At 37.5% G+C, this 72,089-nt stretch overlaps 6 protein-coding genes across 7 annotated transcripts; 4 read left to right on the top strand and 2 right to left on the bottom strand.

Moving 5' to 3' along the window:
- Positions 1 to 5,744: 5,744 nt before the first annotated feature.
- On the top strand, positions 5,745 to 7,368 carry LOC108668993 (glycine-rich RNA-binding protein 7). Its single transcript, XM_018156277.2, has 2 exons — positions 5,745 to 5,855; positions 6,767 to 7,368. The coding sequence occupies exons 1-2, from the start codon at positions 5,844 to 5,846 to the stop codon at positions 7,037 to 7,039; spliced, it is 285 nt and encodes a 94-aa protein (XP_018011766.1). The 5' UTR covers positions 5,745 to 5,843; the 3' UTR covers positions 7,040 to 7,368.
- Positions 7,369 to 11,506: 4,138 nt separating this feature from the next.
- On the top strand, positions 11,507 to 34,008 carry LOC108668943. Its single transcript, XM_018156206.2, has 11 exons — positions 11,507 to 11,540; positions 12,295 to 12,699; positions 15,610 to 15,798; positions 16,306 to 16,790; positions 17,632 to 17,642; positions 18,000 to 18,419; positions 20,909 to 21,114; positions 21,340 to 21,721; positions 26,284 to 26,461; positions 32,829 to 32,907; positions 33,470 to 34,008. Exons 1-11 carry the CDS (start codon positions 11,529 to 11,531, stop codon positions 33,935 to 33,937), a joined length of 2,835 nt encoding a protein of 944 aa, XP_018011695.2. The 5' UTR covers positions 11,507 to 11,528; the 3' UTR covers positions 33,938 to 34,008.
- A 6,522-nt stretch (positions 34,009 to 40,530) lies between these two features.
- LOC108668988 (TATA-binding protein-associated factor 2N-like) lies at positions 40,531 to 41,403 on the bottom strand. The gene is made up of 2 exons (XM_018156272.2): positions 41,342 to 41,403; positions 40,531 to 41,054 (listed from the first exon to the last, which is right to left on the bottom strand). Exons 1-2 carry the CDS (start codon positions 41,351 to 41,353, stop codon positions 40,599 to 40,601), a joined length of 468 nt encoding a protein of 155 aa, XP_018011761.1. The 5' UTR covers positions 41,354 to 41,403; the 3' UTR covers positions 40,531 to 40,598.
- Positions 41,404 to 43,145: 1,742 nt separating this feature from the next.
- On the bottom strand, positions 43,146 to 43,953 carry LOC108668987 (glycine-rich cell wall structural protein-like). Its single transcript, XM_018156270.2, has 2 exons — positions 43,887 to 43,953; positions 43,146 to 43,678 (listed from the first exon to the last, which is right to left on the bottom strand). The coding sequence occupies exons 1-2, from the start codon at positions 43,896 to 43,898 to the stop codon at positions 43,214 to 43,216; spliced, it is 477 nt and encodes a 158-aa protein (XP_018011759.1). The 5' UTR covers positions 43,899 to 43,953; the 3' UTR covers positions 43,146 to 43,213.
- Positions 43,954 to 47,209: 3,256 nt separating this feature from the next.
- Positions 47,210 to 48,779, top strand: LOC108668985 (H/ACA ribonucleoprotein complex subunit 1-like). The gene is made up of 3 exons (XM_047880434.1): positions 47,210 to 47,247; positions 48,301 to 48,533; positions 48,597 to 48,779. Exons 1-3 carry the CDS (start codon positions 47,236 to 47,238, stop codon positions 48,685 to 48,687), a joined length of 336 nt encoding a protein of 111 aa, XP_047736390.1. The 5' UTR covers positions 47,210 to 47,235; the 3' UTR covers positions 48,688 to 48,779.
- A 12,140-nt stretch (positions 48,780 to 60,919) lies between these two features.
- LOC125177876 (TATA-binding protein-associated factor 2N-like) lies at positions 60,920 to 67,672 on the top strand. Of its 2 annotated transcripts, XM_047880433.1 has the most exons (3): positions 60,920 to 61,123; positions 62,226 to 62,401; positions 67,193 to 67,672. In XM_047880433.1, the coding sequence occupies exons 1-3, from the start codon at positions 60,959 to 60,961 to the stop codon at positions 67,578 to 67,580; spliced, it is 729 nt and encodes a 242-aa protein (XP_047736389.1). In that variant the 5' UTR covers positions 60,920 to 60,958; the 3' UTR covers positions 67,581 to 67,672. The 2 variants fall into 2 exon arrangements, with proteins under 2 accessions (XP_047736389.1, XP_047736388.1); XM_047880432.1 differs by lacking the exons at positions 60,920 to 61,123; positions 62,226 to 62,401 and adding an exon at positions 65,806 to 65,843 and having other exon boundaries at positions 67,125 to 67,672.
- Positions 67,673 to 72,089: the final 4,417 nt, after the last annotated feature.

Here is a 72,089-nt window from a genome sequence, read left to right as displayed (position 1 = left end):
TGAACCAGAGTAATATGAGATGGCATGTGCATATAATAATCCAATTATTACATGATGATAATTTAAGACGATCAAAGTGAAATATTTTCATCTTGAACGTTACAAAAACCCGTTTTTAAATTGAATCGAAATCAAAACTGAATGTTCAGGAGCAAATCATGAAAATTATTGAGATATTAATTCGAGAACTTCGTTCTTTTTCATGACAAGAAATTTTTTCGACGACGCGAAAATAAACATGAATAAAGTTTCAACCTTTGAGAGAAATAAATGATACTTTCCAACACTTTTCAAACACGTCGCCTCAGACGTGCGCTGATGCCATTTGTTAACACAATTTATTGATACAAGAAATCTTGTTGCTTGCGATATTATTTGCTATCTCATAGAAATAATTCTAATGTCTTCATTAGCATTCGATAATTCGGTCTATAATTTCATCGTTTCAACATTGGCGAGAACGTGAAATTCCTATAAATTGCGTAACGGAATTATAACTGAAATCATACTCTAAATCTACTGCTTGGCCTTAATCTTGCGGTTAGTTCACTTGTGTTAAAAATAATTGAAAAAGTTTATGTGTCCATATTTTCCCAATTTGTGCAGTTAAATAAAATGAAATTACAGAAATATACATGGAACGTTTGTATGAGCAAGGATGAATGAAATTAGATGTATAAATGACTGCGTTTAGAGTGGATGAACGTTACTCCATTAAATACAATCATGGAGAGCAGGGAAAAATAATTAAAATAATTATAATAATCATAATAACAATCATAGAAAGCAGGAATAATAATTCTTCATTTGCCACATTCTTATTATGATCGGAGATTTAGAATAAAAGATTCTCAAATTAATCGATGTTGGGAGCGACATCTCTCAAGAAAGGGTGAGAAAATTCGCTCGTTTTCAGAGCTCACCATAGAAAACTTTGCTTAGAATAACAGCGTAGACGCATGAAAATTCACAGACAACATCTACCAAGTCAAAGAAAATTATTTATTTTACACGCCACTGATATGAGAAATTTTTCTAGTGTTTGATTTGCATTGAATCGGATAATTTATAATAGATTCGTCCAGAGAAGTTAAAATTATTAATTTAAACTCATGGCTGAATGAATAGGCAAATCGAAATTAATGCATCATATTTCATGTTATTTTGGAAGGTAGCTTCTATCCCCGTACATGCCTGAAAAATAAAATTAATCATGTTTTAGCGACTCCTAGCGATAAAGTATGAGACAGATTACTAAATTCACCCAATATAACTATTGTTGAAAATTTAAGTTATATGTTGAAAATTTAAATTGGTATGTAGCAGTTACATAGGTATTATGCGCGGTGTTTCCGGAATATTATGATAACATTTAAGATATATTTGGTGTTAATTTAAATCTATTGGTGATTTAAATGAATAGTTTGTCGTGGCAGCGGCAGGCACGGCGAGAAAGCAGGTAAGAGAATATTGTACTTGTTGAACAATAAAACTTTATGAAGAGAAACTAACATCGAATCTAAAATTATAATTCAATTTATTGATGAATGATATGCATAATAAATTTCATGCAAGATAAATTTTAAGAAATCTTGTTCAGCACTTTAGAAGAGTATATTCAAAATTTGTTTCTTTTTCGGCAATGAACGATGCTCTGAAGGCAACCTTGACGAAGTTATACACATGGTAAAGTTTTCGAATCAAATTTAAGGTTTGTGTGCGCGTTATGAAGAATTTTGTTGAAGATTTAAAAAGACAATTATGCGCTTTGTATGTAAGTTTCCAGAGATTGTGTGCACATTTTCAGACGAGTATCTCCAAAGGGCTCACAATAATAGTTGTTCATTTTTCCGCCTTGCTTTCAATTCGCATGACGTGAAAGGTAGAAAAATATTTCAGCTTTCGCACTTTCCGACTTTCATTCACTTCGCATGTTACACTCTTAGCGATCTCGAAGCCAATAGGGACTGACATGTCTTTATCTTTAATAATTAAAATTTACCTGCAAAATATTACGCAAAAGACAGGAATTAATTTTTTAGTTTGCATTAACATCGTTATATTTGTTAATTTTGCTTCCTGTTTGTTGAAAAGCTAATAATAAAAGATTTTCAGACAGTTAATATGTGTTCGCCATTTGTTTTTCTCATCAATGCATTTCTTCTTATGAAGAAAGGTAAAGATAAACATTTTTTTCTTGCAGGTTTATGATCCATGAATACCCATTGTTAGATTTTCTAGTAATTGATCTCCAAAAACCAGTGCAATATATTAAAACTGCTTTATTTGAAAAATTAGGGTGGAGATGTTCTTGAAATCAACATCAATATGGAAACTACAAGAAACGTAAGTGGGTTCATTTTTTGAGGCAAGTTTTTCATGTAAATATGAGAGGAAGTAGGATGTGTGTTTTGAATAGGTTTGTTATTACGGGACTGCCGGTGATGCTAAGAACTGTCGGCGGTGGCTCGAGCGTGCGATGAACCCATGCTGTAGATATAGTGACGTCGTCTGGGCCTTCCCGACGTAGGGATGGTGGTGGATTTGACGGACAATTTTGCGGAAGTTTAGGTGGTTTTGGAAGATTAAATGGCCAGGTGAGAGTAAATAAATGCAGGCAAGGAAGGCAGAACCTGTCCTGGGCTTATCAGACTCAAAGGATTGAGATGGAATTAGAAGATGATTTGGTAGATATTAAGTTGGTATTGGAGCATTAAATAGCAGAAACAATAAACGAATGAAAGAACAGTAACGCAGAACTCGAGTCTTCCCGATTTAGGTGGATAAGGAGAAGGATTATCTTGATGATGTCATAGATTCATCAAGATAGATCTTACGTTGATTCTAGAATCATAGAATCATGATTTCTAGGATCATAAATTAAAATTGTATGCATATAAATATATATATACTTAGAATATAAGGCACTTCCCACACATAAGGTATTTTCAAACACAGCATAAACCATAACCATAAGAAATATACAGGATGGTTCACGGAAACTTCCGGATTTGAAAGCTCAAGAAAAAAAGAACCAGTAAAGATATCATTACGATACAAGTTTTATCGAAGAAGACAGTACCTGAATTATTGCATCATTTTGTTTTAGAGACATCGGATAAATGACGGTCCCCATTGCCAATGAACTTAGTTAGTCGATTTTTCAAGCTCCGTTCAATTTGCTGTTGCATATTGACGGGTATGTTGGCTATGGCTTGGCGTATGTCGTTCTTTATGAGATAGGGTCCTTGGACAGTTGATTTTAAATAACCTCTTACAAAAAAAATCTCACGACGCCAAATCGAGTTATCGGGCTGGCCAAAGAAGGTCATCTCTCAAGGAGATGAGGCGCTTTACAAAATTTTGTCTCAGATAATGGATGGACCATGAGAAAAGGACGACATGACAGCAAACGCACGCTGCTCACTTATCTTGCATTTGCAATACTGTCCGCCCTTTTCCTACAACATCTGCCTGCTTGGCACGAAGTACAAAACGACAACATAATTACGTGTTAAAATCGGCAATAGTCCTAGAAAAATATAAAGACTGTGTTACACGTGAGGAGCTTAATGCCAAGCTGAAATAAATCTACATTGAGAGAAAACAAAAACTCAGCTCGCGCCATGACATGCAACTTCTCAGCTACGCTGGAGTACTGAAGAGCGAGGCTGGCAATGTAGACATGGAACCTGTATTGAACAAAGAGCTCCTCTGCAAGGATAAATTGGCTTCGTGAAACAACAATTGAGAAGAAGCACTAAAAAATAAAATTCTTCCAGACTTTAAATATTTATTGTTAATTTAGTTCTCTATTCGGATATATATTATTATTATTTATTTATTTATTTTGTCTTATTTATTTATTTTTCGTATAGACAAAATGTGTTATTTATTTATGTGTGCCTGTTAAAGCTTTGTAAAAGAGTGCAACTGACTTGGAGGCGGTACCTGGAATAAATTCATGTCCAGAAATTGTTTTTAAGAATACATTGAGAGGCAGGTTGAATTGATTTGTATATTAGTGATTGTTGTTGCCTGTCTATTTAATGTTCTCACCTGTCTATTTAATGTGATTGCATATCTATTTACCAGAAGAGACTGAATTTGCTAATGTACATAAAAATTTAAGAACCTGTGTCTGGCATAAATCACTTACTTTTATTTAGTTCAGTTTAAATCAACGGTGTAACACAGTTCGTTTACATTATGTCTAAAACGAAATGCTCTGTAAAAATTATTTAATTAAATAAACAATAAATAAATTATATAAAGATCGAAATATAAGTACATGGCGTGCTCATGAGCTTAGCTGACTATGCAATCATTGGTTGTTGAGATTTATTGGAATAAAGATATTTGACCATAATTCTCGCATTGTTGTGTATATTGTTCGTCACAATATCTTGTACCTTCTTACACGTCCGTTTTACTTATGAGGAATATTTAAAAATGTCGTTTTTCTCACCATAATTCTCAGCCAAGAAAATAATTCCTAATTAAAGCTCAGATAAAAGTTTTATTTTTTTTTCTACGTACTTCACGTGGAACCTTCTGCACAGTAAATACTCGTATAATGATTGCACAGTAAAGACACGTGCAGTGGTCTGTGCAGTAAAGGCACGAGTCTGCAATGCAGAGACTCGTGCAATGGTTTGCAATGCCAAGATACGTGCAATGGTTTGCAATGCAAAGACACGTGCAATGGTTTGCAATGCCAAGATACGTGCAATGGTTTGCAATGCCAAGATACGTGCAATGGTTTGCAATGCAAAGACACGTGCAATTGTTTGCATTGCAAAGACACGTGCAATGATTTGCAATGCCAAGATACGTGCAATGGTTTGCAATGCAAAAGACACGTGCAATTGTTTGCATTGCAAAGACACGTGCAATGATTTGCAATGCCAAGATACGTGCAATGGTTTGCAATGCAGAGTCACGTGTAATAATCTGCACAGAAAAGACACGTGTCATGCTTTTCGCGACTAGGGCGGGCGAAGGGTCATTCAGGTCATCAAAAACTTGTTTCTTGTCTGCGAGTTTCAGGGGAATCCAGAATGTTTTGAAACGGCGTATCAAATTCTGTCAACATATTTGCCTGTTAGAGTGCTACTAACGTAAAGAGCATTCTTATGAAGAAAAATCTTGAACTACAATATATACTTTCGGTATTAATAGTGTCATTGCAGCTTGTTAAAAAAATAATTGAAAACCCAGTTTACACGAATTTACAGAACGTCAATGGAACCTTTTTAACTTTTTATTATCTAGATTTTAACGCTCGATAATTCATTTGCTTGAATTTTTTTAGTCATCATTATAATTTTTTTTAATTATTCATTATGATTTATGAACTTTATGGGAAATTAATGAATGATTTTAAACGTTGAAAATATAGTTTCTTTTATTTATCCAGCTCAACGTCAGTGTTTCCAACTATTGAGTATTTAACTTATCAAAGTTATCGTGCCCGCATAAATGGATTAATTTTTCCAACAAGTTCATCTCTGTTTTATTTTAAATCTTTCCTTCCTCATTCTGCCAATCGAAGGGCTTGAATGCTCCGTATTTTGCCTCAAGTTGTGAATCTAATGAATTATTCCAAGAAACAATAATTGCGAAGCTCTGGCTGGATTTTCTAAGAATTCGATGCATAGTTTAGCGCCCGGATCTTTTTCTAGCCTCAGTTTGGCAATGATTACAAAGTCAGGCCAGGATTTCGTCCGGTTTTGAAGGTCAAACAAAACGTCAAACTGCCGCTGCCCAAGGCTAAGTTCCGGGTACATAAGGCCTGCGCAGGCTGCAAGCAATACAGTCCGCATTCAGCAGCCTACACGAACATGAAGTTTATGGTAAGTTTTTGCACCTTTATCTTATACTGACTTAAATAAATGACAAGTGACATAGGGATAAACTACTAGTAATAGCATATGTTATCTTTAGTTTCATTATGATTTTATTTTGAAATTCATCAAGAAGTCGTTCGGAATTCGATGGTAAATTGAGCGCTAGATTTGGTTTGGATCAGTTTTTGTATCTCAAATTCTGAGCGGTGAACTGAATCTTTTCTTCGCAAATTTTTAGTTTTCCATGATGGATAAAACTTTAATTTGGGAAATTAAATTATTAATTAGTACTATTAATTATGTGCAACTCAACTTACTTGAAAAGCTAACCTTGGCTTTGAAAATTTTGAAAATCGCTGAATTATTTTTCACCCATTTTCCTTATGGGGTTCAAAGAATCAATGTACGAATAATATTAAAGGTGTCGTTAATTTTATTCGTATATTTATACGATGGACAAGAGTTACCAACCGTAGAAAAGAGAACAGTAGAAACAGCAAGAAATTACTTTTTGAAATTTTGGAAAGCGTACCAACGTCACGCTATCTTCAAACTAATTATAATTAAAGACTATGCCGCTGCTACATGTGCTTTATATCGATGATAAACTTACAAGCACCTGGAATTTATTGTGTATTACAATTGTTCAATTCATATGGTTACGCTCATGTCGTTCTACGAGTCATATTCCATATTCATTCATTGGAAGTCAAATGAATGCTTCCCTCTACAATTAACGGAATTTATTTACAAGTCATCCTGATGTCAGTAAAATTTATCGACAGATTTATTTTCTCCTAGTGACAAAACTGCTGTCATCCTACCATTTAAAGTTACCTTGAAATTTGAACTCAAAATAAATTAAGATTTTAATAGTCGAAACTATTAAACTTCAAACAGTATATAATTTTTTTCAGATTTTTGCCGTATTTGTCGCGTTGGTGATGTCAGCGATGGCGTTGCCATGGGGAGGTTCGGAGGCTGACGATCGTGGCTACGCCGTGGATCCTCTATTGGACGATGGCAGCGCTGTTGGTGGTGGTGGTGGATACGCTGGAACTCCGGGAAGCTCATACGGATCTAGCGGACCTAAAGGAGGTGGATATGCCGGCAGCTCTAACTCTGGCTATGGAGGCAAAGGACGAAGAGGAGGTGGATACGCCGGTGGAACTGGATACGGGAACGTTTGAACACTGGATTAGGAACACTGCTAGAACATCAAATGCTGGAGCACTGCAGAACCGATGACTTTAGATTCTGAAATTTAAGAAATGTCTAATTACGTTTTGATTTAAATGGAATGACGCGTAAAAATTTGTAAGCGAATTTCATTTCAAAAGTCATTTCGTATCAAATTTAAGAATGAAAGGTTCAGATAATTATATTAAGGAATCTCTCAATTGTGTATAGAAGTATACGCACAAACTTCTATTTACCTGTTCAGTTATTTGATTAATTAAATGGATTTAATTACAGATATATTGTCTCGTTATTATTTCAATATAAATATTTTTTTCCAGGAAATGTTTCATTACAATCGTCGCTGCTGATCTTCATTGAACTACAAATAACATACGTACCAAGGATTAAAAATTGACAAGGTTCTGAAAAGATAGAGATAACTTTAACTCAAAATTCGTTGGCAGCTCAACTGAGAAAAAAGATACTACGCATGAACCGATACTAAGCATGAACCCACTGGGCCACCCTGCCCAGTGGTTAAAGTTCAGCAAATTTTAAATGAAGACAAAATAACACGATGAATGATTCAATTAACCATGAGTTGGGTAGTTCATATATTAAATAAGGAAATAAAGTTCACGAACGATAAGAAAATATCAAGAGAAAAATATGATCAGGAAAAATACGGTTCGGCTAGGTCCAACCATCAAGGTTGCCGCGCTTGGTCGATATAAAGTCAGAAATTGGTAAAGTGGCAGGCTGCAAGAAGTTTTAACGTTTCTCAGGTTCAGAAATTATAAGCTAGCGATGGAGCGCACAGCTGGTTGCGGACATGCTTATAGACTCGTTTTGATCCGACGTACCTTCTCCAATAAGTTGCCAACCAGTTGCCAACCTGTTGCCAACCTGTTGCCAACCAATTGCCTACCACTTGCCACCTCCTACCACGCAACTCGCAGATTATGACGTAAAGTTGAACTTGACGACGAAGAACAGCACCGGAAGTGCCTCCATCGTTGAGGCAGGTTCTCTAGTATCACCACCCGGCAGCCGCCCATGATCGTCGATATAAGTGATGTGAAATAACAAGAACTTGGTTCGGCAATAATGGCTGACTGCAGCTTCTGAGCTGAACCTAGAGGGCTTATCTTGACAGAGCACCACTGAGTTACCGCGACCTGCCACGCCTTTTAGTTCAGGCGGCTCAATCGAGAATGAGCTGGTCAAAGCTCGTATTCAGTTTCATTTTTCCAGCAATGCGTTGGACAGTAAAAAAAATGCGCGACCGACGGTTCTCAGAACCTCGGACTGCTACAGCTATAACTGTTGTAATGGAAATAATAACCATTAATTATTCAATCAGGCAATTATACAGTTAGATATAGAGAGCAAAATAGGCAGATGATAAACCCTCATTAAATCAGCATTTAATATTCATACTTGAGGATATTAAACATTTATGAAGTCAGACGATAAAACTTCATTCAACGACACATTAGCCGGTCACCTCCAACAGTTCCGAACACAATATTTTTACATGGAACGTAGATGCCAAAGGTAAATATGGAATACGGTTAAATAGTCGAATTACAATATTATTTGGTTATATTAACCCTTGTGTGTCCAGCTGTACATATATGTCACCCCTCAAAATAATAATTTTTTGTCGATGTACATGAACCTCATTTGTACAATATACAATATTTCGACTTGAATTTCAGGCTGCGCTATGACGATAAAACTCGTACAAATGTTTTCCCTTAATAAATTTGAACAATGTTGAATGGCTGCAATGAGGAAATTTGCAAGAAAATGGGGGCGATCTCATATATGAGACCGCTTGAAGGATGCAGGTTCATATGTATGGAGATATTTCGGAGTTCCATTAATTTGTGTGGGGTCTCATATGAGATACCACGGAGGTAATTAAAGGTAATCTGTCTGAACTTCGTCTATCATTTTATCTAATATTTAAAATTCTTTAGCACAACGTTTTCCAACATTAGATAAACTTCTAGCATATATTGATCTATTACCAAAACGATACTTGTTGTAGAACAATAACTAAATGAACGATGATCATGCATATTCATCAATTATTCAATGGTAATAAAAAATGACCCAAAATCATTATTTTATAAGTGAATAATTGGCAAAAAATCCTAGCATAATGTAGCCGGAACATCGCACAAGTCGCTGTTATAGGCAACCTTACCAAATATTATGAAATTGCTACAATTGTGTACACAATTTTTCCTTTCATTGTTAATTGAAATAATTTTTACATTATATAGAGGTGAGCATTTCTATTTTATTGTAAATGTTACAAGTCTTTCAATATAATGAGCAATATATTGAGGTTTAATCAAATGTTATCTGATTCATTTATAATTTGTATATATGAAATGAATCAAATGGGAATGAAATCGTGTAATAAATATTCGAAATGAGTCACTGTTACCTCAATTTTCTCAGTTTATTCGACATCTTTCAACTGTTGTAATCAAAATGTCAGATTTAAATATATAATGTTGAATTTAATTTTGCCCTGAGCTTAAAATTAGCATTTTTTTGCAAGAATTAATTGAATGCATTCTTCTCATAAAAATTTATCAGTGCTAAATTGATATGTAACAAAAATTTGAAACTAAAGAATTAAACAACAAATTATAACGTTAAAGATCTTCCGTAAGGATTTGTTAACAAGCAAGTACATGAGTTACATAACAAAATACGTGGAGTTGCTACTAAAACTACAGTAATGAAAGGAGATTTAAAAAACAATAAGTATTTTTAACTGTCACACGAGAAATGAGGCGCACACATTCCATTACTTTTTAAATGATCGTAGTGAGAATATATTTAAAATAGGGCATTCATAAAATGAAATAAAAATGAGAAGTATATACATAAAGGGCAGAAAAAGGGGAGACGGAAAATAATAATAAATATGCCGAAAAGTGGGGACGGTTTCCATCAAATAAGAAAAGAGGGATAGGATATGGATAAAATCGGTGCAGAAAGGCAGAGGAGAGGGTAACCATAAAATAAAAAGATGGAGGCTATCTATAGAAGCGGCACAGTAAACGGGGAAGGTATCCATATTATAATAATATGCGTTTAAAAATTACTTATAAAAGACAACACTTCTAAAGAATTCAATGTCTGCGATGTTACATGTGTAGAATGAATTTCTAATTTTATTATCAAATATTAAGAAATATAACTCAGTACTTACTGCAGTGAGTGACAGAGCGCGCATTTTCTCGTCGACGAAAACGAGAAGTCACGGACGGACAGATAGATAGACAGACGGACAGACGCACGGACGGACATGTCGAGCACAATAGTGCATTTTTCCATAAATGAGAAAATGCGCTAAAAAGTTATTTTCTAAATTTTATTTTTAAAATGAAGAAAAAAATCAAAATTTATTATTAATTCAATTGAATCATGCATTTTCTCCAACTTTACGCAAGTGTGCAAAATTTCAGATCGATTGGACAGGTATTAGTGTGTTAAATAGCGATTTTCAGATATGTAAGAGACAAAATTATTTTAAAATATTTTTTTAATATTAAAAATATTTTTTTTATTTCCAAAATTATTTATTCTGTCAATTGATTCATGGATTATCTCCAACGTTACACAATTGTGCTAATTTCAGATAGATTGGAAAGGTAGAAGTCTGTTAAATATTTATTATGAGATTATAAGATTTGTAGCCGACAGACAACAAGAAGTGAAGTTAAAGAGAAGTGTTATAAAAAAATTGTTGGATAGGTATAAAATCGTTGTAACACGGGGGAGTGTTTGTGAAATCAGTACAGAAATGGGTAGGAAATCGGTGCAGAAAAAAAGGAGGATATCCATAAAGTGTTAGGAGAGACAATTTGTGGATTGAAAAAGGTTAGAAGCTCACATGTGCGTTGTTTAATGTTTTGATGATGGCTTGGCTTTTGAATCTGTGACAACAAACAAAGAATTGGACAGAAGATTAGAGATATAATGTTGCAAATAGTCACTTGAGAAAACTTATTTATTTTCATAAACGAGGTCGTCAATAACAAGATGGACAACGTTCGAAAAAGTATTGATTACACAATGGCTTCCTTTGAATTAGTACGGTATAAAAAATACGGGTAAAATTTGAGTGGGGCTATAATGATTACATGAAGATTATCGCATGTTTGGAAGACAACTCGTGCTGTGGATGCACCGGCATTGAAGCGCAGCAGAGTAAACACGCCGGCTAGTATAGCAAGGTTCCGACAGAAGAACCCTACCGTCTTCATTGGAAACAAGGTCCGGTTGTCTTTGCTTTGGTTCCTACCGAACAAACATGGGAAGGTTAAACAAATTTTTGAGAAGTCTTAGTCATTCTGCGTCTTGGAAAAGTTGAAATTAAATTCAAGGTTGATGGTTTCAGGAGAGTATAAAACGATCTGCATGGGAACAGAGCATCAGAAAGCTGAAGTTCTTCACAGTAATTACAAGATGAAGCTCCCTGTAAGTACGGTAAACTTAATGATATACACTAAGTAAGTGCACGAACGTGCTTTAAATGTGATCACATATCTTTAAGAAAACTACTTACGTTATCTGGGTGGTCTTCTCACATGAAATATTTTAATTGGTTAAATAATATGGTAATTGCAGACATGCTTTATAAACGTTGAAAATTGATTTTTATCAGAAATAAATTCACATAGTCCTCCTGCCTAATGATCAATTACTGCATCAATGATTGTGAAGCAACGACGGCTTGTCGCTGCCTGAGTGAATGATTTCCGTTCAACTGAACCCTATTAGTCCGAATTTTCATATCCGTTGACATTTGTGTCAAGAAATTCATACATGATATAGGAATTTTTTGTAGTGATGCACTGAAGCAGTTCCTCAGGATTTTATTTTTTAATTGAGATCTTAGTTTTGCATGATTTTTTTGTTATCCCTAATGTGTCTAATGCTTGAAGTTTCTTTCTAAACTAAATCGGATTTCGACAATCTGAGATTTATTGTTGTGCTTCTCTCAAACTGGACCACAATCTTTCAAGCTGAATAGGAAACCATGAAAACAATTTCTAAAAGTCTGTAAACCCTATTTCAAAAAATAAATAAAAGTAAACCATATACAGCTTGCTCCCGTTAGTCGCGGTTTGGAACATTAGATTTAGTATAAATAATTAATTTGGAATTGAAAAGACTGAATCAGTTACTTTTGATCAATGACATGATACTTTTTTAACTTTCTGGATGACAGATTCTTGTTGTGGCGTCTTTGGCGCTCATGGCTGTCGTGGCTGCAGAGCCTGAAGCTGAAGCCCATCATGGATACGGCGGATACCGTGGAGGATACGGCGGTGGATACGGACGTGGTTACGGTGGCTACGGATACGGTCGCAAGAAGCGCTCTGCTGAAGCTCTAGCTGAAGCTTCTCCCGAAGCTGAAGCCCATCATGGATACGGAGGCTACCGTGGAGGATACGGTGGTGGATACGGGGGAGGATACGGGTATGGGGGATACGGAGGCTATGGATACGGCCGAAAGAAGCGCTCTGCTGAAGCTTCTCCTGAAGCCGAAGCACATCATGGATACGGAGGATACCGTGGAGGATACGGTGGTGGATACGGGCATCGTGGTTACGGTGGCTATGGATACGGCAGGTAGAGGGGCTCCGTTGAAGCTAATGCTCGGCATGGATAAGTAAAATAATGTGGAGGATACGAAAAATAAATCGGCAACTGCATGTGGCGTGGAGATGGCTATTGCCCCAAACAGATCTTTCACATCGGTGCAGGATGGAATAAAGCGGTGTTTTGACTACTAAAAATACGAGGTTGATAGAACATTTTAATTGATTGTATCGTACATAGTACAAAATAATGTTGCAGTTTTTGTCAATTCGACCTCAATAAATAACGCGAACCAATTTTTTTATATACCTGCAATTATAAATAATGAGGACAACAAAGAAAGCCCAAATTGATCTAGATTCTAGATGACAGTTTGCACTTAGAGCTTTATTAATTGGGTAAACTGCAGAAGAAAAAGTTAATGGATTATGCATCATAACTTTAGTGCACAAAAATTTTCGAGTTATCATAAATAAATTCCTGTTGAACAATGTTCTATAAATTAAATTTATTACAAACATTCTCTAAATTCTTTCTTGTTGTCTGACTTTCAATTTAATTGTGAAGAAACACACAAATCAAATAAGATTACATTAATTTTCGTTATGGAATTGTATGTAGGGGTTACATGGGGCAGCGGCCCCCCCTATTTTAAACTAAATTTTTTATGAAGTTTTAATTGATACGAGGTAGTTCTTTGTTTTGTTTAAAGGTACAACTAATGAGGAATGTATGATGTGAATTAGATGCCTATATAGCTATTTAATTTTTAATGAAACACTATTTTTGTAAAATGTGACAAAATGGGCAAGTCATTGCCCAGGGGTGGGACAATGGGCCCATTGTCTTGGGGCAAGGCGCCCACCCCTGGTCCCTTTACCCCAATTGCATATTTTTGTTCAAAAATGATAAAGCAACACTTTATAGTTCAAAATAAGAAAAATGTAACAAGAAATATCACATTCATTCCTTTATTAACAATTTGAAAAATCAAATCCTTATCTTGAAAAAAATATATTCTTGGCTTAAAAAATGTAACAGTGACGTGACAGAAATATTTCCTTGACATAGAAATATATATCCTTGACTTGACAAATATATCTTTGCCGCAAAAAAATCATCCCGACATGAAAAAATGAATCCTTGACTAGAAAAATATATATCCTTGATTAGGAAAAGCTTCGTTCCAGTTTCGTCCATAATCCATCTATTATGTGCATGGAATTCGTACGTAATCGTGACACCATATAAACTCATCAACTTTTGGTTCGTTGGTGTTGGCTGAAATCAACTTTTGGCAAGGCAAAAGTCAATGACTTGAAACCAGGTCATGAATACGCATAACTAGAACTAGAACCTGCTGCCTTGAGGCGGAAAATAAAAAAAATTATTACAATATGAAGTGTTATTTGTAATTCAAAAAGTTAGTCATAGTTTTGAAGAGCTCATTGAGACAAATCTAATGATGTATAACACAAGACTTCACAGAGGGGTATAGAGCCCACAAGGGCGCTTTGCCCCTTTACATGCATGGGCCCGTTGCCCCACTAGGTATCATTTCAATTTATATCGTGTCCGCATTTTATTTTAAAAGCTAATAATCAAAATTTGAACTCAAAATTATCCTTGTAAATAATACTTTAAATATATAATTCACAGTAATTTCGTAAGCTTCTTATACAGTAATCGAAAACAGTTTTATTTAGCAGCAAAAAACCTTTATCTGGACTAAAACAGTTATTTGCAACTAACTTACTGTCGAGGTCTCTCAATATCAAATCTGTTCAACCCTTAATGTCCGATGCAAGGTGATATGGTTCTCATCACGTTCTGTTGGATTGTATAACTTTGCAGTATAGCACCACGACCTCGAATTTCTTACGTCTCAAAGCAACCTAGTTTTTGCATGATTCCTTAAGAACCTTTTTTGAATATGGCCTATTTTGTACCTATGTCTTTTTTTACCGATGTTTACTCTTTTACTAGGTAATTGAAACGGCAGTTGATACATATACCACGATTAACGTTAATGTCTTGTCATATTTCCACTTGTTACAGAAACCACTTCTGAACCAATAAAGTTCCTGTGTCGAATCAACTTTCACTCTCGTCTGAGGAAGCACGAAAATTCCTTAACACTTACCAACGCAAACTCTTAGCAAAATATAGAGACGTACACTTCAGCCCAGTGAAACTGTCGACCGGCGGTAGAGCGCACGGACCAATATCTGCCATACTTAGCGGGAAACCCGCTATGGGCCCATGACCCGCAGTGGTCCGTTGGCCCCATGTTACCCTATTCGATTGCTTTCCAGTTCCCGAGGCATTTACAGACGGCCGCAAGCAAATCTGGTCAACTCAAACGAATTTTTTTTATATATATGTGAAGTAGAATTTTGATATTTTGATATGTGATATATTCCGACCATCACCCAGCGAGGAAAATTATTTCGTGAAGATCTCAAAGGCTTGATCATTCGATCAAGCGTCTTCAAAAACATTAAAGAATATCACGCATGGCTCATATTAGAATCATAATGCGTGGGCACCTCGACAAATTTATTGCATCATTTATAAAACGATTTGAAAAATTAACCTCAATTTGCTTTTATTTTACAAATAGAATAATTTATAATTTTTGCTTTTAATTTTTTTTTTCGCAAAATTTATGACATTCCTCAACGATACGTTGTTCTTCCTCATGCGTAGTTAACCTAGCCAAGACAAGTTGATATTTGGATCAAATAGTGCCTGGGATTTAAATGGATTAACTAAACTAGACAGAACAGATTCTAATGTCAGCACGATCACCCTTGTGAAGACGATACAATCTTTTGAAAAAACTATGAAATATTATCGATAAAATAATAGGTACAAAACCTTCTACAAAAAACTTACTGTTGGGAGAGAGTAACGGTACAATAGATAAGAGTACAAGCAGCGTTCGGCCTTGAGTGTGAGGGCGCGAGGGCTGCGCCTAATGCCGCGTCCTCCAAGGAGCCGCCACTGCGGCGTTTGTCCTCCAAGTGAAGGAGGCGGACCCCGCGCTGGACTATTTAAGGGCTGCACTTCAGCGCTGAAGTACCACATCCTCTCGCTCCTGCCAAGCATAAGCAAGATGAAGCTCCCGGTAAGCACAGCTCCATCAGCTCCATCTCCGGTTCAAAAATTAATAATGCAGATTTAATCAGTAGTTAGTGCGGTCAATATGCAAATAAAAGATACAACCTATAATTTCCATATTAGAGACAAATAAATAAATATGAATACAAAAAACTGCAAAATTGATCTATTAACAATTTCAAGAGGATATGAGCTAAAGTCGAATTTAAACTTTTTGACGGTTCTTATGTTTGCTCTGTCTTAAATTTGTAACTTCGGGTTTCAATTGAAGGTTTAGGTTTTAATTTCGACTTTACTAACAAATGTTTGTACTTACATTCTAGAATTTTTGAACAGAATATATAGCTGGATTTTGAAACGATTTCTGTGCGGTAAGATAATTTTCACGTAATTTTCTCTGCGTCTGAATTTATAAAATGTTTCTTCTGATACAAATTATGACAGCTGGAAATAAGGTGTACAAGAATTGTAAACTCTTAAGAGCTTTAATGAATGAATGTTTTTTCGTACTTAGATTCTCGCCGTCGCGCTCCTTGCGCTCGTCGCCGTCGCCTTCGCTGAACCCGAACCCCAACCCTGGGGAGGATACGGAGGATTCGGTGGCATCAGAGTAGTACGTGTTGGTGGATTTGGTGGTGGATATGGTGGTGGATATGGTGGCTACGGATATGGCCGCAAGAAGCGATCTGCTGAACCTGAAGCCCTGGCTGAAGCTTCCCCCGAGCCTGAAGCTGAGCCATGGGGAGGCTATGGTGGATTTGGTGGCTTCCGTGGTGGATTTGGTGGTTTTGGAGGCGGATTTGGTGGCTTTAGAGGTGGATATGGAGGCTATGGATACGGCCGCAAGAAGCGCTCTGCTGACCCCGAACCCGAACCTCAACCATGGGGAGGATATGGAGGATTCGGTGGCTTCCGCGGTGGATTTGGTGGTTTCAGAGGCGGATTTGGTGGATTCAGAGGCGGATTCGGCGGAGGCTACGGTGGATATGGTTACGGAAAGTAACCAAGAGTCTTGTTTTCAGTAATTTCTTTGCAACCAAAAGTACAACTTTATTTTTTTGACTAAGTTTTTCACTCCAATTCCTTTTTCGAATACAAAAAGCATGATATTTTAGATGTCACTTTAAGAGTGGAACCAGGGCAAATATATAGAGTCGCGATATCACATCGTCGAACAAAATTATTCGTCTAAAATTGAAAGAAGAAAACATGGCGTGGAAATAAGTAAGCAATAGAGATTGGCGACATGACCATGTAAGAAGAATGTCGAGAACATTCCGATTATCATAGCGCAAAAATTAACTCAACGAGCAGCAATAAAAAAATATCACGATTTGTTTAAATGGTAAGAAATTTGTAAATCTATTTATTATTGACGTGTATCCACCTAATGCATTTTTATTAAAACTTATATCAATCACGTTTTCTTACTGGGAATATAAATGTTATGCATAAAATTAGGATTTTTTGTACATTACACGCTAATTAATATTAATGTTTTATTCACTTATTGCATCGCTTAGACAAAAAATTATCCAAATAATTTCATATTTCCAATCAAATCAAAATTGAATAAGACAGACATTTATTAGTACACATCAGTTTAATTTTTTCCATAAGATCGTCTCAAACCAGCTATCGGGACATAAAATAATTTCAGTCTGATCCTAATAATAATTCATTATATAAACGATGTAAAGGCAGACACAACATGCTTAAAATTAACCCAAACGAAGCATCCTGAACATTTGGCTCCATAGCGTGATGCCAATTTACGTCATGGTCAGTAGACTTAAAAAGCCATAACAGTAACATAAACTAAGAGGATATCGACTGTCAGTTTGAACCCAAGTCAGAACAAATAGCCCCATGTCTAAAAATTGTGGAGCTGAATTGAAAATCAAAAACAATTTTTGGCGCGATCTTGTCGACAAGAGTCTTGAGCACAAATTAATTTTGTTTACCCACTGCCGAATAAAAATAAGGCCAACCAGCAAGTGAATTTTAGAAAGTTATGAACTTTTTTAGGAATTAAAAAAAAATAAAATAAATAAATGGGTTGCTGGAAAAAGGAACACTCAGGAGCAGGTTTCGCGGTAATGAGAGTTCCAAGCAGTTACCTGACATGTCAACAGTACGCAATGGCGCGAACAGACTCAATCTCATCGACGGCATTAAGCTAATGTATGAAAAATCAATTATGAGCAGTATCTCGTATGCCCCTACCTAAGTATGGAGCGGAAGATAACGTACAGGTTTGCCTCATAACAAAGTTCTTAACATATGGAACAGGAAAGTTGCGTTTAGCCTTGCTTCTCATGCCTGAAGCTGAAGCCCATCATGGATACGGAGGCTACCGTGGAGGATACGGGGTGGATACGGGGGAGGATACGGGAATGGGGGATACGAAGGCTATGGATGCGGCCGCAAAAAGCGCTCTGCTGAAGCTTCTCCTGAAGCCGATGCACATCGTGGATACGGAGGATACCTTGGTGGATACGGTGGTGGATACGGACACCGTGGTTACGGTGGCTATGGATACGGCAGGTAGAGGGGTTCCGTTGAAGCTGATGCTCGGCATGGCTAAGGAAAATAATGATGAGGATACAAAAGATAATTCGGTTACCGGTTAGTGGACATGGCTATTGCCACCAATATAGATCCATCACATCGGTGCAAGATGGAATAAAGCGGTGATTTGATTGCTAAAAATACGAAGTCGATATAACATTTTATTTAAAAACACAAGTACCAAAATAATGTTGCAGTTTTCATCAATTCCACCTCAGTAATTAATGCCAATACATTTTTTTATCTACCTGGAATTATTGGTAATGAGGACCATGAAGAAAGCTCAAACGGCAGTTTGCACGTAGAGTTTTAATTGATTACTTAGATTAACAGAGTAAAGTAATCCTCTCCTCCCCATAACATAGATTATTTAGAACAGCTGCAGAAAAAAATTTATGGATTAGACATCACACAACTTTATTGAATGACACCAATTTTCGAGTTAACAAAAATAATTTCTTGTTGAACAATATTCTTCAAATAAAAATCATTACAAACATTTTATGATTTCTCACGGGTCACATAACTTTCAATTTAATAAAAAACACCCAAGTCAAATAAGATTACAAAAAAGTTTCGTAATGGAATTATATGTACTCGATAGCCTTCAACTTCGTGAGGCATTTACAAGTTACCGCATGCTAACCTGGGCAACGCAAAATAAGTTTTTTTATATATTTGTTTTACAGAATTTTAATATTTTGATATGTGATGTGATATGCGATGATCACCAAGCGGGCCAATTATTTCGTGGAGACCTAAAAGGTTTGACCTATTAATATAGAGTCTTCAATAACATTGAACAATATCATGCATCGTACATTATATACAATCACAAGGGTTGGCAGTTCAAAAAAATTCTAGCGTCATTTATAATATGATATGCAAAATTAACCTCAAGTTGCTTTCATGTTACAAATAGAATAATTTAAAGAATTAGCTTTTAGTTTTGTTAGAAAAAATTCATGACATTCCTCAACGATACGTTGTTCTTCCTCGTGCGTACTTAACCTAGCCAAGACCTTCTGATAGCTGGTCAAATAGTGCCTATAGGATTTAAATGGATAAACTAAACTAGACCGAACAGATTCTAATATCGGCACGATTAAACTTGTGGAGACGATCCAATCTTTTGAAAAAACTAAGCAATATTATCGATAAAATAGTAGGGTATTATGGGGCAAAGGGACCACTGCGGGTCATGGGCCCATGGCGGGTTACCGTTATGGGCCCATGACGGACCGATATCTATCAGATATCGGTCCGTGCGCTCTAGTCGGTCGTCAGTTTCACCGGGCTGGAGTGTGGCTCTACGTTTTGCTAAGAGTTTGTTTTAAGTTACTTGAAAATAGCTGTTTTAGCCCAGAAAAAGGTGTTTTTGTCGGCTAAATAAAACAGTTTTCGATTACTGTACATGAAGCCTTTGAAATTACTGTGAATTATATTTTGAAAGTATTATTTATAGGGATAATTTTGAGTTCAAGTTTAGACTATTAACTTCTAAGATGAAATGTTGACACGATATAAATTGAAATGATACCTATAGTGGGGCAACACGCCCATGCGTGTCACGGGGCAAAGCGCCCATGGTGGGTTCAATACCCATCAGTGAAGTCTTGTGTAATACATCGTTAGATTTGTCTCAATGTGCTTTTCAAAACCATGAATATATAGCTTTTTGAATTACAAATTGCTCTTCATATTGTAGAATTTTTTTATTTTATAACCTGCTGCCAGCTCAAGGCAGCAGGTTATAGTTTATAGTTATGCGTATTTATGACCCCTTATCGAGTTATTGACTCTTGCTTTGCCAAAAGTTAATTTCAGTCAACACCAACGAGCCAAAAGTTGATGAGCTTTTGTGATGTTTGCTGAAATCAAGATTAAGTACGAATTCTCTGCACATAATATCTGGATTATGGACGATACTGGAACGAAGTTTTTTCTGATCAAATAAATATATTTTTCCTGAACAAGGATGCATTTTTACATGTCTAGGGTAAATTTTTTATGGCAAGGATATATTTTTCAAATCAAAAAATATATTTATAGTTTTATGTCGAGGAAAAATTTTTTTTCACGTCAGTGAAAGATTTTTAAGACATAAATATATTTTTTCAAATTATGCATATGATTTTTTAAGTTGTTAATAAATGAAGGAATGCAATATTTTTTATTAAATTTTTCTTATTTTGAACTGTAAAGTTTTGTTTTTTCACTTATAATTGTGGTAAAGGGACCAAGGGGGGGCGCTTTGCTCCAAGCCCATGAGCCCATTGCCCCAGGGGTTGGCCAATGGGCCCATTTTGACAAATTTTACACAATAGCGTTTCATTAAAAATTGAATAACTTTATATATAGGCGTGTATCATATGTTCCTCATCAGTTGTAACATTAAACAAAGAAAGAACTACCTCGTATCAATTAAAACTTCATCAAAAGTTTAGTTTAAAAAAGGGAGACCCGCTGCCCCATGTTACGCCTGGTACAAAACCTTCTAGAAAAAAAAACAACTCTTGGGAGAGAATAACGGTAAAATTGATAAGAGTACAAGAAGCGTTCGGCCTTGAGTGTGAGGGCGCGAATTAAGGCTGCTTGCTCCTCGCCGCGACCTCCGAGGCGCCGCCCCTTCGGTGTTTGTCCTCCAAGTGAAGGAGGCGGACGCCGCGCTGGACTATTTAAGGGCTGCACTTCAGCGCTGAAGCATCACATCCTCTCGCTCCTGCCAAGCATAAGCAAGATGAAGCTCCCGGTAAGCACAGTTAACCTTAACTATATTTTTACTGATACTCGAGCAGCTTTACAATTGTGAACTGAGTTGCATGTTTTGAATTATGTTTCACGAACGCAAAATGGAGCCAAATTTACCATCATATCCAGTTTCTTGTCACAAATATTATGATCGATGCTATTAAAGTGTACAATAATTGTGAACACTTGGGAGTTTTAATAAATATTATCTTTCCTTCATACTCAGCTCTTCGCCGTCGCGCTCCTTGCGCTCGTCGCCGTCGCCTTCGCTGAACCCGAACCTCAACCCTGGGGAGGATACGGAGGATTCGGTGGCATCAGAGTAGTACGTGTTGGTGGATTTGGTGGTGGATATGGTGGCTACGGATATGGCCGCAAGAAGCGATCTGCTGAACCTGAAGCCCTGGCTGAAGCTTCCCCCGAGCCTGAAGCTGAGCCATGGGGGGGCTATGGTGGATTCGGTGGCTTCCGTGGTGGATTTGGTGGTTTTGGAGGTGGATTTGGTGGCTTTAGAGGGGGATATGGAGGCTATGGATACGGCCGCAAGAAGCGCTCAGCTGACCCCGAGCCCGCACCTCAGCCATGGGGAGGATATGGAGGATTCGGTGGCTTCCGCGGTGGATTTGGTGGTTTCAGAGGCGGATTCGGCGGAGGCTACGGTGGATATGGTTACGGAAAGTAGCCATATATTTTTGTGATCAGTCATTTCATTACAAACATAAGTAAATTTCCTAATTTTAATCGAAATTTTCATTATATTCCCCATTTTCTTACATAATGTAAATTAAATTTCTTATTTTAGTAATTTGCTGCGACTGAAAATTGCGTCACGATATCAAGTTATCCAACACAACTGGTAGTCAATATTCGAATGAAATAAACAAGATACGGAAATAAATAAAAGTTATATATATATGTATGTGTGTTGCGCAAAAATGAAAGGTGTGTGTCCAATCATTTCCATCAAATACTGTATATAGCCCGTAATTGGGCTCATGGAGCTTGAAATATTAGGCCTTATTATGATCTACAGTATGTCTGCCGCATTTCCGTGGCCTGAGTGGCATGCATTAAGATTTGCATTCTATTGCAAGCAAATATACTGTTAGGTAAATTGCCTTTGGTGCAACTCTTTCGACGTTCAATCATTCAGACATTTTCCTATGGCCAAAGTACAAAAGTTGTAGTAAATACGTCATAGCATACCTATCGTTTTATTCCCTTACAATTGCTTAATCGTTCACTCCGAAGTTGTATTAATCTAGCTACTATAGAACAGAAAATATTTTCAAATGAAATAGAGAATCTAGCATCAATTATGGTAATGACATGTTGCCCTAGCCCAGCGCCATGGATATTTGATTCGATAGGCTGCAGGGCCTAGTGATATATTGCAAGGCATAAATAGACAACAGACTCAACAGACCATGGCAGACATGTAAATTTAGAAGTCAATAGTCAGTTTGAAGAAAAGCATGCAAAGAGTTTTAAATATGTAATGAAATGTATATAAACGAAAATTCAGAAGCTTTAATAGATAACAAAAATTATTATTGGTGCGTTCCAGTCGAATGAAGTTATGAGCGCAAATCAATTTTGTTTGAAATTTTTACATACAAAAACTATCCAAATATTCTGTGTTCAAATGTCTGGAGCCTGTTTTGGCAAAGTTAAAATAATAATTCACTGGATTGCTTCCTACAGAAGCATTCGTCACTGCAATCATTCATTGGCATAGTCCACCCGTGAATTGTTCTTCATGCATCTTTTTGTGGGCGACGGGTGCAGCCTTCATTGGGCTGCCGCGCTCAGGTTTTGTCTCTATTTTTGGGCTGTAGAAGTTTTGCTCAGTACTGCATCTTGAAAAGGCAATGAACATACGTCACTGATGAACATACGTCACCGTCCTTCTCAGTTTCACTGAGAAGGACAATCGCAAAAGTTCTGTCAACTTTGGCGGCTTTTTTGGCAAGTGTAATAATTATTGTTGGATCCTGGGATCCGTTCTTATAGAATAAAAAATTACCGTTGCGTATAACGGAGGTCGAAGCAGATACCTCAAATTTGAGAGAGCCTTATGAAGCAAAGCCGACTATAATGCAACAGTGGTATTGAGGTTTAGGATTCATTAACAGATTATAACCGATTCCTCATAAACCGGAACCAAACATATAGAACAGAATGCTTGCAAAAAGCAGCGCGTACTCGCATGATGCTACCTTGCATGCGGAATGAAAAAAAATATAACTCAGTACTCACTGCAGTGAGTGACAGAGAGCGCATTTTCTCGTCGACGGAAACTTGAGGTCACGGACAGACGGACGGACAGACGGACAGACAGACAGACAGACGGACGGACGGACATGGCGAGCACAATAGTGCATTTTTTCCATAAATGAGAAAATGCGCTAAAAGCATGCGGAAATGTCTCAAAGACCAGTACCTAGTCTGTGGAACAGGGAACTTACATTCAAGCCTTACATGTCAGTATATGTACACTGAACAGTTAAAGAAACATGTACTAGTATTGTTAGACTTCAACGACCTCAAGTCGCCGCCTCAGATGCGATCTGTAACCTGGAGGACCAAAGAACCGCATGAGGGAGGCTCACAGCGAGACCATCACTCGCGCGGCATCTGAAGCAAGCACCGGCATCGTATTGCAGTGCCCTGACGCTTCAAGACTGGCGAAAGCTGAAGCCCTTGTTATCAAGAGCGAATCTCCAACTATCAACGTACAAACCACCGGATATGCGATCGAGGACTTTGGAATTATTTTTCCAGCAATTTCAAGTTGGAATTTTTGAATTGTACATATATCAATACCCCGTGTTTTAGGTATCCTGAAGTGAAGTACCCCGTGTTTGTACATATGTCATTAAAACATTTTAGATTTTAGTGTTGCAAAACCTTCAGTTACTTGATAATGAATATTGTATTTTCAAAGCATGGTACTGTATATAATTATCTATTGCTAACCTGATATTTGATTTATCAACGCGAGGAATAAACTTCGTTCGACTTTTAAAAGATACAAGCATGAAAATTATTAATACAAAACATTCTCTGATCTTAAATCATGCTTGTATAGAGCTAAACTAACTTGTATTAACTGTTTCAACACGAGCCATGCCTTCAGTCCAATGCTGTTTATAGGCTTAGTTTAAAACATGTGATCATTCAATTATTTATTAAGAATGTTTTCAATTTTTAGAATTGCCAACAAATAAATTGGATGATGAGGTCCTCAGATTTAAACGGTGGAGTGTAAAAATTTTAGCTGCTCAGATATAATGTCTTATAGGTATGGAAATAAAATGGTGTAGAGTAGATATGTAAAGAAATAAAGAACACGATCATTACGAAACTAAAAGCTCAAAAGCACGCGTATCCAGTTCAAAAATAAATTAATAATAATCATAATGCTTCTTCATATGCGTACCGTCAACTTTGAGGAATGCGAAGCATGCCAAGTTAATGACAGGCAAAACGGGCTTTCGTTTAGACCATTTAAGCTCATTCATGAATCTAAAATTGAATGCAGCCTTAACTTAAAAACGATTTCCGAGGTTTAATCTTAGAGGCTTCATCATATATTGGAGCTATAGGAGAATGTTAATAAGCTAACGCTCAGAATAAATCGGAACTTAGTTCGACTATTGACTACATGCGAATTGAAATGAAGCCATGGGTTACATCAGGTGAGATTGAAAGATGATACGATAGAGTGAACTTTCCTTCATTCAAGTTTTGAAAATTTCAGTAAAGAGAGCGATAACCATGAGGCCATAAGATTCTCAATCACATAAGTATAATTCTTCACACTTTAGTGTATTTGCGAATTGAAGACGTAAAATCAGTGAAAAATATATATACATCTTCAATGGAAGTGAAACCAAAATTCTAACCGAATTGTCGGATATTAACTGGATTGTTTTGAGGGTACAAAAAAAAAAGGATTTCCTTGATCACGGTTCTGACGTCTCATTGGCCCGCATGATTGATAACACGTTGAATTAATAATCATGGCATTGAATGAGCTTTTGCCGAGAAGTTCCGGACAGCTAATCATCGAAAAGGAAATTCACAGCCGCTCAAACTGATAATATAAAAATGATGTGGGATACATATCATACAAACTACTTGTATGGCTTTGGAAAGCAAATTACTCTCGATTTGCTTAATTAACTGATCTCATTGTTTGTTCAGTTCACGACTGCAACCAAATCACAGTCCTAATCGAAGACTGTTTGTTCCTGGCCCGTAGTATAGCTTGTCAAGCCATTTTGATAAATTGGGACCACTTGTGCGTGGCATTCAAGTGGATTTCTCAATTGTAGCGGATCAGGTACAAATATCAGGACGATCACTCTTGTTTCGGTCACACTACATTCTTAAAAAAATGATTATAATACAGATAGAATGATATGAGTGAAAAAACATCTACGGAAAACCAACCGTTGGAAGAGAATAACGGTACATTTGATAAGAAGACAAGGATAGTTCGGCCTTGAGTGTGAGGGCGCGAAGGCCGCGACCTCCGAGGCGCCGCCCCTTCGGCGTTTGTCCTCCAAGTGAAGGAGGCGGACGCCGCGCTGGACTATTTAAGGGCTGCACTGCAGCGCTGAAGCATCACATCCTCTCGCTCCTGCCAAGCATAAGCAAGATGAAGCTCCCGGTAAGCGCAGTTACTCTTAACTATGTTTTACTGATACTCGAGCAGCTTTACAATTGTGAACTGAGTTGCATGTTTTGAATTATGTTTCACGAACGCAAAATGAAACAGAATTTACTGTCATATCAAGTTTCTAGTCACAAATATTATGATCGATGTCAATAAAGTGTACAATAATTGTGAACACTTGGGAGTTTTAATCAATATTATCTTTCCTTCATACTCAGCTCTTCGCCGTCGCGCTCCTTGCGCTCGTCGCCGTCGCCTTCGCTGAACCCGAACCCCAACCCTGGGGAGGATACGGAGGATTCGGTGGCATCAGAGTGGTACGTGTTGGTGGATTTGGTGGCGGATATGGTGGCTACGGATATGGCCGCAAGAAGCGATCTGCTGAACCTGAAGCCCTGGCTGAAGCTTCCCCCGAGCCTGAAGCTGAGCCATGGGGAGGCTATGGTGGATTTGGTGGCTTCCGTGGTGGATTTGGTGGTTTTGGAGGTGGATTTGGTGGCTTTAGAGGTGGATATGGAGGCTATGGATACGGCCGCAAGAAGCGCTCTGCTGACCCCGAACCTCAACCATGGGGTGGATATGGAGGATTCGGTGGCTTCCGCGGTGGATTTGGGGGTTTCAGAGGCGGATTCGGTAGAGGATTTGGAGGATATGGCTACGGAAAGTAATCATAATTTTTGTTATCAGTCAGTTCATTGCAGCCAAAAATAAACTAAAATTTTTACCAAAATTTCTTTTCAATTCCTTATCTCTGCACATCCATATAGTAAGTCCCAATTTATACATATCTTGAACGTTTGTTCATGAGTGAAAAGAGGACATATTGTGTCACGAAATCGACTTATGGAATGAAAATATTAGTCAATAATTAATTAAAATAAACAAAACGCGGAAATAAGTAAGCAAGACATATTGGTATCACAACAATTGGAAGAATGTCACAATCATTTTTCTTAATTGAAGCAAATAATTATAAGATTATCGAGAGGCATTCAGAAATTATCGCAATTCTATCTTTCGACGGAAATTTTGACTCATAGGTATCATTGACGATCATCATCATATATTGTCACTCTTAGCATTGCATAAACTTTCAATTATTCAAACATTTTTATAATGTCCGCCAAATCAACATAGAGGTGCAAAATAGGCGTTAGTATTGAGGCATATATTTACCAACCTGAAACATAATTATTGTTCCCAAAAATCAAACCATCTATAATAACAGGAAATATATTCAAACTGATATAAAATGTCTAGAATCAATGGTGGTAATAAACGTCCTCCTTGATTCAAAATGCAGCCCAAGGGTTCCTATAGGCCTTTCTATTAAAAATTGTTAGTGTACGATTTCATTTATTAGTTTTAGATGGCAGAATTTGCTGAATAATACGCGTGCGATTAGTGACCAGAGAATTCGTTAATTTAAACTAGTAGAGAGTCGGACAATTCTTCAGATGATGTTGGTAGATCGAAAGACATATTTCAGGAAGTAGTTCTAGTTTATTAACAAAGTTTCGAATGCAACCAAAATTCATTTTCAAGTTACAAGGAGCATTGAATATTAAAATTTTGGCGGAAATAAGTACATAATATACGTAAATAGGATACTACAGTGAAATTTTGAACCAGAAAAATTACTCTGAAAACTATCCCAAAGTTCAGAAAATCCAGCAGCCAGGAGACAGACAGCTGGCGCCCAATCCGCAGAGAAGTCAAAAAGATGAACACTATATAGAGACTCAGAAATGTGAGAAACGCCTGAAACGGTCTCAAAGTATTACAATCGAGCAGTATCATTTCAAAATCATCGATGAATTAAGTTGGCTCCTTGACACCCTTGAAAATAACGTCAAATTCGGCACTATACCGATAAATGGCAAATGCAAAAAAGTGTGAGTTCTCCAAGAGGCTGGTGTAATCTGTAAATTTTGCTTCAAAGAAGGTTGTAGACTTCTTCATTAATTGGATTACATTCAAGTAATTGTAGTAACAACTACGACATTGAACTGCCACAAGCTCACAACCAGACCAGGTCTCAAAGTACTCATATTAAAAAGAAGCGACTGCATATCGAGATCGTCGATGAATTCAGCGGGCTTCGAGACATCCTTAAAAACAGCGTCATAACCCGGAATATACGCAACAATGGTCCCTGCAAAGAAGCGAGAATTCTCCATGAGACCGATGTATTCTATAAATTTTGCTTCAAAGAAGGTTGTAGACTTCGGCCCGTACGCTAAATAGGGCACTAGCACTACGAAGTAGCACTAAGCACTACGAAGTGTCCTGTTGGTATGCTAAATACGTCACAGACACTAAGCACTTCGAAGTATGCCGCACTATGGCTTGTAGTGCGTAGTGCTACTTCAAAGTGCTAGTGCCCTATTTAGCATGCCAACCGTAGTGTTCCATGTCGCACTAGTACCGCACTACGGCTTGTAGTGCGTAGTGCTACTTCGTAGTGCTAGTGCCCCATTTAGCATACGGGCCTTCTTCATTATATGGATTACATTGGAATTATTTAAGTAACAAGTGTGACATTGAACAGCCATTTCTTTTACCAACTGAGACAAGCTCACAATGAGACCAGGTCTCAAAGAATTATAAACAAGCGGCTTCATCTCAAGATTGTCGATGAATTCAACAGGCTTTGCGACAACAACGTCAAACTCCGAATTAAACGCAATAACGGCCCTTACAAAAACATGGGAGTTATCCGAGAGGCCGGCATAGTCTATACATTTTGCTTCAAAGAAAGTTGCAGATCTTCATCATTTGGACTACATCGGACAAATTGGATCAATAACCAGGAGACCGAGCCGCTGTCTCATTAGCTACCTTCAACCCGAAGGGCAATTAAGTGAACCACATGACAATCTCACAACCAGACCGTCACCCGCATTGTGCTGCAAGAACCCACCAGCACTGTCATCGAGCGGTGGCCGACATCGGTCGACCGACGATGGCTGACCTCCTCGTCTCTGCGGATGGGGCACCAGCTATCTGTCTCCTGCATGACTGCCGGATTTGTCTAAACTTTGAGATAGCTTTCAGAGTGCTTTTTCTGGTTGAAAATTTTAATGTAGTATCCTATTTACGTATATTATGTACTTACTTCCAACAAAATTACAATATTTAATGCTCATTTTAACATTAAAGTAATATACGTTTAAAAATTACTTTTTAAAGACAACACTTCCAAAGAATCCAGTATCTCCAATCTTACAGATGTACAATGAATTTCTCATCTAATTTTCGAAAATTTAAAAAATTTACTTTTTAATTTTTCTAATATATATAATTTTTTTTAATATATAATTTTCTCAAAATTATTTATTCCGTTAATTGATTCATGCATTGCCTCTGATTTCACACAAGTGTGCAAAATTTCAGATCAATTAGACACGTAAAAGTGTGTCAAATATCAGTTATAAGATTTGTAGCTGACACAATTATTTTTTCAATTTTTTAATATTGAAAAAAAAATTTTTTTACTTTTAAAATCATTTATTTTGACATTTGATTCATGCATTGTCTCCAACTTTAAACAAGTATGCAAAGTTTCAGATCGATAGGATAAGTAGAAGTGTGTTAAATTTTGTTTACAAGATTTGTATCAGACAGACAGACAGGCAAACAAGAAGTGAAGTTAAAGAGAAGTGTTGTAATGAATGTTTGTTGCATTCGAAACGTCGTTAATATACTATATTAACGACGATCTTGAAATATGCCTTTCAATCTACCAACATCATTTGAAGAATTGTCCGAATCTCTGATAATTTATATCAACGAATTCTCTGATTTCATTTATATACATTTTTTGGTGTTTGTAGAATAATTTAGTGTTGGTAAAATATTTTGGTTGGCCAATATTTATTTGTGAGCTCTGAATTTTAAGTGCAGCGCGTTTTCGTAGATAGTTTACCGTCCGTAGCTCTCATTTCCGGTCGGAATCGATTTTCATGATGGCAAAATTTTAACGTTGCAAACGACAATAATAAATTCGATAGTCAGCTTTTGGGGAAGTTGAAAATTTGAGTGCAATAAAGGAAATAATTAGTGTAAATCAGTTTTGTATCCTTGACGATTGATTAATTATTATATCAAGATCTTTTGGATTCAGATGAAGCAGAAGAGTTTAAATTTGTTGTGAACACCGGAATTGCGAACAGATGTCGGGTAGATACTGCATAACAATTCAAGATTCAACAGTTAGTTTGGTGTTTGTAACTCCATTTGCCTATCACTGACGGGTTCTCAAACTTAACCCAGCAATAACGATAAATCAGCCGCCACTTTCTTTTTAGTGTACATAAGTGAGTTTTGATAATAAATGCGCAGCGTAGATTTGACCCTATCGACTCCAATACATCCATCTCTATATTGCACGGCCAAGACAACAGACTCGACAGACATGCCAACTAGAAGGAAGTCGATAGTCGTTTTGCAGGACAGCTCACGCAAACAATCAAAGATCCCGATGTCTAAAAAATCAAAAGCTGTAAAGAAAAACAAAAACTACTTTTGGCCCATTCTTGTAGACAAAAATTATGAGCGCAACCAAATGTAATTTAACAATCTTTCAAAGAAGAAAACAATTAGAATAAAAAAAATGTTCATGTGTCATGAAATTTTACTATGTTAGTCGAAATAATCATTGCTATTTGTTGGAGCAATATAATAAACTTTCATTTGAGTGGCCTTTCGTGTACTATAAACTTCAAATTGTTGCGTGAAGAAATTAAACGAGTTAATCACAGACAAGTTACTTATTTAGAAGAAATAACAGAAATTATATATTGTCATAGAAGCTTCCATAGAAAAAATATAACTCAGTACCCACTGCAGTGAGTGACAGAGAGCGCATTTTCTCGTCGACGAAAACTTGAGGTCACGGACGGACGGACAGACAGACAGACAGACATGGCGAGCGCAATAGTGCATTTTTCCATAAATGAGAAAATGCGCTAAAAACAGCCATGATTTCCGGCGCGCAACCGATGCACGAGGTAGCACGCGCTCGCGCTCCGGATCCTTCCAGTTACTGAGACCTGCTTACCTTGGTGATGGTGACAAGCGTAAGCAGGATGGCAGCCTTGCATGCTTACGGTGCGCGGCGAACTTTGCGCAACTGGAGTACCAAAACGTTTCTTGGCAGTTGGCTGATTCGCATCTACATTACGAAAATGTTTTTTCTGTAGTTGATTGACAAGCTCATACGTTTCGAGAACGTTTATTGGCAGTGGGCAGGCTCCATGTACAGTACAAGAACATTATTTTTTATTTACCCGACTCTCATATACATAGCAAACATTTAAAATTTATGAGAGTTACAAGACGAAGTAAATCTCATAAGCAGCAAATCACCGACACAGGCAGCAGTGAAGCGGAGATATTTTTTTGTGCCTGGTTGCAGCTCGAATGATTGATTAGACAACAGCATTTATGGATTTATTTGTTCTGTTTCAAAGACTTTGATGATATATACACTGACACTAACTTGATACTAATCATGTATAACTGACTTTTTCTTCTTCAAATGAAGAGCTCATTTATTTAGTGTAAAATTGCATCTGCAAATATCTATAAAATTCGGGGCTTAGCTGCAACAGTACAAGTCGTAATGTGATGGGATGGTCAAGATTGTTTATGCCCTAAGTGGTTACAGTTGTCTCGAGAATGCCATCCTGCTAACGTACTTGCCCCGCAGTCAAGAAATAGGCACAAGATACTGTGCACTAGATGCGTCCCCACCTCATTCTAAAAGATCTTTTATACAGAGAAGAGCCGCTTCACAGCGCGAAAGTCACAAACATTCCAAACTGCAGTTAAAATAAAAATATTATGGATCGTTGTGAAAAGCATAAATGTATCGAAATCGAGGTAAGGTTAATTGGAATTTAGTTGTCCCGAGCGAGCTAATTGCTGTTCAGTTATTGATACCATTTGTCAGTGAAGGAATTAATTTTCTCACTCTACTACCCATCTGTACCTTTAAACAATCACAGGTGTTACTTCAACATCAACTTCATTTGAAAAATTATGCTAAGAGCACCTTGCTAAGCGGACAACATTAAATTGAGCACACTTGACTCCTCCCGGTGTAAATTTTCATGCTTTAAAATTTTGACATCAATAGTTCGGTTTTAAGTCAAACACATATTCTGATTATTTTCACGATTCCATGTCTGCAATCCATAAATGAAAAAGTTGATTATTGGTTTCATCCGAGCGGCTTTTAGTCTCTGAATGCTGAAGAAAGTAAGCCAGCAAGTAACTCGGCAACTGTGCCACTAGCTGCAGCGCCGTAAGTTTGGAAGCGTTCAATCGACAAAAACTCTTCGTCGATCAGACAGCGTATATATGAGCTTCAATCCCGAAAAATGTAACAAAAACTTCAGGAGTCAAAACTATGTCGTTTATGTCGTATTAGGTTTAAAAATGGAGATTCATAATTCAGACAATGAATAGAGAACTGTTAAGTTTCATTGAATCTCAACTGTTGTTGAGAACTGTTCAGAGAACTGTTGAGATTTGAAAAAAATCTCATTTCAGAGAACTGTTGGGAAATGAGATTTATTTCAAACCTATTTTGTTAGGAGTTTCAGAACGAAGTATTTTGAGCCTGGAAAATGTCCAACATTTATTTACAGTCATTTTTTTAGTCCATCTATTGTTTATTTTTTACATTTGATAAAGACGTGGGAGCAACATTGATGCCGAAGGCAATCAAAGTTAAAAATTTCCGAGGCCATTCAGGAAATGTAACCATAATATGATAATGAAAGAAACCTTAATTTATGTCGACATTACAGTGCAAAAATGTCCAAATGTCCAGTAGGAAACGCGCAATGAAGTCCAATTTGTGTGTCGCAAAAAAAAAAAGGTTTACGGTATTCAGAGGCTAACCAACGCACCTCTCGAACTACCTGCGGCTCTAAATAGCGTTTACGTCGCAGATAATCCCAACTACACGAAGAAAAAATCACGCACTAATCAGTCACTGCGTAATTTGTCTACAATTTCAGGCAATTAGTTCTTCTGAGGGAGTCCCTCGGCCTGCGCGTTGCCACGAGGCCGCTCATTGTCCTTCGTTTGAGTCTGGCGGTGACCACGCCAAACTATTTAAGGGCTGGACTTCGCTGCTAAGGCATCACATCGAGTGATATCTACTAGCTGACAGCAAAATGAAGCTCCCGGTGAGTCTCAATAGCAGGAATTTGTCTATTATATTCGAGCGGAGGAATATCTACGCCCCTCAGCCATAAATGTTTTTTGGTCTCATTCCCAACTTAGTGAGCTTAACTAATAAAAAATATTTTATGTACTCCAGGACCTCCAGTAGTTCCTCTAACTTACACCGCCGATCCTCTGTTAAACGACCGTTCAGGGGAACAATATCACTGATATTCGAATATTACTATCATCATTACCCAAGTAAAGACTGTGATGGACCTTTCGGTGAACATTAACCCCTATAATATAACGCAATGAAGTTGATACGAATAACAAAGTAACTTTGGCACGTAGCTCAAAGGAAATGCAGCGCGTGACATTCTTCATTTGTATTTTGTCTAATTTGAATTATCTAACTAACCCTTTAACTCGATCGTTGAAATTGCCTCTGGCAACTCGACTACAGCTGTTGAAACTCGTCCTTTCTTTTCAGATCTTCGCCGTCGCGCTCCTTGCGCTCGTCGCCGTCGCCTTCGCTGAACCCGAACCCCAACCCTGGGGAGGCTACGGGGGATTCGGTGGTATAAGAGTAGTACGTGTTGGTGGATTTGGTGGTGGATATGGTGGCGGATATGGTGGCTACGGATATGGCCGCAAGAAGCGATCTGCTGAACCTGAAGCCCTGGCTGAAGCTTCCCCCGAGCCTGAAGCTGAGCCATGGGGAGGCTATGGTGGATTTGGTGGCTTCCGTGGTGGATTTGGTGGCTTTGGAGGTGGATTTGGTGGCTTTAGAGGTGGATATGGGGGCTATGGATACGGCCGCAAGAAGCGCTCTGCTGACCCGGAGCCCGCACCTCAACCATGGGGAGGATATGGAGGATTCGGTGGCTTCCGCGGTGGATTTGGTGGTTTCAGAGGTGGATTCGGCGGAGGATATGGAGGCTATGGTTACGGAAAGTAACTGAAATTTCGTGCATCATAAATTGAATTATTCATCTCTCATCAGTACCAAATAAATAAATATTACTTCTAACTCAGTCTTTTATTTGAATGCGATTCATATCGATTATTCGGATGACAAAAAAAGACGGGCAGAAAAATTGATACGCACACCACGAATTTGTCCAGCATAAATGACTCCAAAAATAGTGTTCTGTGACTGGCCATTCAATAATGATGTTTTCAGAAGTTAATGGACTCCCAAAATTGCTTGAAGCTCATCTAAGAACTGAAATGCACCTAGCCGGTCACTTAATTTAATATTTTATTGAAATAGTTTCCCAGCAAAAAGAACCTCGGTCTTTCAACGCTGCCTTTATGGGCAGGCCTGAACTACATCGCGGGTTGCAGTCTAACTCCAGAAATCATTCTTAATTTCTAACCAAGTGGCTGAATCTTATAATAAAATAAATATTAAATAAATATTAAGATCAAATATTATTCGAAGAATTGACATTTCGAGTTAACAAAGCTCAATTGTCCCTCTGCTCAAATTTTCCAAATTATTCTCGATTGGAACACTTTTTTCAATAGGCACAAGGAATATCACTTTACAATACAAGATGGACTTTAATTCGGAATAGCCTAAAATGAAGAGAAGGAAAGCAATAATATAAATGTTAGAAAATGAGGCTCTAGCTCTTCAGGATACGATTTATTGCCATCAAAAGTCTTTCCTTTGCTTAATAATTAATGTGAGCAAATAGATAGTAAAACGGACCTATCCTCGGATAAAGAAATATTTAATAAAAACACTAAGATTGCTTCAAAAACGTGTTTCTCAATTACTATTGTCACTGAATGAACCATGAACTATTGAACAAACACTTGTGACGGTAATATTATCGGCGCCTCGAACTAGAATAGTATAAACTAGAAAACCTTTTCGAAAAACATCGTTCTCAAGAATTTCCAGCCTAATTTATAATTTAAAATATCCATGTTGAATCATGGCAAACAAAAAAAAATGGACCTTACTGGTAAATTCATCGGCACTTCAAAAAGAATCATAAGAGCTTGATGAGCTGAACAAAAAAGAGATATATGACACCTGAAATGAAGGTCATAAAATTAAAAAGAACGATGATCGGTTAAAATGAACTATGTCAAATAATAATGAAGTATGACAAATCGAAATGAAGTATGACGAATGTTTACTATCATTCGAAGTTAATAGTTTTGACTTTAAGAATATAGAATCTATACGATATACATGAATCGTAAGATAATCCGAAAATCATCTTTTCGTACGCAATTATTTCGATACAATTAATCTTTACACCTAACAAAAATTATTAATGGGGACAATCAATACAGTTCCTATATCATCATTATTTTGTTTCATCACTCATTCTCTATTTTCACAAAACTTTGAAGCCCAGAGAATTTTTCTGTATTTATTGATGAACATTTTTGAAATGTTAAGGCGGGAAGTAGGACTGAAGTAGGAGGACCAGGGAATCACGAGTCCATCACCTCTCCTGTCCTGCGGAATGGCGAATATTTTCCATGCAAGTTTTGTTGGAGGCCAGGGAGGAAATTTCATCAACAATAATCTTATATATCATTTTTTATAATTATGCTTTTTCGTTTAATTGAAAGTTAAAAAAAAGGCTTTTATGAGATAAATTAATGTATTTGTTCGACGTTCGGATGAACATTATGCATTATAGAGTAGAATTTTTGCAGTTATTAAAATTGAGGTTCTTGAATAAGATACCAACAAACATTAGATTTTGCGAATGAAACTTGTAAATAATTCTAGTTTTCTGACGGATTCAAAGAATCTTTGATGGTTGGATGGAGGCTCATCCATGATGCTGAAGGCTTCAGCCATCGCCATTCGTGTAGCGTTGTGACACCCCACGACGATGATGGTGCAGGCTAATAAGACTGGGCAGGTTTCGGTGTCGTTTCTTTGTACTCAGGACTGAAGGTGACCAGTGAGACGGCGGCTTAACGTAGTTGTAGTCAAACCAATGTAGTTATCGTTTCGAAGAAGTCCAATACATTCTTTTCTGTAATAAAATGTATACATTTCATTGTTGTTCTGCAGGAGTCCTTATAGCTTTACTATGTAGATCAATTCTTCATGACAAAGTTTTTATTTTTGGCTGTTGTACTAGATGAGTAGTTTAATTCTGTGGTATTTGTTAATCGACAAGCGCTATGATCGTGGACTAAACCAAGCCATCACTACAGTTCTCTACAGGCGTGCAGAATGAAAGAATCGCCACATAAAGAAAAACTGTGCACTTGCATACTGTCCTGCCTGTGCTAATATTAGTAGAACGGGTGATGTTATTTTTCATATTTTTGTAATTTGTAGGGACTTAGAATGTTTACTGCCGTAAAAAAATTAATAAAATTGCATTTAAAATTCCCTTGTGCCGATTTTTCCATTTTATTATGCTGCATAAATTGAAAGGAGCTAGGAGGAAAAGCTCAAGCTGGCGTTCATTTATAAGTGAATAATTATTTACAAGATGGAATGTATTGTTCAAAATTCATGAGCTCAGTTAGAAGGTATTGTAAGGACGAGTTATATTGACTAGGAGTGTGCGTGCAGACAGAAAGGGAGACAAGGTTGAGCTGTTGTATGGATAAAACATCGAAGTGTAGTATTTCTATTGGAATGATTTTGATCTGCTCAAATCTAATGAAAAATCCGGGGTAAAAGTAATTTAAATTCATGATTGTTCATTTCATTCATGAGAAAATCTTTGCTTCGTAAGGGCTACTTATTTCAAACCCTCCACGAATTTTACCTGCTTTCGAAAATTCTACAAATAAATAATATTGGTAACAAAGTGCAACCAATAAATGCTTTTTAAAATGTTATACAGTTTTCTAAAATTAAATTTCTATTCGTTGGTTTTGATTGTTGTCTTTCTGGAAACGGTTATCTGAAGTTTATTGAGGGCAATCAAAATCAGATTCTTCGAATTATTCACAAGTTTATTGTACTGTTCAAAATCGCAGGAAACACGAAATATTGTATTCAGCCGGTCTACTTTCCATATCCATAACCACCACGGAATCCTCCGAAGCCTCCTCCGAATCCTCCAAATCCACCACCGTATCCTCCACGGAATCCACCGCCCCAGGGCAGGGCTTCAGGCTCAGGGTCAGCAGAGCGCTTCTTGCGGCCGTATCCGTAGCCTCCNGTCTACACGTACCCTGATGTGCAGGTCGCAGACTTTCCATGTCTACACGTACCCTGATGTGCAGGTCGCAGACTTTCCATGTCTACACGTACCCTGATGTGCAGGTCGCAGACTTTCCATGTCTACACGTACCCTGATGTGCAGGTCGCAGACTTTCCATGTCTACACGTACCCTGATGTGCAGGTCGCAGACTTTCCATGTCTACACGTACCCTGATGTGCAGGTCGCAGACTTTCCATGTCTACACGTACCCTGATGTGCAGGTCGCAGACTTTCCATGTCTACACGTACCCTGATGTGCAGGTCGCAGACTTTCCATGTCTACACGTACCCTGATGTGCAGGTCGCAGACTTTCCTTGTCTACACGTACCCTGATGGGCAGGTCACAGATTTTTCGTTGCCTATTGAAGGCCTAAGTTCAGCTCCAATAAGTTCGATTGTGGGTTATTTTAATATAGTTCAATCTTATCTATTAATAAGAATTGAATCGAATTAATTAACTTATACGTTTGTTTCCTTGTCATTTTAGCCAAGGAATAGAAATTAATAGAGCATGAGTTTTATCTGTTTGAAATTCCCTGGACTTCATTAGAAGAAAATTATGTTTTTCAAGTTCATCGTCCTAATTTTACCCAGTGAATTTAATGCAAAAAGGAATGCACAGAATCATACTGGGTATATAATTGTCATGAGATAATTCGCAAATTCGAATGCACGAGTAAGCGAGGAAATTTGACTGAATTATACGGATTTTATACCAAGTTCCCAAACTTGAATAGCCCCATTAGAGAATGTCTAAAAGTGTTTCCAAAGAGTTTTTTACATTTAAAATATGTTACCGAAATCACTGTGTTACTGAATCCACCGTAGAGGCACCTATACACTTATTTATGATTATATGAATGACAACTTTAATGAAATTGTATTTATTGATGTGTTGTCCTAACGATAACCAACGCGGCGCGAATAAGTAACAGCCTTCCTGGGGGAATAACGAATCCTTCGGCCAAAATCGTTCATCAGCTACCTGATGTTTTCAATGCTTAATTGAGGAAGTAATGGATTACAATTCAAAGACAGCCTATGCTGATATGTCCGTTATAGGTATAATTCCAGGTAATAAAAATACAACTGCATTACTATATTACTACATAAATAAAATTCGATGCTTTAATACTAGATAATATTTAGTTAAGAAAAATATCAAATGGAGGTTGATGGACATGCAGTTGAGTTTTGCGCTTTAACAACAATATAATAATCAGTTTCAGGGAGGAATACCAGCAGAAGCCAAAAAATATTTTCTCGGAAAGGCAACTGTGCAGCCTTTATAATACCGGACTAATTAACTCGTGCGGCGAGCTTTTTATTTTGTCCAGGTGCCACGAAGCTCCACAAGTGACAGCCAATGGAAAAAAAGTAACGGAGTTTCTGGAAAAAATTGCCTTGCTACTGATTAGAGCCTAAATTATCCAGCAAGTATCGTGACTTGCATGATTAAAAGGTTGAGGATCAGAAATACCTAAACCTTGATGATGCATATGGTGCATGCTTAGGCTAGATTATATTAGCTCATGCGGAGGTTGTCTTTATTTTAAACATTTGTGGAATCACTGGAATGAACTGAAAACTTTGTGATGCACGATTTACGCATCTTCCTATCGACGTGGTTTTTTCAAAATCACATTCTTGAATGAAATAGTACTATAAAAAACAGCAATTTCAGTAATTTACTGATTTTCACCACTAGTCGTATGGTCTGTGTCAGTGAGTAGAATTAGCTCAGTAGCTCGGAATATTGATGTTACAAGCTCGGGCAAAGAACTGAATCTCGATTAAAATGAATTTTATTAAGACAATGATTTCCTTTCCTTCTCAAGTAATATATAAAGCAAATCTATTTAATTTTCAGCTCCAGTACGTGTTTGCAAAGATTGACTATGCGACGGAATTAATCTGGAAACAGAATTACATTATTCATTATATTTTCTACAAAAAGTATCATATTCCGAAATGCTGTTCGCTTTACATTAATAGGAGAAGAATGAGGTAGAATATAGAACGATTGAATGATTTACATGCATGCGAGCGAAAGTCGAAGTACTGCTTGTATATCGCCAGACGCACATTTCTCGGTGTATTAAATATGCAATTCCGTTCAAGTCTGTAAAGTATGGAACGAATTTCAAAAGAAAAATTACAATTTTAATGTTGAATTTCCATTTGAAAACGTATTTCATTAACTTTTATTTTGAATAATTCCTTTGTATTTCCTAGAATATTCTCAAAGCAGCCACTGTATTTTTTTGAATTATCCAATTATCCACTTTTGAAATATAATTCTATCAGAGTCCCGCTGAGAGCCAAATTTTCATTTGTCCGTTTCTCACTTTGGGTATGAAAAATTCAGTAGGTGAAATCAACCTAAAATCCAAATCAGATCATTCTTGGCTTCAGGCAACTCGATTGCGCCAGGAACTTGAAACATTTCTGTGAATTTCGGAGCCTCAAAAAACCTGTTTTATGAAATCACCTCTCAGTCTAAAGTCTAAACCAACTGTGAATATTTCTGAACAGTTCAGTGGCTTAATCAAGGTCTGATGGAGAAAATATTTTAAAAGCTGCTACCTCTCTTCAAAGCAATCCTCGTATTTTACAATACCCGTGGTTGCAATAATGCAGCGAGTGCGAACTAAGGCAATGTACAGCTATAATGGACAGTGTAATGAAGTGTTGCTGCAAATTTCCCACTACTGTATGTCAGGCTACGAAGTTTAAGTAGAACCGACTCGGACGTCGGTGTTAAGTTGAGTATAGCCGTCAGATACAATGCCGATCCCGACTTGCGTCCTGGTTCCTCTCTTATAGGATTTTGACTCAGACGCCAGGGTGAGTTGCGTGCTATGGTGGTGAAATTTAGCTTGGAATACTTGATGGAATATCGTGATTTTTGTGTATATAACGACTTGTCATGCGTAGATATTTACTTTCTGTTTTCTGTTGTAGGATCGTGCGTTTTCTCAGATCTCAATGCTCTAGCTCTCTCCTCGCATTTTGCTCTCATCGCACTTTAACTTCCTCCGCATTTAATTTGTTAGTTTGTTTAACTCATATGCCGCACCTGTTTTATTTGTTCAGTTTCAATTTGTCGTTTATCTTTAATAAATAAATTTAAGAAAGTTTGTTTGAGTAACTATCCGCTCCGTCCAAGCTCTTGCTGATAAAACCAGTAGGGAAGTTGCATTTAATTTCCGGTCATTGGTGGACGTGACAATTAGACCATCCGAACTTTGAGGTGACGCGATTAATTAGCTATTATTCAAGATTAGTTCGTCACAGACAGCCAATAACTGGACTATAGGAGGAACATTCAATAAAAGATTATATGAATTATTCACAAGTTTATTGTACTATCAGAAATCACAGGACGATTAAATTGCCGTATTCAGCCGGTCTACTTTCCATATCCATAACCACCACGGAATCCTCCGAAGCCTCCTCCGAATCCTCCAAATCCACCACCGTATCCTCCACGGAATCCACCGCCCCAGGGCAGGGCTTCAGGCTCAGGATCAGCAGAGCGCTTCTTGCGGCCGTATCCGTAGCCTCCTCCGAAGCCACCACCACCAAATCCACCACGGAATCCGCCAAATCCTCCACCGTATCCTCCACGGAATCCACCACCCCATGGCAGAGCTTCGGGCTCGGGGGAAGCTTCAGCCAGGGCTTCAGGTTCAGCAGCCCGCTTCTTGCGGCCATATCCATAGCCTCCGAAGCCACCACCACCAAATCCACCACGGAATCCGCCAAATCCTCCACCGTATCCACCACGGAATCCACCTCCCCAGGGTTCGGGTTCGGGTTCAGCGAAGGCGACGGCGACGAGCGCCAGCAGCGCAACGGCGAAGAGCTGAGGAAAGGGAACGCAGTTAATTAAGTTTATATTAATTCGGAAGTCACAATAAAACAGTGAGATCGTTGCCTGATCTAAGATTGAAATTTTTGGAATTTTAATACAATAGGCATATATTTAATGCAACAGACTATAATATACAGGCATGGTAACTACTTTTCCATTATACATGCACTAATTCTTTTCAGCCATTGATCATTATCTGTTCGCATAAGCAATTAAATAGAATGTATGTGCTGCTAAAGTCAGATATTCCTTATTTATAAATTGTATTCGCTTCTTACCGGGAGCTTCATGCTGGTAGGTCTTCGTAAGCAAGGCTGAGATCAGCTGATGTGGTGGTGCTGAAGCCGAGCCTTTACATAGCGCGGCGGCCGCCGCCCGCAACCTTGAGGGAAGCACAGAGTTTTTCCCGCCCGGCGACGGTCCGGAATTGTGAGCCTGCGTCTGACTCATGCGGTCGGACATGTTTCCGAGGGGGGAAATGTTCTCATGATAAACGAATTAATATTTGTTAAAGATTTATGCGAATTGAATTCCGTACTTATCTCTGTGAAAATGATAGTCGCCCTCTTCATTTCTTGCGCAGAAAAGCTGGAATAATCTTTCAAACGTTTGAATAGTTTTCAGTGACTGTGTGGTTTTGATATCGTAGGGTTCTCATTTGAAACTGTGATACTATTCCTGAGGCTAATTCGCCTCAGGAATAGTATCATTTAAAGATTTTTTGTCTGGCTCTAATTAATGATGGAATACGAGACATGTTGTGCCAGTTGTTCTGTTCTGTCAGCAGCAATGCACCTCATCTTCTTCCAATAGTAGATTCGTTCACCAATTAACGTATGATGGCAAATAANGGCGCGAATAAGTAACAGCCTTCCTGGGGGAATAACGAATCCTTCGGCCAAAATCGTTCATCAGCTACCTGATGTTTTCAATGCTTAATTGAGGAAGTAATGGATTACAATTCAAAGACAGCCTATGCTGATATGTCCGTTATAGGTATAATTCCAGGTAATAAAAATACAACTGCATTACTATATTACTACATAAATAAAATTCGATGCTTTAATACTAGATAATATTTAGTTAAGAAAAATATCAAATGGAGGTTGATGGACATGCAGTTGAGTTTTGCGCTTTAACAACAATATAATAATCAGTTTCAGGGAGGAATACCAGCAGAAGCCAAAAAATATTTTCTCGGAAAGGCAACTGTGCAGCCTTTATAATACCGGACTAATTAACTCGTGCGGCGAGCTTTTTATTTTGTCCAGGTGCCACGAAGCTCCACAAGTGACAGCCAATGGAAAAAAAGTAACGGAGTTTCTGGAAAAAATTGCCTTGCTACTGATTAGAGCCTAAATTATCCAGCAAGTATCGTGACTTGCATGATTAAAAGGTTGAGGATCAGAAATACCTAAACCTTGATGATGCATATGGTGCATGCTTAGGCTAGATTATATTAGCTCATGCGGAGGTTGTCTTTATTTTAAACATTTGTGGAATCACTGGAATGAACTGAAAACTTTGTGATGCACTATTTATACCTTTTCCTACCGACGTGTTTTTTTTCAAAATAACATTCTTAAATGAAGTCGTACTATAAAAAGCAGAACATTTCCAAGAACATTATCAAAGAAGCCGCTTTATTTTGTAAATTATTCTCTTTTGAAATAAAATTATATCACAGTCCCGCTGAGAGCCAAATTTTTATTTGTCCTTTTCTCAATTTGGGTATGAATAATTTAGTATGCTTGATCAATCTAAAAATCAAAATCAGATCAATTGTGGTTTCTGGTAAGTCGATATTGTCAGGAACTTGAAAAATTTCTGTGAATTTCGGAGGCTCCAATAGCCGTTTTTATGAAATCACCTCTCAGTCTAAATTCTAAACCAAATGTTTTTTAAGCTGCTTGATCAACGGCTGATGGAGCAAAGATTTTGATAGCATGCTACTTATCTTCGATGCAATCCTCGTATCTTACTATACTCGTGGTCGTAATAAAGCAGCGAATGCCAACTAAACCAATGTGTAGGGACAGCCAATAACTGGACTAATGGAGGAACATTCAATAAAAGATTATATGAATTATTCACAAGTTTATTGTACTATCAGAAATCACAGGACGATTGAATTGCCGTATTCAGCCGGTCTACTTTCCATATCCATAGCCACCACGGAATCCTCCGAAGCCTCCTCCGAATCCTCCAAATCCACCACCGTATCCTCCACGGAATCCACCACGCCAGGGCTGGGCTTCAGGCTCGGGCTCAGGGTCAGCAGAGCGCTTCTTCCGGCCGTATCCGTAGCCTCCTCCGAATCCACCACCTCCAAATCCGCCACGGAATCCACCAAATCCACCACCGTATCCTCCACGGAATCCACCACCCCATGGCAGAGCTTCAGGCTCGGGGGAAGCTTCAGCCAGGGCTTCAGGTTCAGCAGCACGCTTCTTGCGGCCATATCCGTAGCCTCCTCCGAAGCCACCACCACCAAATCCACCACGGAATCCACCAAATCCTCCTCCGTATCCACCACGGAATCCACCTCTCCAGGGTTCGGGTTCGGGTTCAGCGAAGGCGACGGCGACGAGCGCCAGCAGCGCGACGGCGAAGAGCTGGAGAATAAATTACTTAATAAAAGTTTTTACGATTTAAAAACACAATGTTTATGAATTTATCATTATATTGGCATTTATAAAGTACAAATGTAATATATTTTCCTAAAAACAAAAGTATATTTCTTGATTAAAGACTCAAGCTATCCAGCCTTATCCTACTTTACATATTTTTAGCTCAACTAATTCAAAGATCGTAATCTCTTACTGGGAGCTTCATGTCTGGTGTAGTTGCAAGGCGTTCAACAACTGGTGCTTGGAATCGTGAGCGCTGGTCTTTATATACCTGAAGGATGACCTTCTGTTCTGTGTCCCTGGGCTGCGAATTGGCGTCTCACCTCGAGAACGTTTGAGCGAAGGTCATCGTAACGAGCGATCTCGCCAATAGCGCTCGGTCCTGCTCGGAGGTTTTAGGATATCGAAAAAAATCGGAGCAACTCGAAGATTTATTAGATCATTTGATGGCTTTAGATAAGTAACGGTGGATGAAATCCATCTACTCAAATTTTTTAATTTTGAAGTAAAATCATGAAAATAACAACATAATTGTTGTTTCTTTGGAATTGAGTGATTGAATTATTTAACATTTATGTTCGTGATCGCGCAAGATTTTTAGAATAATAATTGATCTTTAGTAGACGAGGTAACGAAATTCTACGCGAATTGAGAGAAATATTTAAATAGAAAACAAATTTACGTACATTAATTTCATGTGGTCAGTTCGTATCTTTTATCACTAAAGCTTCCGTTCCTTTTTACACTAAAACAAGAAGTTTTTTGTCTGTCTGGTTTGGGCGCCCATGCACTCGGCCAGCGGTCGAGCTAGCGAATCCCGCCCCAATGGACAGGTCATAAAACCTCTCGAACTTCTCAGAATTTCCAGCCTCCGGAGTTTCGAAATCAACTCGGGGAATTTTTAAAGCTCGCAGATCGTATTGAAGATGCGGTCTAGTTAATGATGGGAGTCGGTAGGTAACATGATACTGTAGAATACGAACTAAACTATTCCCCTAACTTCCCAGACCTAACCACTACAGATTTTTCTATAAGCACGAATTAGATTCTTGATGAAGAGAATTCGTTGAAAAAATCTTCCATCCGTGAAAACGTTTTATCTCATTTGAAAAAAATTCTTTATGAATCTATTCGTGACTGTAATAAATTAATGGCGCAAACTTTGCTCTAAAGCGAACTCAAATGTTCCTTTAGCACACGACGTTAGTATTACCCGTTTAGAGAATAGCTCTAACTGCCAAAATGTCCGGTTGTTGAAAACCATTAAATTACATAAAAACAAAATCCGCTTATTTATTTTAATATATCCCACCATATATATTATAGACATTTCATCATATGTCACTAAAATTAGCGTGAAATGCTATTTCAAATGTTCCATGCAGGAAAGTTCTATTATACCAAAGTCCTGACTAAATCTATTTAATAGAAAAGTATCGATAAAAAGCCTCCGATTATGAATCATAATCACCCAGCGTCTGCAACATTTCGGATATGGAAGTCCTGAAGTGAATCATAGCGCGTAAACATTTTGTTCTGCTGAATTACTCGTAGAGATTAAGCGACGGAACTGAGCACTGGATGCATAAATTTACTAATTTTAATTGCATTATTACGCTTCATTGTTGTCGTTGCAAGCCGCTGAATAATTACTGATATATAATTTGTGATTCAATGTGAATAAAAATCACAGAAACAACCATGAGTATGACATCATATCGATATTTTTAAGAAGGAATATTTTGACTAAATTCTCTGGTAATACTTCAATTAATATCGAGCACCAGGACATTTTGACCACAAGAATTTATTTTCAGTCATTATTTGAATGACTATGGCAGGAACACGACATCCTGTGTCTGTCGCAAATAATAAGCTAACTGCCGAAACCAAGAATAAATAATTCTGTAAACGAACAAAAATATTACCACTAATTCTCAAAATGTTAAAAAATTTGTTCATTTAACGTTATTTCAACTAATTTTAAATTAGAGCGCAATGTAGAGCTTAGTGAAAATTTCTCGACTGAATAATTACAGGAATCGTGGTGAAAATTATTGTTTTGAGTGCAGTGGGGACATGGATAATACGGCTTGACATGAATAATACGGCTTGACATGAATAATACGGCTTGACATGAATAATACGGCTTGACATGAATAATACGGCTTGACATGGATAATACGGCTTGACATGAATAATATGGCTTGACATGAATAATACGGCTCGTAATGAATAATACGGCTTGACATGAATAATACAGTTTGACATGAATAATACGGCTTGGCATGAATATTATGGCTTGACATGGAAAATACGGCTTGACATGAATAATACGGCTTGACATGAATAATACGGCTTGACATGAACAATACGGCGTGACATGAACAATACGGCTTGGCATGAATAATACGGCTTGACATGAACCATACGGCTTGACATGAACAATACGGCTTGACATGAATAATACGGTTTGACATGAATAATACGGCTTGACATGAATAAAACGGCTTGACGTGAATAAAACAGTTTGACATGAATAATTTAGATTATCTGAATGAGCAGCAAAGATTACATTTGTTCATACCAACAATATTAGAAATTCCGAGCCTATATCAGGCTGCTTTCCAAATTACCATGAGCTTTATTGGAAGTTTCTGCCCGGATGCAGCATCACTGATTCATTATTCATATTATTATCTGGAAAATAAATTATTGATTTTTAAACTTTGACTTAAGTTCGCAGTAACAATTAACAAAGCGATCGCATTTTTCCTAATTAATTAACTGCAAGGTTGAACTTCTGAGTTATAAATCCTATAGACACGAATATAGTCAATATTTTGGAATCACATATGACATTCTTTTGACGATTATGAAATTAAAAAATATAAGTATACCCTTAGATTGTGAGCAATTATGATTATGAAGAGGCTTGTTTGTTGGATATTCATCTATTTTGTTACCCGGCTATCTTTATTTAATTACGTCGTCGTATCGTCATTTGAAAGGAATTAAAGCTTTGCAATTTATCCTTACTTTATGGTTCATTTTTCTTATCATTATAGATTAAAGTGTCCTGGAATAACAAGCAGGCGAATTTTGTCCCGTATAACTTGGATCTTAAGCTTTTAAAATCCAGTAATTCTCATCCTGGAGATTAAGATGCACGGACTCCTTATATTATACCTGAGAAAAATTGTTGAATAGTGGACACATAAGAAAAAATCGTCCCTGCAGAGCATTCTACACGGACTCCTTATAGAATACTTGAGAAAAATTGTTGAATAGTGGACACATAAGAAAAAATCGTCCCTGCAGAGCATTCTACTCAATTATCCCTTGAATGCTGAGTTAAAAATCGTCTCCATTAGCCGAACTATTCTAATGTTATTTTTTCTGGCTTGATCAGAGAATAAGGGAATGAACCGCAAAAACCTGGGAGGGCGGAGCGTCCTCCGCGTGAAGGTCACCACGCGGCTATATAAGGCGCTCACCTGCCATCAGCACATCATATCGCATCGTCCTCTACCACTGGCAACATGAAGCTCCCGGTAAGTATATCTCCCAGTCTGCATTATTTGGCTATACTTATAAATATGGTCATTGTGATTACAAGTTTTATCTCTATGTTCAAAAATTAGTTTCTTAATATAATGGTAAACCTGACTTGGAGGATGACAGCTCAAAACATTCGTGGTTCCATTGAGGCAATTTTGATTAAAAATTATAGGCAGACCATAATTAAATCTCATTACGACATATTTCCTGAATGTTATCTGCAATTCATCCACAATAACATCTTCACTGCAAAATTGAACGCTTATTGATACTATAAAATTATTCTTAACTAAAGTGTAAATGTTCGCGTTCGATATGACTTATGGTCGATGGTTGAGGATCATTTTCTTGCCAGCATTGAAATTTTATCAAGATCATCATGCACGATACTCTTGTGTGTACAGTTTTCCTACCCAACTTATTTCACGAGGTTGCCAATCTAATCGTATTTTGGTCTGTTAATGCACTAGAAAATTTATTGCATTTTTGCTTACGATAAATTTTGAGATTTCTTCATAGGTAAACAAATTTTGATAATTTCGTCAAATAAAATGAAGCAATAATAAACTCATAGTCTACATTCTATGTAACTTGTAACACACACTCATTTTTAAAATGCTTTTCAGATATTATGGTATATACCTAATGGTATGATAATGAATAAAATTTTCCTAAAGTTGAAGGGTCAGGAACATAAATTTCAATGATAGAATGTGATACAAAAATAATGAATTTCAAGTACTATAAAATTTCCCGTCAACAATCTTGATGCCCTGAACAAATGCGGCAAAGTTTTTTCGTACTGAAGATCGCTACAGTTTCCGACGTTAAAAATCACTTATCCTAATAAAAAGTAAAATCCGGTCAAAAACTGCCTCTCTTTTCAATGTGCACTAAACCAGTACAGCCTCTCCTTGGACTGAATCTCCCTAGTAATTCAAAGAAAATTACTTTTTTATATATTTGAAATTATATGTAGCAAATCCGCATATTATTACAGAAATTATATGTAACAAATCCGCATCTTATGACGGATTTTTTTTCAGCTCTTCGCCGTCGCGCTGCTGGCGCTCGTCGCCGTCGCCTTCGCTGAACCCGAACCCGAACCCTGGAGAGGTGGATTCCGTGGTGGATACGGAGGAGGATTTGGTGGATTCGGTGGCGGATTCGGTGGTTTTAGAGGAGGCTACGGATATGGCCGCAAGAAGCGTGCTGCTGAACCTGAAGCCCTGGCTGAAGCTTCCCCCGAGCCTGAAGCTCTGCCATGGGGTGGTGGATTCCGTGGAGGATACGGTGGTGGATTTGGTGGATTCCGTGGTGAGCCTGAAGCCCAGCCCTGGCGTGGTGGATTCCGTGGAGGATACGGTGGTGGATTTGGAGGATTCGGAGGAGGCTTCGGAGGATTCCGTGGTGGTTATGGATATGGAAAGTAGATATTGAACGAACGGCTAAACAAATTTTATAATTTTTCGTCAACTGGCTGAATGGATACCCTGTACCTGCGATAATAAATAGAAAATTAACAGATGTGTTTCATCTAAAATCCCTGGGTTTACCTGTAGATTTTGGTTCACTAATATGCATTGCAATAGACTATAGACAAAGTTGTCAATTAATGCTTATGTTTATTTATTATATCTATGGTGAAGAATTTGGTTCCAATTATACTGACGAATAGGAATTCAAATTTTGATAACCCTTTAGAGGAGGCATGAAAATATTTGAAAAATCTGAGGGAGAAATGTAAAATTTCTGTAGCCATCTTTGCCACACGTTAGTTCCTGTTTAATTAAAAAAAATCATATTATAGAAATTTACAAAAGAATCAACTACGAATTATGTATATTCGTTTATCTGTACTTCTTTTGTCATCAAATCGCAGTCTATGTTCCTGTCCAAATAATTTCGATGAACTTTTTTAAAATGAGTTTTCATGCAACAATTTCAAAAGGCCAAAAGTACATTTCATTACTGAACAAGATTCGTTGTCTTTTTCTGTCCGTGGCCGCGACTCTATCTAATGTGCAGGCCAGCCATTGGATGAGGATCATTATATTAAACATCAAAATTAAAATTGCTGGTACTGAGTCGAGGCATCGAAGAATAATCATAAAACCGAAGCAAGCTTATAGAATTTTTGTGAACTATAGAAGTTTGTGAATCGGCATGCCGTGTAGAAGTGAGTGAGTAGTCATGCAGAGTAGTAGTAATGCAGAGTAAAACTAATCATATCTTGCTAGTCATATCGAGTAACGAGGCCAAATTCGTATTAACTAGCGGATTTTAAACAAAAGATGGTCAAGTAACTCGAACTCAATCTCTGCACGATACAGGTTTTCGGGAAATTCAATTGGCGCAGATCCAGCGGAATGTTCCAAGTAGAACTCCACTTAACTAATTCCACCCAGTTTATAATGACAGTGAAATTAAGATTAATTAAATTTAGAGTAAGGCAAAGAAGTGAAATTATCCAATATCTATGAAATGAAAAAAGATTGTTTGCTTGTAGCAGGCATAATTCTGTTTGATTTCGTGTAACGGAGCATAATTCAATCACACATTTAATTAAATATGGCCGTTATTACATTCGTGAGATTTATGTGGTGTATCAGAGCATAATTTAATTATACATTAAAATATGACTGTTATCTTATTCGAGAGATTTTAACAAGATTAATTGATTCTACGATTGGAGTATTTTCAGTATTTTCTACTGCCATCAATTAATTTATCTTTCTTGCGTTATTTTCACACGGAGGGGACGAATTTTTGGTTTAAGGTGTGGAGGCTTGCATTATTACAATAAATTCGGACGACAATAAATTTCAATGAATTCGCGCCCCGACATAAGACATTTAATCTCCAACATTAATTTAGTAATTTATTTTAATTTCTTTTCCTTGTGAAAGTAGAGAAAATTGAGAATTCAGTGTTCGCGCAGATGGCCTTAAAACGGTCAATTGCGCGAACAAAAAGGCCAAAAAAGGCCTTGACTTCAATATAAACTAGTTTATTTGTAGCTTCCAGCGTAAAATTTCATTTCTTCTTTATTTTAGTTTTTAATTGTAATTAGGAAGTACCCCTATCATAAATTTTAGCCGGTTAACGCAATTGTGAACAAATAAATTGCGGAATTTTTCCGGAAAAAAGACTGTCTGGCAACACTGGAATGGGTAGCCTACGTATTTTCTGTATCAGCATCTACAGACAAGAGTATTCCATTAGGGCTACCTGAATAGTTCTTTATTAGTTCTCTATTACTTCCTTTAATACTGTAAATGAGAACGAATGGGCTGTGAGTTGACTAGTCATTGTATTTATTGTCATCTCCATTACATTGAATACGATGTGCACCTTTCAATCTGGTTTTCATTGTTCAAGTAAACATTTCTCACGTACATGCTTTATCTTTTAAATGAAACTAAAGCATTAGAAGCTATATATTATAGAATAATCGAACTTACGTTAACTATTCTCGTGACGTAAGCTCAATTTGGTACATACGTAAAATTTATCCAGACTCAACGTAGGCCTCAAAATTTTTGTGGTTCACCGAGTAGAAAGTTTTAGCTAGTCTGAGATTCAATTCCAACCTTACAGTTTTGAATTATCAAGCTTACGTCGGAAACATATGTAGCCCTTTTGTGCTGCCGATCAGTCATTGTGTTCATGTCGGCCATGCAACGTTTGTGAAATTAATTTTTAGCGGTACAAAAATACGAAACATTTTTGGCAAATATTTATTCCGCAAAAAGTGTTCAGTTGGATTTTTCATGGCGAAAAAGATAAGCTGAATACGGTATTATCCATCAAATGTTCAGTGTTGGGCTGTTTCTCGACAGGCCTGTAATTTTATTAGGATCTAATTTTATTATTAGGATCTAATGGTTAAAATTGGACCAGCGCCACAATTCATTAGTCATTTAGGATATGCCATCTAATCAATAAGCTCTATCTTGTTAGGATTATCCAGCGACCAAGACGTGAGAATATTTCAATTTCAAATACACTGGACATCTGCTAAAATATGACTATTTCTTAGTAAAATTTATTTCATACAAAGCAAGTAGTAAAGTATTTGAACACTCTCGACTAAATTTTTCCTATACTAGTTTTGGTAACCACACGGCGTTTCCAAAGTCTAGGTTCGGATGCACGACAGCAAGAAACAACAGTTTAATCGCTTCAGCATCTATGCATTTGTAAGAGCGTCTGATCAGTCCAGGTCGTTTATTGGCTTTATTATATTATATTATAACATGAGCTTCAATATGCTTAGAAAATTTCAACTCATTGTCGACATTAACTCTTAAATCTTTTCCCATTGTCGACTTTGACATCATCACTCTGTCATTGCAACCATGTCTTCTCATAATGTAATCTTGCTGTTCATTATTCTTGCCAAGGGGGATTACTTTACATTTGTCAGCGTTAAAACGCAGCTGCCTCTTATCAGCCTAGTCAACCAACCTGTCAAGATCACCTTGCAACTGAACTTTTTGCGAAGTATTCTTCACATTATTATAAACTTGTGTGTCGTCAGAATACATCGAGCACACGCTAGACACAGCTTCTGGCAGATCGTTTATAAACGCAACGAATAAAACAGGCCCGAGATAGGCCGGAGGCGAGCACGCCGCTGTGCACAAAAGCTCAGTCTGATATGTACCCATTAATACTGACACGTTGTCGTCTCCCTACTAGAAAATCTCTGATCCATTTGAGTACATTACTCTCAATTCCCGAAGACTTAAATTTACGCAACAGCCGCTCATGTAGGACACTGTCAAATGCCTTGGCAGAATCGAGGTACACTGCAACTACTGGCTCCCTTTCGTCCAGTAGGCTGGTCCCTTCATTCATAGTAGACAAGAAGTTGGTGGCGCAGGATCTACCGGTAATAAAGCCATGTTTACAGTCTGATACGAAATTATTAACAGTCAAATGATCGATCAATCGATCCCTCAAAACATACGGTATTCTATTCCCTTGCAAACGACACTTGTCAAACTGACAGGGCGATAGTTGCCCGGGCAGCTTTTGTCATTTTTTTCTAGGGCCGGCTAGGACAGTTGCTAACTCTTTGGGTAATCTGGGATGGAAGCCGTCTGGTACACACGACTTTGTTTGGATTTATAGCGATCAGGAGCGTGAGAACCTCTTTTTCTTGTATTTCAAAACTTGTTAATTTAGAGCCGACTGGGCGCTCTTCATTATCTGGAATACTATTCAAGTCCTCTTCAGTGAATACGCTACTAAAAAACTGATTAAGAACGTTAGCCTTGCCCTCATCAGAGGATATCTTCCGTTGATCGACTTTCAGATCAGAAATACCGTCCTTCATCTTGCACTTCGAGCTAGCGCACAAAAATAAGGCTTTCGGATTATTTTTTTTTAATTTTTGGCGATATTTTTTTCGAAGGTTTATACTGCGGTGCGTAAATAAAAAGACTTTCTAATGTTTTTGCCTTCGGTGCGGTACAGAATCGTAGCATCGCTACGAGTCTGTAAATAACGCTGGTAGTCTTCCTTCTTGGTTTTCAGCATAGCTAGAATTATACTGTTCATCCACTGAGTTTTTTTGGCTCCACCAAGCTTAATTTTAAGTACACACGCATCAACTGCAGACATAAGCGTGTCCTTGAGAAATGACCTTTACTCAGCCACATTCATGTCTTTAATACAATTCGATATATTCACTGCTTCACGGAGTTTATCATAGTTGCCTTTCGCAAAATTCGAACGCTCACGCTTCCGAGGCGTTTTTTCTGTACAGCATTTAATACTGAAAAACAATGATTAGTGATAATTTTTGCTCAATGGAACCTCGTGTCGAAGCTCATCTAACAGAGGTGCGTATTTTATAACCATCTTAGATGCTCAGTTCCCACAGCACAGGTCTACAAATGACGTAGATTTGACAGCTAAATGACCATCACTAGCTCGTTTAATTGATTCGAATATTATTCATCGGCAACTCTCTTCAAATAGCATGCTTGGGAAACTTATTTGTCATCTTATAAATGATCCAAGAGAATCCCAATCAATGTTTAAGCAATCATCGCTAATAAATAAAAATCCTATCCAAAAATGGTTCTTATATGTGAAAAAAACGAAATCAATTTTGCTTGTGGTACAGTGCCGGAAATGGCTATACGACCACCCAGTTTTCTCCAAATATTTTTTCTTGCACAAAAAATTATGGGATTCCAATTATACGAGGTTAAACTACGTTTAAAAACGGTTCCAACGCTTTGCGAAAAAATAATTTTCTCAAAATATATGAGAAGAAATTATGAAAATTAGAAAAACCTTGGTGGAAATGATTATAAGACCAAGATATGTTTTTCCGTTTGTGGATCACATACACTCATTTTAATAGGCAATCTCACCTCCTTTCGCCATAATTACCTCAATCCATCTTCTCCCCACGCTATTTACCATATCACCCAGTGTCTTTTGAAAAATGTTATCCCAAGAACGAAGGATAGCCGTGCTCAGGTCACTCGCAGATTGAAACTGGCGCTCATTTTGGTAAACATCCCTCGCCATGATGCCCCATGAGTTTTCAATGGGGTTGAGGTCAGGACTAAGCGCCGGCCACGGCAACAGAGTAATTTTCTGCTCTAGGAACCACATGTTTGCCGATTTTGAGGTGTGAATCGAAGCATTGTCTTGTTGGAAAACATATGTTCCCTCATGTTTCTCATCTGCAAAAGGGAGAAGTTGGTAAAACAGCGTGTGCTAATAAGCCTAGGAATCTTGTCTCCCATGTAAAATAGCTAGAGTTGATTTTCCCTTTCAGCTAAGCGCTCTAAAAAACCATGACCGAACCAACACCAGATTGCCGCTTGAAAAAAAAGTCAGGCTCACGGTCCAGTGGCGCCAATAGCATTGCCACCCATCTGGATCATAAAGATTGAACTTTTTTCATCACTGAAGGTAATCATGTGCCATCCTTTACCAATAAGCAAATATTTTTCAGCAAATTTTTGTCGGTTGATAATATGCTTTTGTTGGAGCACAGGGGCATTTTTTCCTCGTCATGTATTTGAATTTCTTCGAGTCATGCAATGTCTAACGGATGCGTCGTGCTGTCACATCAACTCCAGTGGCCAATTTTATAGAGGTAGAGGCAGCGCAAGTTTTAGAAGCCTCAGAAAAGAGTCTCCTAAGATCCCTGTCGGTTAATTTTGGGGTTGGTCCAGTGCGCTTTTTTCACCCGTAGCCGTCCGGATTAGCAAAAAAATGATTGTGCAATGGGTTTTGAGCTTTTTATTCCCATTGCGATGTCTCGTTGGCTTCTACTGCATTTCACAAAGCCGAAAACTGCGTCTTCTCGGCCTCAGTGAGTCTTGTCCCATTTAGCAAATTTTTTACTTTGAAAAAATATAAGTGAGGACACTGAACTACGCCAGAAGTACACCAGAAAGGCCCTAAATGACGAAAATCAATATATTCTTTATATTGCTGTACTTTTTAAAGTGAAAATGTTACAGAAAGATACCAAAACGGAGAAAAACCTATCCTGGTCTTATAACCATTTCCACCTAGGTTTTTCTAATTTTCATAATTTCTTCTCATATATTTTGAGAAAATTATTTTTTTCGCATAGCGTTGGAACCGTTTTTAAACGTAGTATAACCTCGTATAATTAGAATCCCTTAATTGTTTGTGCAAGAAAAAGTATTTGGAGAAAACTGGGTGGTCGTATAGCCATTTCCGGCACTGTAGGCAGAAATTGCCAAGTATTTTCGGAACCCAGCAAGTATTATAACTATTTTCACTCAATGAAGAGCATCAGGCAATGAAGTAGGAAGGCCTAACTTAATGAAAGGAACTCCATTAACACGTCTTGGTACGATCACAAAAACCTGCTCCGGTCATCAATAAAATAGGAGAGCCGCTGGAGCGAACGCTCACGCACGGGTGGCTTCGCTTCCGCACGCGTTACCACTTGCGCTGCCACTTTAGGGACCCGCCGGCTCCATTGACGCGAGTCGCACGAATATGCACGCGCCACGACCATGGAAGTCATCACGACTGCCGCCTCAATGATATTTTTCTGGCCTACGATCAGGCGAATTTGACGAGTGTTACAAATACGTTCATTGGCGGTTAAAAAAAAACTAGGTTTCGTCCATGGTTATAAACTTTTTTTTATGCTGCATCTAATTATGAAGATAATTTTCATATTTTTATGAAATACTTGCTTTAATACTGTACTTAACAAAATATTTGGTGCCTTCAAGTCCCGTGAATTCTCATAAAAAATTGAGTGACACAAAGCGACTGTGGGAGACTAAGAGGCTAATGGGCTAAATAGAAATGATTCAGCGGGAAAAGATGAAAGTGGCGATTATAAATGTACCATTCTGAAGTGGGGTTAAAATAAGTAAAATCTTGATATATCTTATGATAAATTGTTCTTACTTCTTGATTTATCTCAATTAATACGAACAAAAGAAGCAGTTAAAAAAGGATTATAGTGACATTGATCCAATTTAGGCGAGGACGACAGCACGAGGGGAAAATTGAAACTGAAAAAAAGAGATGCTTGAACCCGTAGAAAATCTCGAGATAAAAATGACAACGTCTGCTTATCAATATTGTCGTAATTATGAGTAATAATAAATAGATATTCAGCATTACTATTAATGTGATTCATTGCTGTTATACAAAAATTTAAATAAACACGAACAAGGACGAATTTAGAGTTTAAATAACGTAAAATGACTTGTGAAATTTTTATTAATGGATCACTCGCTGATTTGTTATAACGAATGTTGGAACAATCGTTACACCGCACGAGAATGACGAAAATGTATGAAGAATAGAATCCTTCTGTGCAGGTATTGTAAATGTTCAAACGACCCACCCGAGAGCCTGCAAACATACTTTCTTACAATTATTGTAAGAATTCTTACATACTTACGCCTCGTGATTTTTAATCAATAGGAAATACATTAATTATATCAGTTGGATGACGGAGCGAGTAACAGATCAAATGCTAAATGTCAGGTAACATTTCGAGCGTGTATGAGTTAATTAAGCCGTGACTACCGTTGCGTTCACAGATGTTCTTCCACCACAGATGAACACAATTTTTTGCGCTTCTTGATTATAGCCATCTTCATAAAACTAGTCTGGATATTTATGACTAGCTTCTAAATTTATAGAATACTTGCTATTCTTGATATGAAGCAAGAAGGGTTTATTTTCACACAGTTGCGTATGCTGTTAAACAATTGAGATTGTATCAATTTCGTTTCATAAATTTTATTACAGAAAAAATTATTTGTAAACTGGCGTCAGTTTAATTGTGACGAAATACATCGCGAATAATATCTGAAAGGTGCCTAAAATAATATGTGCTCAATCTATCTGGGACCAGAACTATATTAGGAAGTAAAATTATTTTCCGATGTTGGATTTGCTATACGCACGTGTACCTCGATGGTCTTTGAAATTTAATGTTCGTGGTGATGTTGTGAGGTGTCAAGTTAATTATTAATCCAATTTAACACATTTTTATTGGTTTTTATAAACAAGGTATGGGTTTATATAGAATGTAAATGTGTGAAATAATCTTGAAACGAATCGTAAATTAGTTCCGTGCGGTTTATTGTTAGTCGAATTCGTTTTACCTTGTTATTCATGAGCTTTTAAGGAAGTGGCTTTTTTTACTGTTATTCAATCATATAAAATTTTTCAATGATAGTTAAGAGTGTTATGCAAACTAACGCTCCTACGTTTTTTAACAATAAATTTTCATTTAACAGATTATGCCTAAAATCTGAACAGCTAATTTTAGTTGTCAGCTCGTAGGACGATCGTCTTTGATGCAATAATGAGAATTTTTATTATAAAATCTTGCAAACCTTGGAACGCAATAAGCCCCATTTGCCAGAAAACACCATTCAAACTTCACTTTAAAATGTGAAGGAAAACTTAAATACCTATGTTCATAACCCAGGTAAAATATTGTTGCGGATATGCGCCTGCACGAGAGACCCAAATACTGTAAGAAGAAGACTTCAAACAAACATATAAGCCCTTCGGAAATGAAATCCGATAATTATTTTAACATGTTGAAATTTTGTCATCGTCTAGAATCTATTTAATTATACACGAATTTAGTTACTTTTTTTGCTTATAGTCACTTTGTAATATTAAGCCTTGAACCTCAAACTATACAATTTTCCTTCATTGCATCGAAAATTCATATTCCCGGAGAATGTTCGAGCACATAGCAGCAATGTACACAACTATTGGGAATTGTGTGAATGTCCTGTCAGTAAAGTGGAGAGCAGATCTCGCCTCTTGCCCCTGGTCATCTCAGGTCCAGATACGATTGTCCTGACAGCTCGATGGGTCTAGGGCCTAGAGCTCACTTTCAATAGAGAGTTCACTAGAGTTCAATAGTGTTCAACAATGTTCAATAGTGTTCAATATTGGCTATTGAAGACTATTGAAAACTATTGAACAATACTGTTGGCATAGGCATGTCCTAGATTCTAGATCTAGGGCATGCCTGGGCACGGTCTGTTTTGCACTGCGAGCGGCATAATATGACAGATCACGCAGCTCGACACTTGCGCTCTTACACAAATTCGCGAAAGAAAATAATTCCCTTATATAGATTGACAGATACAACACACTTACACACTCCATATTTTAAAAGAAATTGGCAAATAGCTAATAAATCTGGATTTCTCCGACAATGCTGTCTTCTCGGGCGTGATTTAATCACGAGAATTATGTTCAGCATTTTATCAGAAAAAAAAATAATTTGTGCGTTTGCTGCGTATAAATTTCGCTCTGATAGAAGATTTACACATTTGTACTATAGGGATTTTCTAATATGTAAAATGTATATGTCGTACCGAAATCGCAGCCAGTTTGCAGAAGCTGTAGAATCAGCATTTCGTTGATGATTCAGAAAATAGGACGTTAGAGTTAGAGTTGGAACATAAATCGACAGTTAGAGTTAGAAAAGGTTAGGTCAAGTTCGGTCAAGCTCTTTTAAATTTTAATATTCATAAAAAAACATGTCTGACCGACCTAACCCCAGATTCCTATATAGTATACTATAGATAGAAATGCTGATTCACAGTTTCGGCAAACTGGCTGCCGATTCCATAGAATCGGCAATTCCGCGATTTCGGCACGACATATATAAAATAAAAGTAACAATTTTAATACAGTTTATTGCCCACATATATTAAGCAATAAAATTTTCGATTTGAATTAATGAACGGAACTTTGAATCAAATTAATCATTGCATGAAAAAGTAAAGTCTCTGTATGGATGCACGACACGCCTTTAAGGAGCAGGGTAAACTTCAATTGCATATTATAAGCCTCACGGTAATCTTTACGAACCACGACGTATACCACAGTCATCTCTACACGCCATCCTATATAACATAGTGATCTATACATATAAGGAATATGCCTCATGCCGTATAACAAAATGGTAATCCATACACATTTTGTCGCTTGACTCATAGTAATCAATTCTCGCTATGTTGTTATATACCATACGGTAATCCATGCAATTCTTATTGTATAACATACGGTAATCCATACACGCCATGCAAAACACAGGACTTCATACACGTCAGCTCGTACTATACACGGTAATCCATGCACGTCAGCTCGTACTACACACAGTAATCCACAAGGTGTATAACACTCAGTAACACAGGACACGTCGTGTATTAGAACAATCAGCGAATATTACGATGATGTCAGAACGCTGCGGTCAAGATATATCCCCTGGGATACTGCTTCAACTATGCACTGTTATCACCATGACTTACCGCGGCCTCCGCCACGCATTCCGAAAATGTGACTTATGCTCATTTGCTCGTGAGTCTCGATAATGTAGCAGGAATAAGGGTGATGGTGACCGCAGTACTTTCAATTCTAGCACAATTGATTCTCTTGCTTACGGGCCTCAGGATTCTCTCGCTGACTGGTTGCAGGCAACGAATTTAGAGAGAATAACGCGATGTGATTCGCAATGCAACATCATCACTGCACGAACAAGTCCGCATGAGGTGGATTTTGACTATTAATATGTTAAATATTTAATAAGTCCATCGGGTAGGACCCAAAAATGAACGGACTTCACAATTCATGATGGCGAAAAATTGGCATAATTTTCATTCCAACCTCTCACGTCTGATGATCTTTCATCTCTCTCGTCTCTCGCCTCATTTACCGTATAATTGCTGCACATTTTTTTTCAATATAGGTGCGGAACTCCATAAAAATTTATTAATTACGATGCGAATGTTTTGCCGCAAATAAATGAAGGAAAAATCCTCAAAATTATGAATTCGACATTCCCATAAATGTATAATCTTGATTATTATGCGCCTTCTCGACGTAATACCATTACAGTTGCAGAGCTTAAATTTGTTCATACCAACAAGATTAGAACTACCGGGCCTGGATCAGGTTTTTTCCAAATTACCATGAGCTTTATTGGAAATTTCTGCCCAAATGCAGAGCCACCGATTGGTGGCGCTATATAGTAATTATGTGTAACAATTATTATCTGGAAATAAATCATTTATTTAAACTGTGACAGGATTTATGGTAACAATTAACAAAGCAATCGCATTTTTCTTAATTAATATACTGCACGGTTGAACTTCTGAGTAACAAATACCTGTATTACAGATACGAATATAGTCGAGAGACGGATTAATATTTTGGAATCGCGTAAGACATTCTTTGGACGATTAGGAAATTAAGAACATAAGTGAAACTTTAGATGTTGATCAATGATGATTACGAAGCTGCTTATTTGTTGGATATTCATCTCTCCTGCGACTAGGCCATCTTTTTTAATTTCGTCGTCGCATAGCCATTTGAAAAGAAATGAAGCTTTGTAATTTATTCCATATGTTATGCTTCATTTTTTTAATATAGAATGTAGGATTAAGGTATCTTGGAATAACAAGTGAGCTAAATTTTCCCATTTGCCTTGGACCTTTTGCTTTTTTAACATCCAGTGACTCTCATCATGGATATTAAAATTCATAGACCCATTAGACTGCTTCATAAAAATTGTTGAATATATAGTGTATACGTACATGAGAAAAATCTTCTCTGCAGAGCATTCTACCAAATCATCATATGAATGCTGAGTTAGAAATCGTATTTATTAGCCGAACTATTCTAATGTTATTTTTTTCTGGCTTGATCCGAGAATGAGGGCATGAACCGCCAAAACTTGGAAGGGCGGAGCGTCCTCCGCGCGAAGGTCACCACGCGGCTATATAAGGCGCTCACCTGCCATCAGCAACTTTCCACGAAACACTCGCGATACACATATCCCAAAAACACACCATAGACATAGTGCTCCGTGATGTGACCAAGGCCTTCGACAAGGTCTGGCACACCGGTCTCCAATACAAACTAATGCAGCTCAACCTCCATCCCTGTTTTACAAAAACACTAGCAAACTACCTCACAAATAGAACAGCGTCGATCAGAATAGGACACCACATAGGTCCCCCCCTACATTTGCACACTGGCGTCCCACAAGGAGCCTGTCTTTCACCCACCCTATATAGCTTCTACACCCACGACCTTCCACCACCACCTGTCTCTTATACACATCTAGATGTGTATAAGAGACAGCCCCAACCCCATGAAAAACCCAAAGCACCATAACTCAACCTAGTTATGCGCATTGCGCCTATTTCGTCTTCTACTGTTACTTCCTTTTCTCCTTCATCTTTCTGGCCACTCTGTGCCACCTCTTGTTTTTTCTCCAATTTTTCTAGTGGCACCGCACCACCAGCACATCATATCGCATCGTCCTCTACCACTGGCAACATGAAGCTCCCGGTAAGTATATCTCCCAGTCTGCATTATTTGGCTATGCTTAGAAATTTGGTCATTAATAATTTATTGTGATTACAAGTTTTAGCTATGTTCAAATAATAGTTTCTTAAAACAAATGGTAAACCTGATTTGAACGATGACTGCTCAAAAATTTGTGATTTATATTGAGGCAATTTTGATTAAAAAATTGTAGGCAGACCATAATTAGATCTTATATCGATGCATTTCCAGAATGTTGTCTGCAAGTCATTCACAATAACATTTTCGCTGCAAAATTCAGCGCTTATTGATACTATAAAATTATTCTCAACGAAAGTGTACACCTTCTTGTTCAATACTTATGGTCGATGGTTGAGGATCATTTTCGTGCCAGCATTGAATCTTTATTAAGATCATCATGCACGATACTCTTGTGTGTAGAGTTTTCCTTCCCAATTTATTTAACGAGGCTTGCCAATATAACCGTATGATCTGTTAATGCACTAGAAATCTTATTGCATTTTTGCTTACGATAATTTTCGAGATTTCTTCATAATTATACAAATTTTGTTAATTTCGTCAAATAAAATGAAACAAGAATAAACTTATAGTTTTCATTCTATGTAACTAGGAACACACATTCATTTTTAACATGCTTTTCATGTAGATATTTCAGCCTAGTTGTATAACAATTAATAAAATTTTCTTTCAAGTTGAAGAGTCAGAAACATAAATTTAGTATTCGAAATAATGATAAACTGATACAAAAAAATCCTGAATTTTAGTTACTGAGAAATTTACCTTCAACAATCTTGATGCCCTGAAAAGATGTCTCAGATTTTTTCGTACTGATCTGTTTACGACGTTAAAATCACGAATCCTATTAGAAAGCTAAATCCGATCAAAACTGCCTAGCTTTTTTCTGTACGTTAAACCCGCCCACCATACAGCCTCTTCGAGGATTGGATCTCCCTAGTAATTCAAAGTAAATTACTACTTTTCTATAGATGAAATTATATGTAACAAATCCGCATATTGTGACGGAAATTATATGTAACAATTCGCATATTATGACGGAAATTATATGAAAAAAATCCTCATATTATGACGAAAATTGTTTTCTCAGCTGTTCGCCGTTGCGCTGCTGGCGCTCGTCGCCGTCGCCTTCGCTGAACCCGAACCCGAACCCTGGGGAGGTGGATTCCGTGGTGGATACGGTGGCGGATTCGGTGGTTTTAGAGGAGGCTATGGATTTGGCCGCAAGAAGCGTTCTGCTGACCCTGAGCCCGAGCCTGAAGCCCTGCACTGGGGCGGAGGATTGCGTGAAGGATACGGTGGTGGATTTGGTGGATTCCGTGCTGGATTCCATAGTGATGGATTCGGTGGTTCCGGTGGTCGTGGATTCGGTGGTGGCGCATTCGGTGGTGGTAGATTCGGTGCTGGTGGAGTCGGTGGTGTTGGATCCTTAGGCAACGGAAACGGCGTCGAGAAGCTCTCTGCTGACACTGAGCCCGAGCCTGAAGCCCTGCTGGTGGATTTGGTGGATTTCGTGGAGGATTTGGAGGATTCAGAGGAGGCTACGGTGGATTCAGGTGACCGGAGGCTACGGTGACCACTAGGTTCAATAGTCACTAGGAGTGTTCCACTAGGGCTACTTGAATATTGAAATATATGGTAACAGACATGTAGGTGTTTTTATTTGTTCTTTACTACTACCTTTAATAAATGAGAACGAATTGGCTGTGAGTCGACTAGTTATTGTATTTATTGTCAACTCCATTTAACTGAATTCGATTCGCACTTTTCAGTCAGGTTTTTATTATTCAGGTATACATTTCCTACGGACATGCATCATCTTTCCAATAAAACTTCGTAAATAAAGCATTAGAAGCTATATATTTGAATAATCGAACTTACGTTAACTTTTCTCGTGACTTAAGCTCAATTTGATATGTGCATGAATGTAAAATTTACCCAGACTCAACTTAGGCCTCTAAATTTCAGTGGTTCGCGAGAAGCAAGTTTAAGCTCTTCTGAGACTCAATTCCAACCTTACAGTTTTTAGTAATGGAGCTTACGTCGGAAGCTTCTATGTAGCTCTTTTGTGTTGCATTTCTAGCGTTATAGGAAATACGAAACATTTTTTGTAATTATTTATTGTGCGAAAAGTGTTCACCTGGATTTTTCCTGACGAAAGAGATAAGCTGCAAACGGTAATATCCATCAGATGTTCAGTGTTAGGCTGTTACTCGACAGGCCTTTTATTTTATTTTATTTTATTATTAGTATCTAACGGTTAATATTGGATCAGCGCCACGATTCATTAGTCATTTAAATATTTCATATAATAAACAAGCTCTATCCTGTTAGGATTATCCAGAAACCAGGACGTGAGAATATTCTATTTTCAAATACACTGTACATCTGCTAAAATATGACTTTTTCTTAGAAGAATTGTTAAAATATAAGGCATAAGTATTCAAGTGGAGACGGTTGATACACCAATTAACACCGATACCTTGGGCTGTCGCTAAGCGATCGTCGACTTATGAATCATTTTGTTCCGTTCAGAACAGGCAATTGCTTAGGGCCCTTCATTTTCTTGGTCTTGTTTTTTGAGGTCCATCTTTTATCTAAGTAAACAAAATGCGTAAGGTAGGCAAAAAAATTCTGAAAACGCTCTAAACCCACTTAAATAAAGCAGAGGAGTTTGTAAAAGTCATCTAGAACGGATCGAATTCAAACTTTTCGTCGAATTAAATTCCGCGACTAGAGTCTGACTAAGTTGAGTCCCAAGCCAGTCGATCATAGTAGTGATCCAGTCTACTTTTATGTTAACTTTATTTATTTGCATGAACAATGTCTAAAGTTCAAGCCTCACAAAACAATTGAAAATTAGTTTTGATGAAAGATAATTAGTATCCTATCATAAAATTTTTAAGTATATTCACATTTTTTATGAGACCGATTTCCTGTATTTTTTATCGAACAAATTATTGCTGTTTCAGACTATGTGAAAGTTTACCTCATTTTACCTTGGCTTCACGTTTCTACCTAAAAATTAAAATATATCATAATATAGTAGAAAATGTATTAGAATGGGAGTGAAGCAGAAGGTTACAGTTTAGAATTTATTTTTTGGCCAATTGGATATCGCCAGCAGCACGTCGAGTTAGGATAGTTCATTTTCCGTAGCCATATATTTTAGCCTCCACGGAATCCGCCAATAAGCTAACTGCCGAAACCAAGAATAAATAATTATGTTAATGAACAAAAAATAATACCACTGATTGAAAATTCCTCCAGTGGGGACGAGAATACAAAAGCTTGACATGAATAATTTACATTATCCGAATGAGTAGCAAAGCTTACATTTGTTCATACCGGGAAAATTAGAAATTTTGAGCCTGGATCAGGCTGCTTTCCAATTTACCATTAGCTTTATTGAAAATTTCTAAACGGATGCAGCGCCACGGATGTTATTATCCTGTAAAAAATTATTTATTTACAACTTTGACTTAAATTCGTGGTAACGCTTAACAAAGAGATCGCATTTTAGTAATTATTAAACTGCAGTCTTGAACTTATGAATAATAAATATTACAGACACGAATATAGTCGAGAGACAGATCAATATTTTGGAATCACGTAAGACATTCTTTTGAAGATTATGAAATTAAAGATATAATAAAACCTTAGATGTAGAGCAATTGATGATTACGAAGCCACTTTATAATACGAAGCCATACTGTGCGATTCTAAATAATTAATTCCATACCTCCACCCACAGACCCAGCCAACTTCATCAAACACATACACACACACCTAATCCGGAACGCACTCTTAAATCTAACAATCAACAGCATCGTTGACGACACACCAACAAACATCAGCCAAACAGAGCAGCAGTTGAGCCGTGCAGACAGGGTGCACCTCAGCAGACTTCGCTGTGGTCACTCTCCTTCATCATACTATTACAAACACCGCCTGGACAGCACTCAAACGGACCTGTGCCCCCAATGTCATGCACTCCCCCACACCGTCAAGCATCTTCTGCTTGAGTGTCCGGAGCTGGCAGCACCCAGGCTCCGGGCAGGCATAACATCCATCGCACAGCTGTGGTCCGAGCCCGGCTCGGGTGGCGGCTTTCTTGCGCAGCGCGGGCTTCCTGGCGTGACCGGGACTCTGGGAACATCAACAACAACAACGAAGCCACTTGGTTGCTGTATATTTATATCTTCTGTGACTAGGACATCTTTATTTAATTTTGTCGTAGTATCGCCATTTACAAGGAATTGAAGCTGTGCGATGTACTTCTTACGTTATGCTTCATTTCGTTTTATTATCGAATGTAGAATTAAAGCGTCATGGAAAAACACGTAGGCGAATTTCGTCCCATTTAACTTGGAACTTTGGCTTTTAAAATCCAGTAACTCACATCATGGATATTAAAATGCACTTACTCATTCGACTGCTTCAGAAAAAAATGTTGAATAGTGTATACATAAGAAAAAAACTGTACCTACATAGCATTCTACTCAATTAGCATTTGAATGCTGAGTTAAAAATCGTATCCATTATCCGAACTATTCGAATTTTATTGTTGATCCGAGAATGAGGAGAAGAACCGCAAGAACCTGGGTCCAAATCGTGGAGGTCACCAAAACCGGCTATATAAGGCGCTCACCTGCCATCTTCGCATCATATCGCATCGTCCTCTACCACTGGCAACATGAAGCTCCCGGTAAGCAACTCCCATGCAGTCTGCATTATTTGGCTATGCATAGAAATTTGGTCATTGTAATTACAGGTATTATCTATGTTCAAAAAATTAGTTTCTTAATATAATGGTAAACCTGACTTAGAGGATGACAGCTCAATACATTCGTGGTTTCCATTGAGACAATTTTGATTATAAAATTGTAGGTAGACCATAATTAGATCTCATTGCGACACATTTTCAGAATGTTGTCTGTAATTCATTCATAATAATATTTTCCGTGTGAAATTGAACGCTTGATACTATAAAATTAATTATCACGAAAGTGTACACTTTATCGTTCAATAGGACTTATGGTCGATGCTTGAGGATCATTTTCTTGCCAGCATTGAAATTTTATTAAGATCATCATGCACGATACTCTTGTGTGTAGACTTTTCCTTCCCAATTTATTTAACGAGGTTGCCAATCTAACCGTATGGTGGATCTGTTTATGCGCTAGAAAATTTATTGCATTTCTACTTACGGCAAACTTGGATATTTATTCATATTTATACGAATTTCGATATTTTCGTCAAGTGAAATGAAGCAAAAATATACTTATAGTTTACTCTCTATGTAACGTGTAACACGCACTCATTCTTAATATGCTTTTCATGTTGATAATTCAGCCTAATGGGGTAATAATGAATAAAATTTTCTTTATGTTGAAGGGTCAGAAACATAAATTTAGTATTTGAAACAATGATATGATATGATAAAAAAAATCCTAAATTTCAAGTACTATGAAATTTCCCATCAACTATCTTGATGCCCCGAAAAAATGTCTCAGATTTTTTCGTACTGAAAATTGCATCAGTTCACGAGGTTCAAAATCACGAATTCTACTAAAAAGTTGAATTCCGTCAAAAACTGCCTCTCTTTCCACTGTATACGCTAAACCAGCCTACAAAACAGCCTATTCGAGGATGGGATCTCCCTAGTAATTCAGAGTAAATTTACTATTTTTCTTTTATTTGAAATTATATGTATTATATCCGCATTATATGACGGAAATCATATGCTACAAATCCGTATATTATGACGGAAATTATATGTAATTAATACGTATATTATGACGGAAATTATATGTAACAAATCCGCATATTATGACGGAAATTATATGTAACAAATCCGTATATTATGACGGAAATTATATGTAACTAATCCGCATATTATGACGGAAATTATATGTAACAAATCCGTATATTATGACGGAAATTATATGTAACAAATCCGTATATTATGATGGAAATTTTTTTTCAGCTCTTCGCCGTCGCGCTGCTGGCGCTCGTCGCCGTCGCTTTCGCTGAACCCGAACCCGAACCCTGGAGAGGTGGATTCCGTGGTGGATACGGAGGAGGATTTGGTGGATTCGGTGGCGGATTCGGTGGTTTTAGAGGAGGCTATGGATATGGCCGCAAGAAGCGTGCTGCTGAACCTGAAGCCCTGGCTGAAGCTTACCCCGAGCCTGAAGCTCTGCCATGGGGTGGTGGATTCCGTGGTGGATACGGTGGAGGATTTGGTGGATTCCGTGGTGGATTTGGTGGTGGTGGATTCGGAGGCTACGGATACGGCCGCAAGAAGCGATCTGCTGACCCTGAGCCCGAGCCTGAAGCCCTGCCCTGGCGTGGTGGATTCCGTGGAGGATACGGTGGTGAATTTGGAGGATTCGGAGGAGGCTTCGGAGGATTCCGTGGTGGTTATGGATATGGAAAGTAGATATTGGAAGGACGGCTAAACAAATTTTATCGTTATTCGTCAACTGGCTAAATGGATACCCTGTACCTGCGATAATAAATGAAAAATTAACAGATGTGTTTTCATTTAAAATCCCCGGGTTTACCTGCACATTTTGGTTCACCAACATGCATTGTAATAGACCAATAAACAAAGTTGTCAATTTATGCATGGTTGGTGATATAGAATTCTATGTTAGTAAACTTATAGTATTTTTTGAAAAGTTTGAGAATCGGCAAGTAGTCATGTAGAGCAAATCTAATCACGTCCTACAACTTACAAGTCATATCGAGTAATGAGGCAAAATTCCGATTAACTAGCGGAATTTAAACAAAAAGATGCCCGAGTAACTCGTACTCCATCTCTGCAAAATACAGGTTTTCAGGAAAATTTAATTGGAACAGATCCAGCAAAATGTTCCAAGTGGAACTCCACTTAACTAATTAAATCCAGTTTATAATAACAGTGAAATTAAGACTAATTGAATCTAGAGTATGCCCAAGAACTAAAATTATCCAATATCTATGAAACGAAAACGAGAAAGATTCTTCTCCAGAGGTTCGATTATGCGTCTTTGTTTGTAAATGCGGATTTGTTTGTAGCAGACACAATTCTGTTTGATATGGCCGGTGTATCAGAGCATTATTTAATCATAAATTAAAATACGGCAGTTATTCCGTTCGTGAGATTTTAACGAGATTAGTTGCTTCTTGGCTCAGAAGTTTGCCTGCGTGTTCAGTATTTCTCACTTCCATCCCTCCGTTAATTTGTCTTTCTTGCGTTATTTTCACACGGAGGGGACAAATTTTAAATATAAATGTGGAGGCTTGTCTTATTACATTAAATTCGTATGATAATTAATTTCGATTAATTCGAGCCCTAACAAAGAAAAATCTCCAACATTTATCTAGTAATTTCAGAAGAAGTAGAGAAGACTGGGTAGCCTACGTATTTTCTGTATCAGCATCCACACACAGGTGTTTCACTAGGGCTACATGAATATTGAAATCTATGGTACTTATATTATAAGTACCATAGTAATAAGTACTTATATTATAAGTCTGTTTATATCGCTAGTTCACATGAAATTTAAAAGCAAAGAAAACGCCAAGCAAATTCACCATATCGATATTGAAAACGTTTCGGAGTCCAGCTCCATCATCGGTTCGACAATCTAAAAATGAAGTCAATCATATTGTATTCATTTTTAGATTGTCGAACTGATGATAGAGCTGGACTCCGAAACGTTTTCAATTTCGACATGGCAATAGACATGTAAGTTTTTTATTAGTTCTATATTACTACCTTCAATAACTGAGAACGAATAGGCTGCGAGTTGACTATTTATTGCCAACATCGTTTTAAACTAAATACGATGCGCACTATTCAGTCAGGTTTTTATTATTCAGGTATAAATTTTTCACGTGCATGCTTCATCTTTTCAATAGAACTTTGTAAATACAGCATTAGAAGCTATATATCATAATAATCAAATTACATTAACTATTTTCGTGACGTTAGCTCAAGTTGATAAATACGTAAGATTTCTCCAAACTCAATTTAGGCCATAAAATTAATTCCAACCTTATAGTTTTAATAAAATTCCAACCTTAAAGTTTTAATAAAATTCCAACCTTAAAGTTTTAAATAATGGAGTTTACGTCGGAAGCTTATAGGTGGCCGTTTTGTTTTCCCATCAGTCATTGTGTTCATGTCGGCCACGCAACAAGTGTGAAACTCATTTCTAGCGTTGCAAAATATAGGTACGAAACATTTTTTTGCAATTATTTATTCAGGAAAAAGTGCTTACCTGGGTTTTTCTTGACGAAAGAGATGAACTGCAAATGGTATTATCCATCAAATCTTCAGTGTTAGGCTGTTTCTCGACAGGCATTTTATTTTGTATGTATTATTAGGATCTAATGGTCAATATTGGACCAGCGCTACGATTCATTAGTAATTTGGGATTTGGCATATAATCAACAAGGGATATCCTTCCAGGATTATCATGAGACCAAGACGTGAGAAAATTTCAATTTCAAATAGAATGTACATTTGCTACTATATGACTTTTTCTCAGTAGAATTGATGGAATATAAAGCAAGTGGTAAAGTATTCAAATAGAGACGGCTGATATCCCAATTAAAACCGATACCTTGGAGAAGACGTTAAGCGAAGGTCGACTTCTGAATCATTATGTCCCGTTCAGAACATATAATTGCATGAGGAGCATAATTTTCATTTGTTTGGTTTCTTGAGGTCCACCTTGCATTCAAGTACACATGTAGTGTAAAATACGCAAAAAAATATTCTGAAAACGCTCTAATTCCACTCAAATAACACAGAGGAGTTTTTGTATATGTCATCAAGAGCGGATTGAATTCAAACTTTTCGTCGACTTGACTTCCGCGACTAGAGTTTTCCAAAATTTAATGTCAACTTCAACTAAGTCAAGTTCCAAGACAGTCGACTAGTAGGGTTCCATTCTACTTCGGTGTTAAGTCTATTTATTTCCATGAACAATCTCTAGAATCCAAACCTCACTAAACAATTGAAGATTAGCTTTGATAAAAGATAATTTGTATACTATCTTACAATTTTCAAATAAATATAATTTTTTATAAGAGCCATTTGTAATTTTGATCAAACAAATTATTGCCGTTTCAGAGTATGTGAAAGTTAACGACATTTTACCATGGCTTCACGTTTCTACTTGAAAATAAAAAAGATATCCATAATATAGTAGAAAATGTATAGAATGAGAGTGAAACAGAATGTTTATAGTATAGAATGAATTTATTGTCCAATTGAGTATCGCCGGTAGCACGCCGAGGTAGGATGGTCTATTTTCAGTGGCCATAGCCTTCACGGAATTCGCAAAAGCCTCCTCCGAATCCACCACCAAATCTACTGCCAAAACCACCGTATCCACCGCGACCTCTTCATGGTAGAGCTGTGTGCTTTGAATCAGGTTCAGTAGAGCGCTTCTTATTGCGGCCATATCCATGGCCTCAGAAATCGCCACCGAATCCACTACGGAATCCACCAAATCCTTCACCGTAACCTCCACGGAATCCACCTCCCCAGGATTGGGGTTGGAGTTTAGCGAAGGCGATTGCGCCGAGTGCCAGCAGCGCGACGACGAGGAGCTGTGGCGGGTGGAAGAATTTTTACTCTTCTTTATTATTTATTCAGTACATAACACGTAACAAATGAACAGAAGCATCAAAGAAGTGACAAAAATATTTCCTAGTGAATGCTCGTACAAGCCAAACAGCTTCGCGGGCGACAATTGGACCGGCGAAAAAGGCGGTCCAAAACTATTAAATGATAACGAGATAATGACAAGAAAAAAAAGTAATGTCAACAAATTCATACTATTAACTAGCTACTCAAAAAAACTACAGTCAGTAGGTCACTAAAAAAGTAAACTTAGCTCATGTAGCACTAATGAAACCTATATAAAAATCAACATGAAATTAATACTGAGTAAGAACATAATCACGGCATTTTGTTTTTAAAAAGGAATTTGGAATGATTTTTTTAAATGGTCCGGCAAGTCATTAAAATATTTTACGCAATAGATAACTGTAGCGTGGTTTTCTATTTCCAAGCGAACTGGCGGTAAATTAAGGTGTCTGCCTCTGTTATTATGGGTTTGGCGAGGAACGATATATTGTTGATATATCTAACCATAAGGATTGATCGTAGCGGCTTATTAATTAACGTGGCAACTGGTTTCTTAGCATTGACAGGTACACTACCCCATATTACTAATGTGTTTGAAAGTTTAGATGAATAAATAAATCAAACGCGTTTTCAATGAGGAGAAAAGTAAGAGTCTGGATAGAGCATGTAGCACCCTGTGTGCTTTACTGAGCCCTTGACAAACGTAGTAGGTAATGTGTTTTTTAAAAGAAATATTGTTGCCGAGGATTAAGCCCATATACCGAAAATCTTCGACCCAATCTAAAATTTTCCCATTGAAGGTGATGTTCCGAAAAACTGAAACTGATTTCGGAGTAAAAAGTATCAGTTTAGTTTCATCAGTGCGCGCCACAAATTTGTTGTCTAATAGCCACTCCGACAAATTCACTGACAGCTGCGATATACCATCACACGCGTCATGGTAGGTACTTCTTGAGATATAAATAAAATACTTAAAAAAAACTTAAAAAAACACGTTTTTCTTGTGGACTTAAACGTGTGTCGGGCAGATTTATGATTAAAGCGAAAAGCACACAACACACGAATTTTGGAAATTTGATGGTGAACGTACAGCCCGACCCACGTTTTTTTGGGGCGAGCCATAATTTATTTTCTATTTTTAAGTCCACAAGCAAAACGTGCTTTTTTAAGTATTTTATTTTCTACTTTTTAGTCCACAAGAAAAACGATTAAGACTTGATTAAGTATGACTTGACGTACGTATCGATGATACGCAGCGTCAGCGCCTGTTCGTCTATAACGTGAGCGCCCGCACGTCATACT

The sequence above is a fragment of the Hyalella azteca genome, unplaced genomic scaffold (assembly GCF_000764305.2).
Source record: "Hyalella azteca isolate HAZT.00-mixed unplaced genomic scaffold, Hazt_2.0.2 contig5386, whole genome shotgun sequence".
Taxonomy (NCBI): domain Eukaryota; kingdom Metazoa; phylum Arthropoda; class Malacostraca; order Amphipoda; family Hyalellidae; genus Hyalella; species Hyalella azteca.
The sequence above is the reverse complement of the archived record's forward strand: the minus strand, read 5'-3'. Positions and strand labels throughout refer to the sequence as shown.

Excerpts from the sequence above, each read along its gene's own strand:
- LOC108668985 (XM_047880434.1), top strand. Across the intron at positions 48,534-48,596 it reads CTGCCATGGGGTGGTGGATT|TGGTGGATTCCGTGGAGGAT; the intron begins CCGTGGAGGATA and ends CCAGCCCTGGCG.
- LOC108668943 (XM_018156206.2), top strand. Across the intron at positions 18,420-20,908 it reads AAAAGATAATTCGGTTACCG|AGTACAAGAAGCGTTCGGCC; the intron begins GTTAGTGGACAT and ends AAAATTGATAAG. Across the intron at positions 21,722-26,283 it reads AGGATATGGAGGATTCGGTG|GTGGATTTGGTGGCTTTAGA; the intron begins GCTTCCGCGGTG and ends GTGGTTTTGGAG.
- LOC125177876 (XM_047880433.1), top strand. The coding sequence starts at position 60,959 with ATGCGCATTGCGCCTATTTCGTCTTCTACTGTTACTTCCTTTTCTCCT. Across the intron at positions 61,124-62,225 it reads CTGGCAACATGAAGCTCCCG|CTGTTCGCCGTTGCGCTGCT; the intron begins GTAAGTATATCT and ends TTGTTTTCTCAG. Across the intron at positions 62,402-67,192 it reads GAGCCCGAGCCTGAAGCCCT|AGGTGGATTCCGTGGTGGAT; the intron begins GCACTGGGGCGG and ends CGAACCCTGGAG.